The sequence below is a fragment of the Pseudopodoces humilis genome, chromosome 11 (assembly GCF_049639895.1).
Source record: "Pseudopodoces humilis isolate 2021_Gansu_Grassland_sample_001 chromosome 11, ASM4963989v1, whole genome shotgun sequence".
Taxonomy (NCBI): domain Eukaryota; kingdom Metazoa; phylum Chordata; class Aves; order Passeriformes; family Paridae; genus Pseudopodoces; species Pseudopodoces humilis.
Genome location: NC_142210.1, coordinates 9,423,639 through 9,487,146, shown reverse-complemented (window position 1 = coordinate 9,487,146; position 63,508 = coordinate 9,423,639). Strand labels below are relative to the sequence as shown.

Sequence of the window (63,508 nt, the reverse complement as noted above, 5' to 3'; positions counted from 1 at the left end):
ACTGGAGCCTTGCTGATAGCACGGATAAATTGAGGTTTTCATTGTATTGAGATGTCAGTCTTGCATCTGTCATCACTGCTAAATAATTTTTAAAGGCTTAAAAAGCCCAAGAGGTATCCTGTTCCTGGACAAAATACCAAATTCATTTGTTCCTATCTCCTGGGTGCTATTTTTGGAAATAGCAGAAAAAACAGACATCATTCTAGTAACTATATTCATATTTATAGTTTAATCCTGTGAAAAGGGGATAAGTAAGGCAATGGTAGGAATCTATAAGAACTGGAATATGCTTAGTAGCATGTTCACATTTTCTTTTTGGTGAAAATATTAAAATTGGGAAGTTGTGTGATCCTTAAAGATTTCTGAGAGGCAGAGGAACTGCCAATGGGCACAGAAGGGGTGTCTGGAAACAGTCTCTGGATGCTGCCAGTAACAACAAGGAAATGAGAGAGTGAAAAACATACCATATAAAGCCAAATTTTTTATGGTATTTACACTAGTTTTGTACTTGTAACATGAAACAATAAATACAGAAGTGATCCAAACAGCTATATAAATCTAACTGCTGCAAACCTGGGGAAATCTTTGGTGTGAAAATAAGTGAAACTACTGCAAATTTACTACTTGAAATCTGGTTCTTGAACTAAGCCCTCAAAGAACAGACTCCTGCAGCTTCATATGTAAAAAACCCTATAGAATGAGGAAAACTCAGCCCTTGAGTTTTGGGCCTTTACCTCTGGATTTCTGCAAACACAGGATGGGAAGTCAAGAGTGTCTGTCAGTGTGCAGTGGTCTAAGCAACACGTCTCCTAATGACACTGGGGTTACATGAAGGGAAACCCTGAAAAACTAACAAATATAAGCAATTTATTTTGCCACTTCTTCTCTCCCCTTTAATAACCATCCTGATTTTCCCAAATTTTATAATTGGGCTCTTTTCAGTCTACCTAAATCCACCAACTGATAAATGTTTTCTTCCTGTCTATATCAGAAAAACAAATGCATATGTTACCCACTGTGAGACCCTCCTCTCCACAGCTGGGCTCATGTCTTGGATAAAAACAGCTGCTTGCTGTACTTTGAGTGTGAACACCAGCATGTCAATCTCTACAGGGAGACCGTGGGAACAGGGTGGTTGTCAACTCTGTTTTTCTGGACTGTATGGCAAGGACAGCATTCTCTGAATCTGCTGGCTGCAAATAATCCCCAGTAATGCTTTGTAGAAAATAATCTAATGTATGTAATAGCATAATAGGAGGAGAGGATGTATTTATGTAAATCAACTGAAACATCCTCAAGAATTAATGCATTAGTTAGGAAAGCCAGCAGTGAGTAATAGGTATGGAGACCTCCTGTTTGTCAGCAGAGACTGGGAAATGGCTGAAGTTCTGTGCTGTAGTTCTGTGCATGCCAAGTAGATAGAAAATAATTGTCAGCACTAGAAAATTATAGCAGTAACTCAAGTAATATGTTGTACTTAACTCAAACATATGAATATCATTAATACTTACATGTGCTGGCATGTAAGTACATAGCAAAATAAATTATTTCGTTAATGACTATTGGCATTTGCATGGGCGATCTTTCTTTATTCTCTATGAAGCTGAAGAGAATTAGATACCTGCATTTCTTTAAAATATCTTTTGATGTCCAAAACTGACAACAAAAAATGCTATTTTAAGAAAATGAAATTGTGGCAGATCATTTTTTAAATTTATAGGAGCAGTCTAAAAGAGGTAGAAATCCTGCTCTGTTTCTATTACCTGTGTCATGCTGTGTGCAGTACTGGAGCAGAAAATAGTTTTTTCTAATATTAGCATACACATGAAGGAGACCAGATGTCATGTAGTTTCCATAATTTGGCTTAATTTTAGAGAGAAGTGGCTACAGTTGACAACACTAGCAGCTAGCCAGACTTCTTTTTATTTGTAGCTGTAGGGTCTGTAAAGATGCAGGTCTTGGGGTGGGTGCAGATCCTGGCTGAGGAGCAGAAGAGCCTGAGGACTCCCACAGAAAGAGCAGAGCCCTTGATCCCTGTTATGTAACTTCAGAGGCTCTGTCCATTGGACATGACATGGTCCATGTCTTCTAAAGGGGCTCTCAGAATTGAAAAAATTAAACTCCTGGTTGAATGTTTCATTTGTAATGTTTGTTCTCAGTTAGTGGCTTTTGTCTCATTCTACTCAATGAGATTTTCCATAATTCAACTAAAAGAGCTTTTCTATATAAACGTATGTGCATACATTAGTATTTCCTTTTCTTGCTATATATACTCTTTTCTTTCTGCTGGAATATTTTCACTGTAAACAGGAACAGTTTACCTTGGCCCTGGAATTAACAGTAACTTGGATCTCCTCAGTTTACTAATGAAACAGAGTTTTAACTGATATTATATAAAAAAAAGAAAAAAAAAAGAAAAAAAGCTGAATAACTCTTTTGTGGCCAGATCAACATTGTACTGGGATGGCAGACTGTTTCCTATCTCCTTATTTCTCATATTCATTAAGGAGATATTTCTCTACTAAGTTCACAAAAATCTCAACAGACAATTTTTGGAAATCTTCAGTATCTGGAAAGTTTCAGTATCTGTTAAATAGCAATTTTTCAAAGTACTCACTAGAAACAAATTATGTAACAGCCTTGTGACAGATTTATTTAGGGATAAACACACATACTGGTTTTGTAAACAGCTTTGAGTTGCTTACATTCAAGTTGTTTGCTTTGCTCCTAAAAGACAAAAAATTGGACCATTTTTATGGTAGTCCTAAAGTAATTTCTAATTCAAACCACATCAGATGGAGGAAAGAAGATGAAAACCAAATCCCATTATTTTATCACAGTCTTTTTTTGAACATGTATTAGACATACAATAAACCAAACTGTGACTATTTCAGTAATTTAATCTATGTAAAATTCTACAGTAATTGAAAAAGAAAAAACAGAACGAACCCCATAACCAAATTGTTGCTTACAGGGCAAAACTGCTGGCTTTCTGGGACCAGTGTCTTGCTCAATTCTAAGCTATCTGACATATTAAAAATAGACAAGTAATGTTTTAAGAAGGCAGAAAAGCTCAAGATTCCTTCATGTGGTGTTTTCTTCCTCACTACTTTTTGAAGTTGCTATTACCATTACTAAATCCTCCATTGAAAACAGCAGATACCCATTGATTTCAGCCCCATTGATGCATAAGTTTATGGAAATATAATCCACATTGTTTGGCCTTCCTGATCTTCAAAACCTTGAACCTCATTGCTTAATACACAATCAGTTATTCTGTCTCTTGAATCAAGTTTGTATTTCTAATCTGAGAAATCAGTGTTTTCTAACCAGCTCTTTGGGGTGACCAAGACATTTAAATGTTATGGGGCAGGTGGGCAGTTCTGACTGCTGCCCTTTGAAGTGCCCACACATCCAAAGGGTTTGCACAAAACTGGTGGGAAACATCCCCAGTCCATGCAGGACCTCCCTCCTTCTGCTGGTTTGCAGCTTCAACTGAGTCTATACAATATTTGCAGGAGCCAGGATGAGGCATTTTAAAGAATATTCTTGCTCATGACTTACTAATTAAATGTGACCTTATTTAAGCAATAATAGTAATGATGTTCCAGGTAAGTACCAGTTATTAACTTCCATTAGGCTGAAAACTATTTCTTCAGCGATGTCCCTAAAAATGACTGTTCTAATTTGGCATGTATTGTTTGAGTAGTAATTACTGTGGTAACATTTTAAATGCATAGGGTGCCTTTCATTTTAAATAGCAAACCTGCAGTAAGTAGAGGTAGAAGTTGAGAGAAATTAATGGATTTTGACTAGACTATTCAGAACAGGCTAGAAAAGGAAAATTTGAATAATGTTTGTTTTGGGTTGCAATGCAAGATGTAACCAAAAGTATGTATTCTGTTAACATCTATTAAAGCCAGGTGGGGCAGTGTTCTTTATCTCTTCCACAACCCATTCTCCCTCCAGGGGGATATCTTCTGTTAATGGGCCACTGAGTCTCATTGCACTTCGGATAAAATTACATCTTCCCATTGTGAGATGCCCTCACAGAGGGAGGAGCCAAACATTCCTACCTGGATATAATCTGAGATTTGGAACACCACAGCCTTTCTCCACTGGATTCCCAGAGGAAGAATGGGCCCATCTACACCACTGAACCTTCAGAGGAAATCTACAGCCTTTCTACACGATCATTGCTTCAACAAAACCATGTCTATCACTCCAGAACTGCAGCCACACTTAATCAGACTGCTACCAACACCATGACCAACAGGGTGTCAGGTTGTATTCTGACTCTGACAGTGGGTTGTTTTTTTTTTTGTACATTTTTGTGCATTTTTGTTTTAATTTTCCTAGTAGAGAACTGTTATTCCTATTCCCAAAGATTTGCCTGAGAGCCCCTTGATTTCAAGAGTATTATAATTTGGGGTGGGGGTTACATTTTTCCATTTCAAGGGAGGTTCCTGCCTTCCTTAGCAGACACTTGTCTTCAAATCAGGACAGCGTTAAAAAAAGAAATGTAGTTTGTGTTGCTCTTTCATGCAGACAGAACTCAAAACAATTGATAGGATTTTCTATAAGATTTGCTGAATTCATTTTTTGTCTGACATCAGTCAAGAAAATGTTGAGTCCTGAAAGTATGAAGAAAATTGAATAATATGAAAATGGGTTCTAAATTTTTTTAGTGCCTTACTTTACATGAAAGGTATCCCAGCTACCTTTTCTGGGAGATTTATTCCAATATTCAAAGGCATATTGTGTGAAAGGTGTAATGAAAACCAGTGTATAAATAGTGAAATTACTACTCAGTGCTGCTTGTATCACACACGAGCATATGGATATTCTCTGGGTCTTGTCCCAGAAATTGTTGAGATGTTATGGTTTAAGAGAGGTGTGGGATGCTAAACAAGTCATCATTCTCTGTCCAACAGCCTTTTTCATTGAGATTCTTACTGCAGTAACTGAATAGGATATTTGGCAGGTGCCTAAATGTTCCTGTTTAAATAATGAGAATTAACATCACTGTATAGAATCCTGGATGTTTCTTAAATAGAATAGCCCAGGCTTTGGATTCAAACACAGCAAGTGTGACCAGTTATCAAAGAATTCTTACAGGACCAAGTGAAATAAATCTTAAAAGCCTAGGCATGTGTGCTGCATCATACCAAGGTCCATCTAGGTGCTTCTTGGTGACAAAGACATGTACAGGAGTAAGATCCATAAGCAGTGGCACTTCCATGAGTACTCCTGGCTTCTGTATCTTCTGCAGTCCTGGAGCTGGCTCTCATGTCTTTCCACTGCATGGACAGACTTTCCCAAGTACTCGTCCACTGATTTTTCAAGTCACAGCATCCTGTGGCAATGGTTTCACAGGTTCATTGACATTAAAGAAGGAACTTTGTTTTGAACCTTCCAGTTTTAGTCCATGTTCTTTATCTTTTGTATTGGAACAATCAATCTTTTTCACCTTCTCCATGCCAGTAATGATATTTCTAGGTATCTGTCACATCTCTTCTCAGACACTCTTTATCCAGTCTGAAAAATCTCAGTCTGCTAACTCAGTTTGCACTATCTTTAATAATTTACTGTTATCTTTTTCCAATTATTTATTATTGTTTTCAAGTCCAGAAAGTAGAATTTTCGACAGTAGGCAAGGACAAGATGCATAATAGGTTGTGCATGTAAAAAAAAAAAAGTTCTCTATTTTGTTTCCTCTCCTTTACATAATTTCTAATCTTCTATTTGCTTTTTTGACTGCAAAAGTGTTAAGCTGATGTTTTTAAGGAGCTAACTCTTACAATTCCAAGACTGTCTTCAAAAGTAGCTGTGACTAACTTGCAACATGTCACTAAATATGTGAAGTCAGAATTGCTTTTTCCTGCATGCATTTAAGCTCACTATTTTATTGCCCAGCATTACATAGTGCAAGAAGGCTTTTCTGCAACTCTTTGAACCTTCAGTAATTCTTTTAAAGAGCAGAGACCAAGGAAGTATGTTCCATTTACAATCAGCAGGCCATGATTAAGCTTGATCATATCACACAAGGGAAAGCTCAAGGAATTCTGAATCACAGCTGGAGCCTGTGAAATGAGTCCATGTCTTCTCAGGTTGATAAAAATCAATAAATTTTGCCCACTATCACTGGACATAAGTCGGGTCTTTAGATAAGCTCCACCGCTAAACTCTTTGAAGAAAACCAGAGTAAATCTCCTTTTTCTTTAGAAACCATTGCTTATTCTTTTGCTCTGTTATCCCGTTTTTCAGTCTCTCATTCCTGACAAGCACAACTGAGGAATCAGTCATGTTCAAACACCTGCAGCGCATCCTGCTTAGAAGTAACCAGCCCTGAGGCCAGACTGAGAGCAAGGCCAGCAGCAAAGGCAGCTGGTGACAGCAGTGTCCCAGTGTCCTGGTGGCCAGGGCAGGGCTCTGACTCCAGGCCATGAGCTTTCTGTGTGTTCCCACCACGGGAGCCCAGAGCCCGGCTCCCTTCCCTCCTCTCCAACAAAGCAAGGGAGAAGGTAGCTTATTTTTGCCTCAGAAGGATCTACCCCGTGGGATCCTGTAGGGATTAACATATTTCCTCCTTTTGCTCTGTAGCTGTTAAATGGCACTGTGGGCAGCAGCAGGCACATTACCTTCTGCTTTATCTATCATTCAGGGTTAAATACTGACACCTCAAAGATGAAATAAAGCTGACTGAGCAAGACCAAGACTGCTGCTGTCACCGAGTAACCATGGGTAAAACCTTCTCTTTGGCTTTAATTTTCATTCCTCTGTGGACTTTGCCACAGTGGTAAAAAACCCAAACGAAACCCCTGTGGACCTATGAGACTCCTTTGCTCAGTCAAAAGCTGCTTGAGACCATTGCTTTAAGCTATGCACAGACAAAACTTATTATAAATTAGATAAAAGATTCTGTAACTTGCCCTTTGAAATTCATGCTCCAGGCAATTTTTTCTGTGGTGAAGGAGACAGAATTAAAGCACAAAAAAAAAAAAAAAAATCTGTGAAGCATCACTACAGTTTTTGAACTTATTACAGCATGAAAATATAAAGATAATAGATGCAGAGCTGAAGGCTGATCAGTGTAGTCTGGGAATTATCCAAAAGCCTTACCGAGATTCCTGTTAGTTTAGTGATACTTCAGTTGGGATATCTATATTCCCCAATGGGAATGATGTTTTACCTTTTCTGGCTTCTTTAAACAAAGACACATGAAGCTATTTAGGGAGGTACTAATGTACAAAAAAATATAATCTGTATGAATAAATTTTGATCATTAAAACATAAATATTTCATATCATGAATGTGCTCTAAAGGCTGTTATGAGTAACAGTGTTTTACACATGAACTGGAGAATACATGATAGAAAAATTCCTAGTAAATGAAGTTTAGAAAAGATGCGTTGAACTCTTCTAGTTCTCATTATTGTGATACAGTGGGATACAGCTGTCAACATAACAATTTAATATAATACACTTGAAAATTCTAATTAGTCATTCCATATGTGTTCTTGGTTTGCTTCAAAGAGATGACAGTAGAAGTCAAAATGTATAATCATGATATTAGTATCATTCCTTTAAGAGAGAAATTAAACACCTTGTTTACTTAAGTAATCATTTAACTAGTTTAGAGGCAGCCACACTAATTTTGAAGAAGGAGTTATGCAAACATTATCCTTATTTTTGATTGTAGAAAAGTAAATACTACAAAGGAGCTTAAAATAAATAAAATATGCAATCAACTCAACCCTGGTGACGTGGCCCAGAGTATTCCTGTGTTGGTGTGATGGACACAGAGCTGGAGTGCCCAGTGTCAGGATGAAAGGCAATGGCCACAAACTGAAATATAGGAAATTCTATTTGTATGTAAGAGACGTTTTACATCAAAAAGGCACCAGGGTTCCCTGCTCACCTTATTTGGGTACAATAGGAATGGGCTGAAGTTGGGGAGGTCACTGCCCGTTCGCACCTGGCTCCCCTTCCCTTGCAGAGAGGCTCATTCTTCTTGCTCCTGGATAACTTGACTCCAACTCAGTAGGAAATGAAAAAAATAATGTTCAGAAAGTTTTGATTTTCTGACCTGTTTTTGGGTTTTTTTGTTGTTTTTTCCATTATATTCTGCCTAGAAATAGTTTTGTTTTAACTGAAGAGTTGGGTGTGGAAAATGAGATCAAGCATTTCAGGAACAACTGGGAGCTGGGGTTAGAGGGAGCAATTTGTAGGTCAGTTGTGTCTGCAAGGTGAATGGAGGAAGGTGGTGAACAAGGGCCATTCTGCTTTCCTTAGAGACTTACAGTGATGTAACTTCACCTTTGGGAATTTTTTTTATTTTGGTTTGCATCCTTGTGAGAGATTTTTTTTAGTGGATCCCTGAAGTTCTAGAAGACTGTAATAACAAGTCTAACACCCTTTTAACAGAACAGTCAGATACACAGGAAATTGAGCAAAGTGCATAGAGATGTGTCTGAGGAGAGAAAGGTTGGGAAAAAGAGCCGTAAAAGCAGTTGATGGCAGAGGCAAAAAAAAAAAAACAACAAAAAAAACCCCAAGAGCCTATGACAATCACCTGAGAAGATAAATGAACAGTGCTTTTTTCCTTACTGCGTTAAGGATGCATGTTGAGTCTTAACTTCTACTTTTACTCATTTTTGCAGCTGAGAATCTATATGTGAACAGGTAAATGTGGCTTCAAGAGAAACCAGTTCTCATTGTAATCTAGAGCAGCCTACCTCTTCAGTTTCTTTTGGATACTTGCAGTTGCCTTCCTGGGATGCCATTTCACCAACAGAGCATTACCAAAGCACAGGTTTTGATTATCTCCCAGTCCTTACTGATGTGCCCTGCTAGGTTCAGGAGAGACACTGTGAGAGCTAATTGTTTCAAGCACTTTATGCCTCATGAGATTACCCTGTGCTAAATTAATCTTTCAGCCACTTACTAGGGTAGATAAAAATTAGGAACTTTGATCCTTATCTGTTCTATTATACACTTTTCCTTTATATCAAATAATCATGTTGTCTCCAACAGAATAGATATATATATGTATAAATATATATGTGTGTGTATATATATATATACATATTCTGACCTGTGTGATCAGAATAGGGGGATGGTCAAAGGGTTATGCAGAAAGTAAATTTAGGATTTGGACATGGGTGCTAGAAAAGCAAGCTCAATTATGTTTTGGTTTATTGAATCTAAATTTATTGTATAGAGAGACAGCGGTGTAGTGTGATAGCTATAGGTGTTTACACAGGGAATGTCTTGGTTTGAACCCCTTTGCAATTAGTTACAAAGTCTGAATTCTCAGTCACTCATGGTCAAGGCAGGGTGTTTAAATAGAAACAGTAAGGGTATATTCTTCCCTTTGGTCTGCTAGTGTGCACACTTATGTACCTCACAGAATAGCACAGTATTCAGAATTTTGGAACTCAAAGAGCAAGAAAACAATTCCAAGATGTGGTCTGGCGTGATGCAAACTAACCTTAGAAAATAGTTTTCAGAATATGCTGGAAGTATGTTATTGCCTGCTATTTCTGCTGGGCAAAGGACATGAATCTATATATAAAGTTTGAAAACGCTTCTGGGACATTTACTGAATCCCCTTGATAACCAGATAAGAACAATCAGATTTTATTTTATCTGCAAAATCAGCTATTATTGAAGAGAATGTTCCCAGGATGAATGAGCATATGTAAATATACTGCCTGCCCACAAGCTGTGGCTAGGACATGTATGAACTGAATGAAACTTAAGGGAAGTTGATTGGACATTAGGAAAAGGTTCTTCACTGAGAGGGTGGTCGGGCACTGGAACATGCCCGACCACAGGGAAATGGTCAGGACACCAAGTCTGTCAGAGTTCAAGGGAGAGTTTGGACAATGCCCTTCATCATATGGTTTAGTTTTGTGTAGTCCTGTGAGGAGCAGGGACTTGGCCTTGATCATCTGTATGAGTATCTTCCAACTCAAAAATTCTTTGATTATAGGACTGTCTCCTGCTTTCACTTTCAAATCCATGTTCCCTGATGCAACACAATACAAGTCAGATGGTGTTTTTTATCATTCAAGAAATCATTCCACTTATATGTGCACATCATTGGAACACCCGCCAAGAGAAAGAATGGGGCAGAGCAAATAAAAGTTATTCTTTAATATTAATAACCTAACCTACTATGTGCAAATTGTTTAATTAAAAAGGTAGCATATATATTCTGTGCACAAACAAGCATTCCCATGCTTGTGAAGGGGCAGGGAGAGGAGGTTTAGGAGCTATCGTCCTGCTACAGGACTCTTTAGCCATGGATGTATAGGGATGGTGCCCTCTTCTCACAAAACATACCTTGTCATTAATGACAACTATGATAGCTGATCTTAATATGTCTTGGGACTGCAATTCCATGCCGCAGCTCCATGGTGTAGGCTGGGGGAATAATTTCCTGCCCTACTTGTTGGAGGATAGAAATACACTTGGCTTGTACTAATCTTTATCTCCAAGTATGTGTAACAGATTTATTTTCAATACAAATATCTGAGTTTGTCATGATGAGCTACGGTGTGGAGGAAAGAACGAGGTGATGATATGGGTTATTGTTACAGCATGGATTGTGTTTTTTTCTCACTCTTACCAGCTAGACTCTGCTCTTGCATTAGAAATCATCATTGTGTGTTTGGCAAACACCCTTAATTCTGTACTTTACAGTGTTTTCTGCGGGATAATATGCAAGGGTGGTTTGTGCTGCTGCCTGTTGTCCTCTCTGGGTTCTCCAAGTGTTTCAACTGTTTCAGGGGAATTTTTCATCTTTTGACCAAGTAACTGCTCCTCTCAAATAATTGTACGGCCGTGATCTGTGCAGCAGCAAACTTTGTAGCACAGATGCATTAGAAAAGCATCCAATTTGTTTAACCCGTGTTTGGACCTACACAAATCCAAACGAGAGTTTAATTTTGTATTTAAATACGTCTACTGAAGAGTAGATGAGAGAACTGCCGTGGTGCTTTCACCTCTGACTACCTGCGATCAGTCTGCTCGGGTAGGGCAGTGCCAGCTCAGGGCGATTAGAGCGCCTCTGCTCTCTCAGGCTGTCCAGGGTCACCCATCGTAACTGGCACCAGGGAACCCCAAAAGCCCCCCCAAAGCCGCACCCCGAAGCCATAGCCCGCAAGCCCCCGGGCCGGACGGGCGCTGTCCCGCAGAGGGCAGCATTGAGCAGCGGATGCGGCCGCAGCGCTCCCGCACTTGTTCCCGGGGCCAGGGCAGAGTTGCGGGCGCGGCACGTCCAGCCCCGGCACGGCCGCTCCCGCTGCACGCTCAGTTTAATTCAGCACAGAGCCTCGCAGGGAAACGAGGGACCCGCTGCACAGCCGGTGCTGGGAGCGCTGCTGGGGCCCGGCCTCGCCCGCCATGGAGGCAGCGCCGTGCCGAGCCCCCCCTCCCGCCAGGCCCCGGTTGGGGACCGGCCGCGCTGGCAGCGTCGGGGCCGAGTCTTGAGTCCGAGCAGCAGAACGAGCCCCGGGCGGGGCGGGCGCGGCCCCACGGCCGCAGCCACAGCGCCCCCCGCTCCCCTCCGCTCCCCTCCCCTCCCCACGAGGCCCGCGGCAAGGGCTGCGGGTAGGCGGGAGCAGCTCCCCGCCCGGCCGGGCCCAGGAACCGCCACACTGCAGAGGCCGCCGGCGGCGGGTATAAATAACACGGAGCTGAATGGCGTCTACGCCTCTTTACTACGCGCCGCGCCCCCGCCCGGCCGGGCGCCGGCGCCGCCGTGACGGACGGGCGGCGGCACGAAGGGGGGCGCGGCGGGGCCGGCCCCGCGCCCGCGCGGAATGAGGGCAGGGCGGAGGGCGGAGCGGCGGCGCTGGCCGGGAGCCCGGCGGCGGCTCCGGGGATGGTCCACGCACTGGCGCCGTCACGTGTTGTTCTCCTTGGAGTGAGCCTGAGCCGCGGCGGCGGGCGGAGGGGGCTGGACTGGCGAGCGCGGCCCCCGCCGCCTGTTTTGGTGCGGGGCGCCGGGAAACTCCGAGGAGAAGCCGGCGGAGAAGGGGCCGCCGCGGCGCTGCCCGCTCCCCCGGCGGGCTGGGGCACGGGAGGGGGCCGCGCCGCCGGCCGCTGAGGCGCTGCCGCCTGGAATGAAGAGGAGGAGGAAGAGAGGATGTTCCTTCGGCACTCGGGCTTGCCTCCCCTCCTGCCGCTGCCGGGCTGCGCCGCGTGTGGAAATGGCACTTTCTCTGCCTAACGAGATGGGACTGAATGGGGTCGCCAGCCTCCTCCGCACGCACGAGCAGGAGCAGCAGCCTCGGCGCTGATATTTGGGGAAGGGGGGTTGTATTGTGGGCGGCATTTTTTTAAAAATTTTCTCTTTTTTGGGGGGAGGGCGAGAGAGGGGAAAGCAGCGTGTATTTTTGGGTGCAAATCCCGGACTTTGCAAAACAATCTCCGCCCCCGAGAGGATATTTAATCTGCAACAGAGATCGCTGCTCGCGGAGGCAAACTTGAGCCGGGGAAGGGGTGCAGGGAGCGGAGGAAAGGGACCCGGTCCCAGCCTCGCCGGAGCCCGACCCCTGCAAGGGAAGATGCGTTTTTCTTTCCCGGCGGCTCGTTTTGGGACGAGACTTTCGTCTGGATTGATCGGGACTGGACTTTTTAAGGACGGGCTTACCCGTCTAAGCGCGATTTGGGCATAAACAGCAACACAAACTCTGATTTGGTGCTGGAAGCTGCCTCTGCCACTGAACAGCTGCTCTCACCCTCCTGTCCCTCCCCCGTCCCGTTCTCAGAAGAGGATCCTGAGCTGTTTTGCTTTTTTTCTTTTTTATTTCTTTCTCTGTTTTTTAATTGTCATTGCATGCATTTTATTTTAGGCAGTTGCCTTTCCTGGCTGGCTTGGCTGTTTTGGGGTCTTGCAGACTGTGAGCTGCAGTAAGAGCTCCACCACCTCTCATCATGGCCAGCCCCACGGATAATAACGAGGGCTTCTTCTCAGATGTCAGAAAGGTGGGTTACTTGCGCAAACCCAAGAGCATGCATAAACGATTTTTTGTGCTGAGGGCAGCCAGTGAGTCTGGACCCGCCCGGCTGGAGTATTACGAGAATGAGAAGAAATGGAGACACAAGTCAGGGGCACCCAAGCGCTCCATCCCACTAGAAAGCTGCTTCAACATCAACAAACGGGCTGACTCCAAGAACAAGCACCTGGTGGCCCTCTACACCAAGGACGAGCACTTTGCCATTGCAGCTGACAGTGAACCTGAGCAGGAGAGTTGGTACCAAGCACTGCTGCAGTTGCACAACAGGGCCAAGGGCCACCTCCACCTCCATCACCATCACCATCACCACCACAGTGATGTCACTTTTGGAGGCAGCAGCACAGGACTGGGGGAAGCAGGTGAAGACAGCTATGGTGAGGTAGCCCCTGGTCCAGCTTTTAAGGAAGTTTGGCAAGTAATTCTGAAGCCGAAGGGCCTAGGGCAGACAAAGAACCTGATTGGCATCTACCGCCTGTGCCTGACTAACAAGACCATCAGCTTTGTAAAGCTGAATTCAGATGCGGCTGCTGTGGTGCTGCAGCTGCTCAATATCCGCCGCTGTGGTCACTCTGAGAACTTCTTCTTCATTGAGGTGGGACGCTCAGCTGTCACTGGACCTGGTGAGTTCTGGATGCAAGTGGATGACTCAGTGGTGGCACAGAACATGCATGAAACTATCCTGGAGGCCATGCGAGCTATGAGTGAGGAATTCCGGCCCCGCAGCAAGAGCCAGTCTTCCTCAAACTGTTCCAACCCGATCTCTGTGCCCCTTCGCAGGCACCATGTCAACAACCCTCCACCGAGCCAAGTGGGGCTCAGTCGGCGGTCCAGGACTGAGAGTGTCACGGCCACTTCTCCTGCCGGTGGTGGAGGTACAGGTGGCAAACCCAGCTCTTTCCGGGTTCGAGCATCGAGTGATGGGGAAGGCACAATGTCAAGACCTGCCTCTGTGGATGGTAGCCCCGTTAGTCCCAGTGCTAACCGGACTCATTCACACAGACACCGTGGCAACTCCAGGCTCCATCCTCCACTCAACCACAGCCGGTCCATCCCAATGCCTTCCTCGCGCTGCTCTCCTTCAGCCACCAGTCCGGTCAGCCTGTCATCCAGCAGCACTAGTGGCCACGGCTCCACCTCAGACTGCCTGTTTCCACGAAGGTCTAGTGCTTCAGTTTCTGGCTCCCCTAGTGATGGTGGATTTATTTCTTCTGATGAGTATGGTTCAAGCCCGTGTGACTTTCGCAGCTCTTTTCGCAGTGTAACCCCTGATTCATTGGGACACACCCCTCCTGCCCGGGGTGATGAAGACCTCAACTACATCTGCATGGGAGGGAAGGCCACGTCTTCATGCTGCAGCCTGGCAGCACCCAATGGCCATTTCATCCCACGCACCTGCCACCCTCAGCAGCAGCCCCGCTATCCTAGTACACCCTGCTGTCCTCGAGGTGGTAGTGAGGAGGTTGCCGACTTGGAGAAGGCATTCAGAAAGCGGACTCACTCTGCAGGCACTTCACCCACTATCTCCCATCAGAAGACTCCCTCCCAGTCTTCAGTGGCCTCCATTGAGGAGTACACGGAGATGCTGCCTTCTTACCCCTGTGGCAGCAGCAGGCTGCCCTCCTACCGCCACTCAGCCTTTGTGCCCACTCACTCCTACCCAGAGGAGTGCCTGGAGATCCACCACATGGACAATGGCCGTCATCGGACCAACTCCACCCCGCACACGGATGATGGCTACATGCCCATGTCGCCTGGTGTAGCCCCTGTGCCCAGTGGTGGGGGGCCTCCCAAGGGTGGTGACTATATGCCCATGAGTCCTAAGAGTGTGTCGGCCCCACAGCAGATCATCAACCCTGGCAGGGGTGGCCGCCACCCTCCAGCCACAGTGGACTCTAATGGCTACATGATGATGTCCCCCAGTGGCAGCTACTCCCCCGACAGCAGCTCTGCGGGCTATGGCAAGATCTGGACGAATGGTGCCGGCCACCACCCAAAACTCTCAGTGGAGAGCAACGAAGGGAAGCTCCCTTGCGGCGGCAGCGACTATATCAACATGTCCCCAGCCAGCGGCTCCACCACCAGCACTCCGCCCGACTGCTACTTCGGGGCTGCGGGGCAGCCGGGGGTCGAGGAGGCGGCCACCGTAGCGCACCACAAACCCATCTACTCCTACTTCTCGCTGCCACGCTCCTTCAAGCACGTGCACCGGCGGGGCGGCAGCAGGCCGGCGGGGGCAGCCGAGGAGGGCAGTCCTCAGCCCCGCATCGCGCTCGGTTCCAGCCGCCTCCTTTACGCGGCCGAGGACTCGTCCTCCTCCACCAGCAGCGACAGCCTGGGCGGCGGCGGCGGCCCCGAGGGCGGCCCCCCGCCTCAAGCGCAGCCCCCGCGCAAGGTGGACACGGCCGTGCAGACCAAGGGCCGCCTGGCGCGCCCCACGCGGCTGTCGCTGGGTGGCCCCAAGGCCAGCACCCTGCCGCGGGCCCGGGAGCAGCCCCCGGTGCTTCTGCCCTCCGAGCCCAAGAGCCCCGGCGAGTACGTGAACATCGAGTTCATCGCCGGCGAGAAGCCGCCCTTCCCCTCGGCTGCTCTGAGCATGGCCCTGCCGCCGCCGGGCAGCGAGGCCGCCGAGGAGTACATGAACATGGAGCCGGGCCCGCCGCGGGCCCCCTGCCCGCCCGGCTTCGCCACCGCGCGGGCGGCCCGGTTCGGCCGGGACTACGTGGCGATGCAGCGGGGGGGCGCCGCGGCCGCTGGGGGCTCCTGCTCGGACTACGCGGACAGCCCGTCCCCCGGCTCGCCCGCCCGCCTGCTCAGCTACGCCGAGGGGCGGGGGGGCCGCGCCGGCCCCGAAAAGCCCCCGCCGGCTGCCGCCACCGCTGCGTCTCCGGAGCTGCCGCGGCCGCCGGCCGAGCTGTCGGCGGCGCCGCCGCGCTCCTCCTCCCTGCTCGGGGGCCTGGGCGCGGGCAGCGCCTTCACCCGCGTCAGCCTCAGCCCCGGCCGCAACCAGAGCGCCAAGGTGATCCGCGCCGACCCGCAGGGCGGCCGGCGGCGACACAGCTCTGAGACCTTCTCCTCCACGCCGAGCGCGGCCCGCGGAGCGGCGGGAGGGCTCGGGGCACCCTTCCCGAGCGGCAGCGCGGGGGGCGCCGAGGAGGTGAAGCGGCACAGCTCGGCCTCCTTCGAGAACGTGTGGCTGCGGCCCGGAGCGGGGGAGGCGGCCGCCCGCCGGGACCCGGGGGCCGCGCCCGCCCTGGAGAACGGGCTCAACTACATCGACCTGGACTTGGTGAGGGATTGCGGCCACCGCCGCCACCACCACCCGCACACCCCCGCCGAGGCGAAGCAGCCGCTGCCGCCGAAGCCCCCGGGCCAGCAGCGCGGGAGTGGCCACTGTGGCGAGGATCTGAGCGCGTACGCCAGCATCAGCTTCCAGAAGCGGGAGGAGATGTAGGAGCCGGGCGCCCGCTGGGGAAGGTGAGCCGGGACGGGGCGCGGCTCCGCTCGGGGAGTGGAACGACCGCGGGGAGTGGGCTGGGGCGGGGGGTCGAGGCTGCTCGTGGCGGTGCCTTCCCGCGGGATGGGGGCGGGCGGGATTGGGTTGGTTTCGATGAGCCTTTTGGCCTCACTGCAGCATGCTTTAGTGGCAGAAGCGTTCAGGAGTGCAGCATCCCTGCAGGTGTCCCGCCGCTGGCCCGCACCTGCACGGGCTGGGGAGTACTTCCAAAGTAGCTTTGGACGTTGCCGTTCAGCCGGGGATACGATACCGTGCTTACGGTTTTGCCACGTTTTTTTACTTTTCAGAATTATCAGTGCTTCGAAAGTGGGGGGGAGAGAGATGTGAAAGCGAGTCGCTTCTATATGGGGCTGGCAACAGTAAACTCCCAGTGTAATCCTGGTTTGGTCAGTAATCATCACGCTTGTGGACAAGAGTAGAGCAGTGAACCGTGCTAACACGTGCACGGCTAAGGGCATCTACATCAAGGGGCTGTGACCAGTGTTAATTCAGTATTGTCGGAAGGAGTTTTGAGTTTGAAAACAGACTTCAAAGCCTCTAGACTATTGTATCTATCACTTGTGTTTCAGTTGAAACTGTGTGGCTGTCCCTCGCGTGCTTCAGTGTTACAAACAGCACAAGAAATGAGCCCTATGAACTGTGTTTTTGGCGTTGACTAATGTGTTCTGTTTCTTCCTGAAGCTTTTAATTTTTAATTCGGGAAAAACTTCTGCTAGGCTATTTGTTGCACGTTGATTACAAACATGTAAGATGAGTAGCAGCCTTGTTGGAAGCAGTGTGATGTTTCTGTTGAGTGGGAACTTCAGCATGCAGCACAGAACAATGTATCTTGTTAAGCCTTCGAAAAGTACAGCACACCTGTGTAAGTCCTTGCATGAAAGGTGAAGAGTGTTTTGTTTTGGTGCAGGCAAGTACTGGCAGATAGTTGTCTAGTAAAATTCGTCACTGGATTTTAACAGTTTCTACACACCTGAGCAGCAGCAATCATAGTAGTTTAAGCAGTCACTATGAATATATGCAATGATATTAGGGGTTGAATCTCATACCACTGTTTACATCATCTCAGTATTTGTGTCTCCTTTTTGCTGTGCTGAAGGGAACATTGAGGGCTGGTGTTGGTGTGATGCCTGGGATCATATGTTTTTCATTTTCACGTGTTTTGCATCCTTATAACCTGAACAAAAGCAAAACAGTCTCTTCATATTTGCTGCTTGGCACTCGCTGCTGTTGCCCATTAGAGCAAAGCAATATTAAGTCTTTGTCTTACATGACCTATCAATACCAGGTTAATTTGAAAGTTCAAGGTAGGACTTAAGATCAGTGCAAATATTGCCAGTTTGGTCCAAGTGGTAACTGGTAGGAAATGGTAATTTTTGTGGCTGACAGGACTGTGCTGAGTGTCATCATACATTGTTGGTGACTAAATGTACACAAATTTACACAGCCACACCTTTTCTTAGTTCTGGCATGTGCTTGCACAAACCCTGTTTTTGCAGATGACTTTTGTTACCCTGGGAATCCATATCTGCTTAGGACAGCATTGGTGTTGTGAATTCTTCTGGAGGGAATTTTTGCCAGAGGATGCAACATGTTCTGCAGTTAAATCACTTTGCTGGGAGCATCACTGTTCCCTCCCACTTGTGCAGTGCTGAGACTGGGGAGTAAGTGTGAGAGAAGATCCTTGGTCAGTGTGTGGGTAAATAAAGAATATATGAAGGGTGTGAGAAGGCAGGTCTGGCAGGGAGCAGTGTCATAACTGTTTGCTTACACTTTTTTTTCAAAAGCACTGCTTTCCTTTTGTTGTGGACAGCTTGTTTAATTGAACTATGTGTCATCTTTAACATAAAAGCTGTGGCAATAGTCTCCATGGTGGTGTTAGGTAGACACCTGCTGTGATTATGTTGTTCAGTGAAAGATTAGCATGTGGAAGACTTGATATAAGAGCTGGCTGAAGAATACTATGCAGATGTTTTTAAGGGCAGCATTGTGTAAAATAGAGTATAATAGAACATCTGTTATTTGAAGTTGGTTCTTACTTCCCAAAATTAGGATTGGATTGAGGAGGTACAGCTTCTTCTGGGAGGCAAGGGGAGAATCAGGTTGTCATTATATGAGGAGTTTGAGCCATGGCTGTTCCTTTTCCCTTTCCAATATAAAGCTTTGTTGGTTGCTTGTAGCATTCTCAGACACTAACCCTCGGGACTCTTATTTCCCAGGCTAGATTTCTTGCCATCAACTGAAACTTCCCTTGCAAAATTCAGACCAAGTAGCTCATCCCTTGAGTGTGCTAAGGAAAGAATCCCAACAACGTTTTATTCATACTAAACTATTTTTACAGCTATTTTTTTTAATATGTGCTTGTACCTTTTTTGCTTTGGAGGTAAAACTTAGGTTTGGCAGAAGATTTGTTCCATGTAGGTTGTACCTTATGCCATTCCTAAGAAAACCTGCCTGGAGCTGAGTGAGTTATGGGACTGCTTCCACATGCCTGAAAAAGTTGTTGAACACCTTCAGCTGGACCATTCACCTGAAAAAACTCCACATGCAGTAAGGGTGCTCCAGTTCCACAAAGCTTTGCCTGCCTTTCACAACAAGCAGCAGAGCAGGCTGTGCCTCCTTGGCCAGCTTCCCGTGTTCCTTCTGGCAGCTGAGGCTGTTGAGGCTGCAGCTGAGAGCGGGGAGGTTGCAGTTAAGGTTTCTCCTGTTGGTGTCTGAGCAAGTGAAAGATGAAGGAAAAGCTACTTGGTGTGTTAGCAGGTACAGTGGAGAGGGAAAAACATCTGGAGCTGGGAAGGGAAAGGTGAAGCTGCAAATATCAGAACAAGGGCTGAGGAAGGCTGCACTAAGTACTCTTTCTCTACTTTTCCTCTCTTTCATGGGTTATTATTTACATTTTAATCTCAGAAGTGGCAAAGGGACTGCACGTGCTTTTTTTTTTTTTCTCCATAGAACAATCTTCCACCACATCCCAAAGGCCAAAACTATCTGGATAATGCTTGTTTTATCCATTCTGGAATTTTTTGTTGTTGCCATCTACAGGACAATTACCCTAAATGTTCATCTCCTAAGGGTAAAATGATTGTTGCTACTTTGATGCAAACTAGCTAACTCCTGTCCTTTTCCCTGCTCCCCTGTCCTTCTCCGCCAACTGCCTCCAAGTTGTTCAAGCATTGGATTCTGAAATATTTTTAATTTCTTTCAAGTGTAATTATTTCTCCTAACATTAAAGATACTGGCCGAAATCATCATGTTCTTTCCCAAATTTAATTGAAAAACATTTCTCTCTCACCCACGGCATTCCTCTGCACTCTCCAATCCCACTGCCTTCCCTGTCATATATTCTTGTCTGTTTCCAAACAGCTGGCCCTGCCCTAACTCTCTTCTTTTTTCCTGTTAGAAGTGCTGTAGTTTCAGTGTAGTTCTGTATGCTCTCCTGCCCAAACTTTTACCTCTGCTTTAGAGAACTGAGTACCGTTGTGTGTGTCTAGCACAGATGGTGACTCTTTGGTGCTTGGATCCTCTGATGAGTGGCCTTTTATGCTGTAGCTGGAAGGCTACGTTGCTGCAGTTGCCAAGCTGTGCTGGGAAACACCAGCCCATGACATGGAAGAATTGCAGGGAGGGAGCAGTGTAGCCCTAAGTTGTTTTCCTCCTGCTTAGGGTTTTGCATGCACAGATGTGGTGGGCTGGTCCTGGCTAGACACCAAATGCCCACCAGAGCCACTCTATCACTCTTCTCCTCAGCTAGACAGGGGAGAAAAAAATACAGCAAAAGGCTCATGAGTCAAGATAAGGGCAGGGAGAAATCACTCATCAGTTACTATCATGGGCAAAACAGACTCAACTTGGGCAAATTATTTTTGTTTATTACCAATCAAATCAGAGTAGGATAATAAGAAATAAAAACTAAATCTTAAAACACCTTCCCCCCACCTTCTTCCTGGGCTTAGCTTTACTCCCCATTTCTCTACCTGTTCCCCACAGCAGCACAGGGTTATGAGAATGGGGGTTTTGGCCAGTTCATTGCATGTTGTCTCTGCCGTTACTTCCTCTGCAGGGTACTTTCCTATATCCACAGTGGTCTCAGATAGCCTCACTCCTCTCTCTGGCTGCAGTTGTGCAGGTTTTTGTCCTTCTCTTAAATACATAATGCCAGAGGTGCTGCCACTGTCAGTGGCACTGTTTGGCCTTGGCCAGCAGCAGGTCCATCTTGGAGCTGACTGGCAATGGCTCTGTCACACATGGGGGAAGCTTCCAGCAGCTTCTCAGAGGACCCACCCCTGTAGCCCCCTGCTACCAAACCCTGCACACAAACCCAAGACAACAGGTGAGCAGATGTTATGGATGTGCTCTGGATCCGGCTTTTGGGGCTGCTCTGAGAAGGTTCCTCAAATGAGCAGGGGTTTTGAAGATGAACTGCTGATGTCTTGTGTTCTGAGTATAGAATCAAAAAATATTCCAAAAAGGAAACCATTAGATGTTGGCTCTGGAGAAACAGGAAGTGCTGTAGCAGGATAGTAGAATGAATCTAGGTATCTTGCTTTGATCTCCAAAGCTTCAAAGCTTCATTTCCATTTTGTTGATGACTCTGAGAACTCCTGAATGTAAGTGCTAATAATACAGAATAGAATATGTGTAATGTAAGCAAGTGGTAACTTGGCTCACTCTAGCTTTGATGCTGACTATTTCACCCACTGCATGGGTGGTTTGGGGATTTTTGGTGATGTAAGAAAATGGAAAACAGTACAATGGGAATTCAACGCAAGGGCATCTGTAGGGTTGTTAGACCTTTTGCCTGTATCCACTTAAAGCAAAACACTTCTAAGGGTAGAACTAAACTTTTGTATGGTTCTCATGAAAATACATATGATGGTAAACAGAAAATTACTCATGTCATTCTTGTATTATGTACCTGGGTTTTATTTTTGCTGAGACACTGCTTGCTTATTAAATTTACTTCTTTCATAGTTTACAATAATTTTGTTCTTTTTCTCAAGTTAAAATCATAAGGTGGAACAACAGAAACACAGCAATTCATAAAATCATAGGATGTGCAAAGTTGGAAGAGACCCACAAGGGTGACAAAACAAGACCTGTACAGTTAAATTAAGTTTCTAGGGGTGTGTGTTGTTTCCCAAACTGAAGAACAGAAGTTTCTGTAGTTTTGGGTCAGCACCAAGGTAAATACCAGCATGTTATGAAAGTTTTTCATGCTTTGTGGATATTACTGTAGACAAAACAGTGCATTTTTTACTGTATGCACACACCAGTTTTTCTCCATACTTAATTACTTGCCAAAATTGAGCCTGTGTCTCCACATACTTGCATATTTGCAGTTCTCCTGTTTAACAAGACCACAAGCTTATAATTAATGGGTTTAGGTGTTTCTCTTTTGTTTTCCTGGCTTAAAACTGAAACAGAATGATTTATAAACAAATTCATATGATTATGAGGTACTACCTGGACATGGTTTTCACATTCACATTTCAAAAACAAACTGGTTTTTGAATGTGGTTTAAATTTGAAAATGAAATATGTTATTACAGGGTGAGGGTGATGCTGATTTTTAGTAGCAACTGTAGGAAGATTGTACATTTCCTTAGATAACACTTGTAAATAGAGAATTAAAGCTCTTAAATAAAATGCAGCAAGCAGCTGTGGAATGGGAATGTTATTTGACCAATATATTCAGTATGTTGCATTGTTTAGGAATACTTTATAGTAGCTAAAGTTTTATATTCATTAGGACTGTAGAATTTTCAAGACTTCCTAAATACATTAGTGCAAGTACTGAAAGTAAATGTACTTGAATATTCTTTTGAACCATTAGCTGTATAATAGCTTGTTTGTGAACAAAGTGGATTTTTTTACTCAGTTTATTGAAGCTCTGAAAGTGGATCTGTTCAATACTGATTATTACGTTAATAAAGTCAAATAAGCTTTAAAAATAATTTTGGTGTCCAGTGATATGGAAGAGAAATAGATATTATTTTCCAAAACTAATTTCATTTTAGGTTTAACCTCTTTGCCAAGCAAGTTTCAATGAAAAGTAATCATTGTGTTTGATTGACAGAGTTATAAAATACTCTTAAGAGACAAGGACAAAGGAGGGGAAAGCTGTTCATGGGACCTGTGCTGTGACAAGGAGAGACTGGGGGTTACTGACATAAGATAATGGGGAACTTGAGGTGAAGACCAGGCAGCACTTGTAGAGTATGGGAAGGAGATGGAAATGAGAGAGAAATTACCTGGGGGACACAGAAACTATGGCAGGATGATGGAGATAGAGAGAAGTGCAAGGTGCTTGTGATCTGAGGGGAACTGTGATGGTGATATTTGAAAGTTTGAGGATGAGTATAGAGAAATGTGGAGAGCCTGGATATAAAGAGTTTGTTCTAGAGGTGGTCATTTTGCATGGTTCTGCAATTTTCTGAAGGTGTTTTATCTTCTGTACTTTTTAAAAAAAAATTATTACAGGAATGGAGACTCTGCTTAGGAAGCACATGTTATTCCTTATTTGTTATTGGATTTTATTTATTTATATTTTTTTTTAGTATTTGGATAGTCTTCTGACCTTTACGGGTTGATTTGCTTAGTAAGGCAAGTAGAATTTGTCTCCAGCTCTTCTTTCCTGAATTCTTTGTCTTGTGGTATCCCTGTTACAACGACAGCAGTAAACCACAAGATACAAATCTGAATTAAATACAAGATAAATATAAATGAGTGCATTTTAACATTAAAACCCCTTGATTTTATAAAATACATACAATAAAAGGAGGACTATGTTCACACAGATTTTTTTAACTTCAGCATTTTCTTCCTTACACTCTAATACTTGGACAGTTATAAATTTGATTTGGGTTCATTAGTTCAATAATTTGTCTTACAGATTAGTAAGTATAGATTCTCTTACTTTTTTTTTCAAATTAAAGAATATATTGTAAAAGAAAACTTCAAATGACAAAGCTATTGTTACTGCTTGTTAGAGCAGTTGTGGTTTTCATTTTGTGGTAAAAGCTGCAACACAAATATATTAATACTGGCAAATACATCTGAATTCCCAACTTGTCAGAATGGTAAAAGCTGGCTTTTGGTCATCTGGACACAATCTGATGTGTTAGAGTACCAGTTCATAAAACTGAATAGCATTATACTATTTTTACATAATTCTGGGGCTTTGATAAATGGTGATTATTATTTTGACTACATGAAATAGAGATAGTAAAGGAGAGACATCGGTAACTTAAGAAAAAAAAAAAAGATTCACAAGTTTAGCAGCTTTACTCTCCACTTACAGAAATGATGCGAAATTTAACAAAAGCCAAGGTGTGAACAGATAAAGGAGATTTAAATAAGCCTGGCACTCTTAACTAACTAAAGGATGTCTTGATATATGTCTCTCTGATCATGTTTGACATATCTAGGTCATGTTCTCAGAAGACTATTATTAGAGATTTAACCTTGGATAATTGTGAAGTGTATTTCCTTCAGAACAATTTTTGATCAGGTAGATGAGACAGTGGAAGTTTGTGTGTGTTCAAGTGCTTTGTAATAATTTGGGAGTCTAGTTAGAAGATCTGGTGTCAGCCACCTGAGCTGGAAGGTGAAATGTACTGTTCTGTGGCGTATTACAGAAGATTTACCTGTGTACATTTTGTCAACCGTTGTAAAATTCTATTTTTTTGGAAGCTGGGAATGTGGTAGAAATGACCTGTTAAATTTTCAAATAAGATATGCTTCAGGAGGATGTGCACTTTACAGCTAGTAGAGCTGTTGAAGTGTACTTGAACATTTGAACTGATGATGTGTGTTATATAATGGAGGAACATAGAGTCTGGGAGCATCTACAGCTTTAACTCTTTTTTCTTCTTCTGCCTCAGCCCATTCCCTCCAGCCTGTGTGGGTTGGACATTTTTAACCACTAGGGCACCTAAGGATTGCATATGCTTTCTTTGAAATACAGAATCTGTGTGAATAGAAAAAATGGGAATTAACTAGCAGCCTTGGTGCCTGCCTAATTTTAGTGGTCTGGCTTTCAGTGTGGCTCACAAATATTTGTTAAGACATAACTATAGGGTAGGAACTCAATAAACTGGATTTGCCAGTCAATAAAATACTTAACTAGTTTGTGCACGAGAGCTTTCCTTCAGTGGCACAGTTCACCCAGTTCCCTGAAGGAATAAAGAGCTTGAAGCTGGAGTGGAGGAGACTAAGCCAGTCTGATTGTATGGGTTCCTTCTGCCTTCACTGAACTGTGGAATTAAAACCAAACCAAAACAAACCCATCATCCTCCTCACAAGATACTGCATGCCTTTAACATCATTAAATCACCAGTACATCAACATCATATATCACCGGTAACATTCATGTAAATGCTGTGCCCAGAGTTGTGTGTCTTCATTGAGAGAGTAAAAGAGCCTCAAGAAGTGTACATGGGAGGTAGAAGATTTAATTTGTTTCTCCTTCTGCAGCACATCTCGTCTGGGGTCTGCTGTTCATCAGTTTGTCAGTGACTGCACAGGAATGGAAGGGAGGTGGGGAGCTTGAAACACCATGGCTGAGCTGTGACTTGTTTCAGGTCTGACCTGAGCTTCCCGTGCCCTGCGCTGTGTGAGAGATGCAAAGACACCTCAAGTGACAGCTGATGTGAGTCAGTGAGAGAATCTTCTAGATTAAAACACTGGATAGTAATTAATCTTCAGCCAGCTGGCCTTCATTTTGAAGACAAGATTGCTGTGTTAGAAAAAATATTAACCCTTAGAGAGAATGAAATGAGTGGCAGGGGAGACATTTTGGCTTTAGAGATGAACTTGGAGCTCGGAAGCTTCCTGTATGTGCTGCAGGGGAGTGCTGGTGTCCAAGTGAATGATGCTTAGGCTCTTTGCTGAAATACCTTGAAAATTGCTGGAGCAAGGAGACAATGGTCATCCAGTAATTCCCAGTTTGGTTTGATGGTTCCTCTGCAAGTGATTGACAAGGTGTTTGGGAGTCACTGTCAGCTGTGATGCTAGTGCCTTCACATAGATATTAAAACAGAAGAAATACAGAAGCTCTTCTCTTTCCTGGAGAAGGCACAGGTATAACAGAATGTCCTTTGCTGTGCCTGCCATGTCATAGGGCTGGTAAAGTCTGCAGCTTTCCCTGCATGGTACAGTGTGCATTTTCATGGTGCTTGATCTCTGTGGTGGTACCCAGAGAAATAAAGGTTGGGTATTTTGCTGAAATGATGGTGGCTGTTCCACTTCAGACTCATGCAGGCGTTTTAGGTAAGTGATGGTGGCATTGGCTGAGTGGTCACTGAAAAATGGGATTAACTATCATTTCCTCAGAAAAGTGTTTGCTGTCATAAGTAATGATTTCTCTCCTGCAATTCCTGATCACAATTTCTGAATTATTTGTTACTTCAAATTAGCAAAAGGGGCATTTATGGAACTTAATGTTATATAATAATGATGACATAAACTAACAAGTTGTTTACTTACTTGAGACTAAGACAATGTTGTCTTACTTCTTTCCCTATTTTGGAATTTATCCACCAAGATTTTCCTTTCATAGTACAGTTGTATTTCCTGGAAATGACCAACAGCAGGTAGCTCCGCTGTGTAGTCCTTGAAAGAGGTAGAGCAGCTCAGCTTGCCACAGGATTCAAAATGACTCTGAGATGTCAATAAGGTTATGCATTCCTTGTTTTGATGGGAATGAAGATCTGTACCATGGCTGCATGAAGGGGAAAATGAGCAATACTCAGATTTTTGCAGTGATGGGAAATTCAAATGGAACCATTTTCATTTGGGGAAAGTGAAAGTGACTAACTGAAATCTTTAGAGGACAGAAATATATTTTAGACCGGTGGAAACAGCATTGTTAAAATAAGTTTCTCTTTAAAAAAAAGGAAATTCAGGAGAACTAAACAGTTAATTGCTTGATTGCAAATATAAAATGAAATACAGTTAAGGAAACCTTAGTTTCGGCGTACTGAAAACTATTGCAGAGGAAAACAAAAGAAACTTTTTATCTCCTGTGTGTGGTTCAGGAATCCCAAAAAGCAGGCTGGCTGGCACATCTGGGGCAGGGTCCTGCAGGAGCTTTGGGCAGATACAACCAGCTTGCCTTCCTGCAAAGGTGGGGGAGGTCTCACCTTGGCTGCCTTCACTTCCATCTGCCTGCTCCACTGTTCCATACCATGAAATGGTAATTGTAGTTAGCCTAGTCTTTAGTAATTATTTATATTTCCTCATTTTACACATAATGGCATTCAGATTTCTGAGAAACAGCAAAATAAAATGTATAAAGAGGAATTCAGTTTGTTTAGGAAGCCGTATGTTGAGAACTGTGAATATTTTTTTCTTGTTGAAAGATAATATTTGTTCTAGTGTCAGTATTTTGGAAATAATCTTGTATTTTGTTGACTTTTTATCATTGTGTTGTGAACATGATGCATAATATTCTTGTATGCCTTGGATATCTTGGTATGGGTGGATAGCAATGTGTGATTTACATCTATCTTACCAGTTTGAGATCAAAACAGGGGAAGATGAAACTAAATAGAAGAGCAGTGATGGAAGCCAAACAGCTCCAGATCATCCCTTGTCCTTTTCCAGCTGCTGTGCACATTCCCTCCTTCCACAGCTGCTTCTTTGGAGCAGAAGTTAAAGAACGGTGCACTGTGCATGAACATTGTACTTTAAACATGTGAATGGTGAACTTTACTCTTCAATGGATTAACATAGCTGATCAATTCATATGCAAGGCAGTCTTGAGTCCTTTAAACAATTTAAGAGTTCTTAAAAGTGAAACAGAACTCTCAAATGTATTTACTTCTTTTCTGTATGAAACTTCTTTCTCTGGGAAGCTCTGATAGAAGGGAAAGCCCTGCTAAAGGTGTGCAGGCATGTAGCTAGGGCATGTTTTTTCAGGCCTTTGAACTAGGTTAGGAATGTGTCTCAAGATGGAAGAATGAATAGTTACTTGGTGCTTTTAGCCTCCGGGCTTGAAACTCGCAAGAGGAATGTTATTGTGTCTTCAAAGACTGTTTCACACAAGCCTTTGTTGAGCAGGAACTTGGAGAGTTTTTGTATTATCATGCACACAACAAAAAGAGCCAGCCACCCAATTTGATCTAATTGGGCGGCAGTGGTGAGATGTTTCTTCAGTAGGAAGGCTCTGGAAAATGGGGTACATATTTTTAATTAGGAAATACCCTTTAGAGTATTGGGATTGCCTACACAGACGTTTACCAGCTTGCTAAAACTCTCTAATTATACTGATGCAATTCCCCATATGCACATCCCTGCTTTTTCCCCCTCTTCCTTATGTAGTGCTTTCCCAGGAAGAAAGCAAATATTTACATTTCTTTTAAAGTCTGTTTTGACCCTGAGGTGGTGGTAGCTCATCCCTGGAGAAGGCAAGCTGAGGTTGAGAAAGTGGGGTGGTTCAGGTTGAAATAATTTTTGTCTTGCTTTCTCAAACATAAACCTGTATTCAGGACTAAATATGCTGTAATATATTAATACTACCTAAATTGAGACAGAGCTTTCACTCAATGTAACTACCAAATGTTTAGAGGAAATAAACCCATTGCTCTAGTGAACATGAGTGGGGTTTGAAGTGCTAAAACCTCATTTCTGAGAGCAGTAGCTTCAGTAGATATCCAGAGAAATTTATTTTCATTTTAGTGTGAGCAGCCTAATGTTTCTTCAAAACTGAATGAGATCAACAGAAAAGATGGGAAAACAGCTTTTGTTTCTTTTAGTAAAAAACTCAAAGAATTCTACAAAAACAGAAATTTTGAATTCCACCGTAGCCAAGTTCACTCAATTTCACCAATTTCACCTACTAAAGAGAGATGAGGCTTTAAAAAAGAAAAAACTATCTTTAAACGCAACATTTATTTTGTTAAGTAACTTCATTAGGTGTTCAGGGATTTTGTTCGCTTTCATCCTTTCATTCAAACAGAGCTTGAAAAGTCATAATTCAAAATTTAACCAGCTACTAAATAGTGACCTGTGTTGGTCATTAGTTTCACATCAAGGATCTGCATAAATGTACATTAATAGTATTGTCTAACTAGGGACTATATTAAATGCTAAATTAAAAGGTTATATTGCAGATAATCATGATTTAGTGGTTATTGGTGTTTGAGAATGACCATTAAGGACATAAAAAAATAAGCTTTCTCATTTGCTAATCTAAATTTGATTATTTTAATCACTTTAATTTGAATTAATCCACCGTGAAGCTTAGTGTCAGTATGTACACGCTAATTAAACGTATTTGAACTGATACAATCATGCAGAAATGAAGGGTAGGCACAGAAAGGACCTGGATGCAGGATGATGCCTGATCCAGAGGAGCAGGAGCAGACCATCCACGAAATGATAGGAAGCTGGGTGGGGAAGAGGAGAGGGCAAAACCACAAGTACAGAAAGGTGGTGGTTAAAAGGGTAAGAGTGACAGGTGTGCTGTGTAAATTGGCCAGCTCCTGGGTCTTCTGTGAGAGAAGTTTCACAAGGTCAGAGAAGGGAAAGTTGTGTAGGAAGGGGTACAGGGGCTGAGTGAGCAGGAAGAGAAATTGGAATAATGCTGGGAAGATCAGATTTCAGTTGATGTAATTGGACTTTAATGGCTTGAATGATTCATAATCTCTTAGCTTGATAGGCTGTTATAAAATTTTAAACATAGGTATGAACGAAGCCTTGTGCTGATAACATTGTGGGATTGCAGCAGTGGAAAGCGTTGATGTGCCAAGAATTGTTAGTGTAAAAAAATTCCTCTAATATACAACGTGTTCGTAAGTTTTGTGTAGGCATATTTTGGAGGAAGGTTTGAATGATCCTTCTGCATGAATGGGCTATGAATTATTTTTCACCTAGGTGTGGAAGGGAAGGAATCTCCAATTGATGCAAATTGCTGTACCTACTTGAGGTTGGTGGGACGAGGACAGTGTACCTCAATTTAGAATGTGTCCCTTTAACAGTTTTTCTTTCCTTCTTTTTCTGGAAGCTGTTACTACACTGTTCTGTTTGAATTCATAGTGAGTCCCCATTAATTTTAATTAGCTGTAGTAACGAGTTAGCTCTAAAGGGCTGCAGAATGATCTGTAATTCAATGTCTAGTTTATCTCCTTCCTTGGTTATTTCATCTTTTCCAAAACTACTTCTACCAAAGATTGGTGAGATGTTTGATCTGTCTTCATTCAAGCTTGTTTACTGCTGTGTTTCTTAAGAGTTTCTGCTGTGATATTAATCATAGATTTGGGTTACATTTCAGCATTTGCATTTGGGTTGAAGGAACAGGTAAAAGCAAAAGACTATTTGTAGGATTGCTTTATACGTAGAAAAAAAGAGAACGTGTAATGCTAACCTTTGCATTACAGGACTTCTGAGGACTCTGTCATTTGTAGGACTTTCCAATCTCTGTTTTTAACTGATGCACTCTTGTAGTAACTTCTTACTGCTCTTCATTGTAACTTTTTGAAAGGTTTTGCTTTGGTTTTATGAAGTCAGGAGTGATACAAGTCACTATCTGGAGTGTTTCCTTGCCTTTATCTGCATGTCCTTGGCTGATACTTGCAGCTTTTACCATTGTTGTGACTTTCTCTGTTCTGATTCCTTATGCTCAGTTCATGCAGGTACATCTGACAGAATTAAGGACAGGGAGAGGCTGCAATAGGTATGGGCAATCACTGCACTTCAGAAGCAGAATGCAGGACACAGGTTTACCATCAGCTTAAAGAAATGGAAGGCCACGCTGTTGTTTCTGTCTCCTTGAACTTGTATTCCTCTGGAGAGTTGTTTTTGGTATCACCTGGGGAGCACTTGGGAATGCATTTAGGAGGAAATCCAGAACCATTTCTCTAGACAGCCGCCAGCTCCTAGTTTGGTTAAAACTAACTGTGAAACCTCATCTGCTGTATTCTTTCAGGCAGCAAATCTTCAAGTAGAACACCTTATGTGATTAGTGCTTTACACTGCCCTTGAAACCACACTTGTCTTGGCCTACAATATAGCTGCTTCTGCAGAGGCTGTGTCCAGGATTGTCCACGGGATTGCTGTGAAACTGCCTTTAGTGAGTTGTGATCCTAACCAGCTGCAGCACCAGTCCCTCTGCCCAGGGAGTCTGCAGGTGTGCTGGGTGAGAATCTGAGAGGGTTTATCGAAGTGGGTTTGCTTCTTCACTCACCCTGGAGCTGCTGCTTTGAAGTAGGAGTGCAGTATAAGTGTATTTATGCTGTTAGAAAAAGCTCCGCTTCTCAATTATGGCTTGTTTTGGTTTAGGTAGTCTTTATCTGAGAAAAGACATCTTTTACTGCCAAACCTGTGCTTGCTGCTTTAGTATTCATTCTAGTTTAGCTGTCTGTGTTAGTCATCTTCTCAAACAAACATTTTCTGCCAAAATCCAAATCCACATGGAGAAATTAGCCTTTCTAGTTTAGATAAGGTCATTTATATGTGGAAAATACTTTCAGGTGAAAATGAAAAATATATGTAATGGCTTCAGATAGCTGTCTTCCAGACCTCCTGGTATAGTGACTCAAGATGTCATTTGAGACACCGACAAGGTTCTCACCTTTCTGCCCCCAATTCTTGGTCAAATTTAGTGATTATAGGAGGATTCAATAAGTAATTGACTCCAATATTCAATAGGTAACTGGCTGTGATAGAAGGAAACATCAGTTTCCCTAAAACATTTCCTACTGGTCTCACAGCAATTCAGAAGAGTCAGTGGAAGAAAACTTTAGTTCTTTTATTAAAAAATCTCCTGCATGTTTGTCCCCAGTGGAGTATTACAAAACTGGATGTCTGTTGTCTGGCAGATGCATAATGGTACAAACAAAACTTTCTTTTAACTATTTGTTGAACTTCAGGCATTATGATCTACATTTAGAAGTAACCTCTTAAAGACAGTGCTGCCTTTCTGCTGCTCTGTGCAATGTTCCTGGATGTATTTGAGTACAGTTGTAACATTAAAGTGCTCCAAGAGCTTCTACAGTTGTCTGGAGCTTGGCTTTGGTTTTTCCTTTGCTTCAATGTTCTAATGCTTTCTGTTTTAGGCCTTATTTATTAAGAAGTGTTACTGCATTCTGCTTATTTTTTCAAACTACTGTGTCATTTATTTGGCAGGAGAGGAGGAAGGTTAAAGTTCTCCTTACCTCCTCCCCTTCTCTCCAGTGAAATTTTTGATTGTTCTGTTTAATGAGTCATTTTCTCTACAGCTGAAGTTAATTTAGTGGCTAATCCAAGCAGTGAGTATTTTCTGGGTGAGGAAGTGAGAGAACGTTAATTCTTTCCCCTCTTTTCAAAGGTGTGTCTTGGGTGTTTAAAAAAAAGCCTTGGAAGACAACAGTGCCTGTTGGAGGTATTTTATAATTTAACAGTAGGTAACAAAACGTCCATTGACTTCACTGGAGTGAAGTTTCCTCAGAGTACAGGGGGTGTAGGTAGGGTTTGCAGTGCTGTAGAGCTGCTGTATGTGCAGAAATGCTCTTTTCCAAGGGTTCTTTATCAGTATGTAAAAGCTGATAATGAATGCTATTGAGCTCTTAGTTGCTCTAATTCTTTCTTTCCTGTGGAAGTGCATGTGTGCATTAGGCTGAGTTGTGTGCTCTGGGCTGTTGAAGCCAATCTGGTCAAGAGCACTGTTTTCCAGAGAAAAAGGATAATGAAAAATTTGAAATTAAAATCACTTGTGAAATATTTCTGACATGTATGTCATAGATTTATAAAATCTGTTTCATACACTTCTGCGTGCTGAACATAGGGTGTTCTGATTTGGCTGAGTAGTACCCAGTTTTTGTGTGGCAGTGTCCTCACACACAGGGCTTTGATTAAGCATGAAAAAAATATTAAAGGCTGGCCTAGATACAAACTTACACAGAAAAACAAAAAGTGTGAATTAAAAGGTTGCATTTTAATACAAGTGTTTCAATACCATGCATAGGAGTGCCTCGTCTGGGCAAATTAAGGTGATGGCATAGAGTGAAAGGTTCATTTAGCCCTTTGGGGAAGACACAGAGACATTTCATACCAGATCCGGGTTATTTGAAGTTGGTTTTTTTTTACAACTGGGTATAATTTAACCAGGGTAAGTTCAGTGACTTTGTTTGCTCATGAGGACCACAGGTATGCACGGGTATTCAAGGTTCAGCCATCAGCTCAACTTCCAATTGACAAAGGCAGATTTCCCCCCTTGCGGTGAGCTCCTTATGCCTTTGGTTGCGGTGTGTGACAACGTATTCCTGTGTTCAGTCAGGCTGCTGAGCTGAAGTTCCTGTCTGATTTGGGCCTCCTCTTCCCAGGAAGAAGAAGCAGAGGTTACTGGGGCAGGTGTGGTTACAGCCATGTCTCTGAACAGCCTCTGGACAAGGGGGAGTTTGTGCTCTGTCAGTTCAGAGCATGAATGGGACTAGTGCACGAGAAGCTGCACAAGGGCAGCTTTGGGCACACTTTCACTGCTACTTTTTACACTGTCATTTAGAAGAAGGATTCTTACCCCAGCTCCCATGCTGACACCTCCTTTGCCTGAGTATGTGCATTCCTGTAGCTGAGCCAGGCAGCTACCTCAGGGACCCAATCCAGGCTAAAAGTAACCTGGCTTAGGGAGAGCAGAAATCAGAATTCAGATTCATTTCACTGTATTGCTACAGACCTTGGTGCCAGGGCAAAGGAGGGGATGCTGTGTGTGGTGGGAACATTTACAGCAACAGCAGGACAGGCTGGTACAGGCTTCAAGTAGACATGAAACAGTGATCATCATCTCCTTGAAACATTTTTATTCATTTTCCAGAGTGCTTATTTCATTGGGCCAGGGCAATAATGATGGTGTGAAGTAGAAGAGGCTTGGTTTTTTTCCTGCATTAGGATCATAAAAACTTTCTAAGTCTAATGGCTGGAGGTGAGCCTTATACACAAAAGTTCTTTTGTTTTGTTTTTATATAAACCCATTTGATGTTAAGCAGCCAAATCTCATCTTTTATGGTTAGTATAATGCGTTTTTTAGAAGCTACTGTGCTTCTTGTTTAGCTTTCAGCCCCAGCTCCAGGAGGCTGCATCTCCTTACATGGTCTTGTCTCATACCTGCTAAGTCAGGGATACCAAACTGGCACTGAACACCTCTGGTTAGAAACATAGATTTCTTCTTAGGAGTGTTAATTACTGCAATAATTTCTCTGTCCTTCAGCTATGGAGAATTTTCTAGGTTTTTTTAAAAGAAGATTTCCAGTGCTTAATAGAAATGGGAGTGATTGTGCTGAATTATGTAGTGAGGTGAGGGTTTTGTGGTTTTTTTTTTTTGTTTTGGTTTGGTTTGTTTACTCTTGAATAGCTTTCCTGAAAGGCTTTCTGTCTGTTCTCTCTGTGCTTATGGAACCGTACAAGCTCTTGTTCCTTGGGAAATGTGTCACTGTGAACTCTCTGTAGCAGTTAGGCAAGAGGAAAAACACAGTGAACTGAGGCTTGTACAGTAAGCCTGTCAGAGTACCAATAGCAGACGAACTGATAGTTCAGCTTACCCACTATTTGACTTGGATGTGCAGGGCATAGATCAGTGGTCTACTGAGCTGTTACATACTAGAAGGGGATGCACTTTGTGCCACAAAGTACAGTCTAGGTTTTGTTCCTCTGATCTGCAAGCAAGTATTTTGATTTGAAATCTTTGCCATCTTACTGTTTATTTGAAAATTAGGAACAGATGCGGGCTGAAGATTTTTTGCAATAATGATTAAATGATTAAAGCTTAAGACGTTCTTCCAAAGAAGGAGAAAAAGATTTTTTTCCCTCATATTTTAGGACTAGAAAGATAAAGGAGGAGGTAAATAATGAACTTCAAAGGAAAGTTTTCTGGATCTTTTAATGAAATGCCAAATTAAAAGCAGAACCCAAAGACCAAAATTAGTTAATGAATTTTTTACTTAAAAGGAAGGAACCTAAAACTTCATGTGTGGAATCCCTGATAGGTGACCTTTGCTGTGGGCTCAGTGGGCTGAGTTTGGAAGCAATAAACTTGTAATCTGAGGCCTCTGGCCATGAAGGAATTGATAGAAGCCACACCACTGTGACCTATTGCTCATCTTCTTACCATCCAAATGATAATTCAGTGTGTCATAATAGTGAGGATGTATTCCTAAAGCTTGAGATGAATAGCAGGAATTAAAACACCCAAGCACAACTCCAAACTCTCTCTCTTTTAATGCTGAGTGAGTGTCCTGCACTAGTCTGCTAAAGGTAAGAAGTCTCACCTGTTGGATGGAAGTTCTCAGATTCAGGTGTAAGAAGGATGTTGAATAGTTGTGCAGTTGTAGCCCTATGTTCATTACTTAATGAGCCTTGTTCACAAAACTTGAGTTGTTAAGCTTTTTCCCCTTCTTCCATCCTGGTAGCTGTTTCTGCCAAAACTTGTCCAGCAGTGCAGCAGGATGTTTTTCAAGCTTGCCTCATTAAGGTTGTAACCAGGAATTTGATGTGTACATCAGCTTCCTTTCCTCTGTCTTTAACACTGAGTGTGATTGCTTTCATGGCTCTGTCATCTGTATTGCTGTTTCTACTTGCTGATTGGTTTTTAGGAATAATGGCAATCTTAAAAGGCACATCTTGTTTATAAGAATCTTGTTTTATCTTGTTTAATAAGAATGGGATCCTTTTTACCATCAAGAGATGCTTTGTTACAAAACAAATGACAGGTTATCCATCTTCTTCCGTGCCCACAGTTGTTAGGCAGCTTGTGGGGAAGGCTCTGTGTACCTGGAGTGAGCTGCACGTGCAGCAGAGGTGAGACTGTGACAGGGTCACTCCCTGTAAAACAGCTTGGAACTGGAGCACTTTGGAGAGGAGAGAAGCGGCTTCTAATTCTTTAATTTTATGACCACAGCTATCTAAATTTAAATCTTCTGTGATTTCAGGGATGATGAAACCAGATAGCTTGGGAGGTTCCTCCTTTGGAGCACATGAGAGAGAGCACCAGCCAGACAACTGGTACAGACAAGCAAGAAGCATCGAAACACACAGTGTGATCACTCGAGCTGTGCAGGAGGGAGAGCTATATTTACCAGATACAAGTGCTAATAATGAGACTTCAAAGAGAGCACACCCTTTTATTCCACAGCTGTGCTCTGCCATGCAGAAGAGACAGGGTAGTTTTCCAGTGGAAGTTTGCCACGTGTCTTTGCCTTGGGGAGGAAGTTCGGGGAGTAGAATTAGCATAGAATTTCAGAAAGGAATTGATCTACTAGTAAAACCATTATCAATTATGTAAGAGATACTCCTGAAGGAGTGACAGAATGGTAGAGTTTGGTCTTGCTAAAAATTCTTGAATGAAACCGTTTGAAGTTTGGTCCTCTGTACTGTGTCCATTACCTTGTAGTCAAGCAAGACCAATTCAAAGAGGATGCAAGATAACAAATAATCATTGTAAAATGCACTAACCTGTCATCATCATGTGCTTCATCTTCCTTAACTTGATATCTTACTAGATGAAAGTCCTAGTCCAGTGGATCTCAATAATAATTGGTCAAAGGGAATAAAGAACATGTGAAAGTGAAAACACATAAACAGTACTAGTCAGCTGAGAGTAAATAAATGTTCCATTCTGATGTTTGGTCTGTGATTTGAAACTAGTCTGACTGCTGAAAAATGACCTCTGAAGATGGGCAGGAGGATGGTGTTCAGCTCAAACGCTACTGGGACAACCTTTTTTAAGCCTTTAAAATTACTATGAATGTTTCTTTCCCACAGAAATTAGAGGTATAAAACAAGAATTATCAAACTTAAAAGTACAGCTTTAAGGCAGTATCTTAATTTCATTTGTCTGTACCTCAGTTTTCTTCTGTTAAGTTTTCTGTGGTTTAGAGGGAGTTTTAAAAAAAATAATTTTTAAATGGCAAATGCAGATTAGAGAAACCAAAATATTGGATCTAGTGAATAGAGAGGGAATTGTTAAGAGGAGAGAGATGACCAGTAATGTTTGACACATAGCCTTGCCCTGTTTTAAACAGATAATAAATTACATTATTTGTTGCCTCTGACTTACGTGGGACAGATTGCTGTTTGAGGGGAGACTAGATACAGATGCCAAGGTAAATATGATAGTAGTAGTCTTTCTTTTCTTTACTAAGTTACACTCAGGATGTGCAGGAAAAAGAACCAAATTCCTGAGTCAGCATCTGCTGGTATAGCCAATGTGTGTATTCTGGCAACTCACTAACAAGCTGTTGTATATACAGATTTCAGAGTGTTTTGAAAATAAATTTGCCATACAAAAGCTGAAAATAAAACTTAAAGAATTTAAATCAAAGCTATGTTAAGGTTTCAAAGTAAGAGATTTGTCTCTTAAGACATTATTTTCACAGGGAAAGGCAGCAGACATAATGTGAGGTTATCAGTGAAATTTTAGTGTTTTCTTTAGTTTAAGAAATTGCATCTAAAGTTTTCTGGTGCCTGGTGTGATTGAAGTGCACCAAGCATCTAGAGCTGCACAGGGTGGGAAAGAATTTATAAGATGAAAGGAAAAGTGTTGGAAAACAGCTTCATCTTAGTGAACTACTTGCATCTTTTGTTTGAAATTGGAAAAGATTTATTCTGAGTGCAAAACTTACTTAACTTGTATGGAAAGGGAAAGATAGAAATTTATACAGGTGAGAACGTTTGGGGGTTTTCCCTGGAGAACTGGATCCTTTTAATAATGTTAATTTTTTTTAAAAATAATTAAATGTTGAGGCAAGTGCCTGTTTAGAATTGGAAAATAAATATGAAGAAACAGTGATGCAGATGAATTGCTCTTTCCTGATACCTGAGGAACATTGAGCTGCTGCTTCTCTGGTCAAAATGGAGAGGCTGTAACACATAGCACCATGAAGCTTAGTGCGTCCAGCTATTGTCCCTCGAGTATTCACATTAAAATTAAAACACTTTCTTGGTTTTTTTTCTCTCTCCAGAAGTGTTTTTTTACCATCCAGCTATTTGGTGACAGGTGGGTGGAGAATATGTCAGTGGTTTGTTCAGTACAGAAGAAGGTGCCTGGTTGGGTAGAGCTGAGAAGAAGAGTGCCATCACTTTGCACAGCAGTCCGTGTGCTCACAGCTCTGCACTGGGCAGTCTTGTAGTCCAGGGAGGGCTTCTGTGGTCATTGTGAATCAGGGGCACCAACTTCTCTGTATTTAGGGTGACTGTGCTGTGCCCAGTACTGGGCGTGTTTTGTTAGTTACTACTGCCAAGGCAGACTTGGAAGGAAACAAAACAAAAAAAACTTCTTATGAGACAGAAGTTTACAAGGTTTTTTTTCATTTGAGAAGCAAAAGTAGGTTTTCTTCTTATACAGGTTTTCTGGTTTTAATGTTTTCATACTGGGAAGAATAGAGTTAAAGTGCTGGAAGCTGCTGTAGAGGACAAATGAGCAGTCTAGGCTTCAGTGCTTTCAGTGGCAGAAAATAACATTTCATTGGTACCAGAATGTACTTGCTCTGGGCTGCTACCAAGTATCTTAGTAATCAGAATCTCAGGAGAAGAAAGTCAGTACTTGTCCATCAGCAGATCTCAAATGGAATTGATTCTTAGAGAGTAGGAGTTTCTGAAAACTGACTGAACAAACATTCAGAAAAGCCCAACAAACACGTTAGGGGGAAGACAGTGCAAGTGTATTTCAAATACATTGAATTGATTTGCACCCTGAAATCTGGAAGTTAGTGGGGTTCTTTTTGGGGGGGCAGTGAGTTAATGGCATTTTTTCAGTAAGTATGATATGCTAATTGTTACTTGCAGTGTATAAGCATCTTTGCAGGTGGAAAATACAAAATGAATGTGACATTTATATTTCTGAAGAAGCAGTCTGTGCCCACAAACCTGCAACAGAGTCCCAGATCTAGTAGATATGGCCAAAAAAAATAGCTTTCTGTTGTAAAGTTGCTGTCTAGACAACAGAATCTGATAAAACTAATACTTAAAATTGGGGATTTTTTATCTGAAATTATTTGATGCTCAAGAGAACAGAATTTTCCAATTCCTTTGACTGTCAAAAAGGGGAATGGAGCTTTGATAGTTAATTTGACTTTTGAGTGTTGTGCATTTGTTTTTTTTCTTTCACAGAGCAAACTGCAATCATATCCAAAAATGAAAATTACTGGTATTTTTTTAAACTTCAGATCTGCTACTTTTACTACATGAAGTTTGTGTAGTACATCTTAGGGGACAGCCCTTGGCAATTCTGCATATGATAAATGATGATTTCTATGGTGGTTTAACAGTGTTTAGGATGCTGCTGAGAGCCAAAATACTTACTTTCTTAAGATCTTACATTAATCAGAAAAGTTCTTAAGGCATTTGTTTACAGTTGCTGGTTAATTTTCTTGTGTGATAAGCTGTTGTAGCCCTCTAATTTGGATAAGTTTTTATATAATTTCTGTTGGTGCTGTGGTGATTTAGCTTGCCCAAAATCAGAATTCTTTAGCAAAAGAATCTTGCTTCAGTCTTCAGTATGTTTTTTAATTAGGTTTTTTTTTTCCTTCAAAGTTACTTAAATTTTACATTAACTCTTTAAAAAGTAGTTTTGAAGATTCTTCTTGACAGTCATTTTTCATTGTAAGGTAAAAGTGAGGACTGATAGCTGACAGATACAAAATGACATTAGGAAGCCTGATGTCTGTCTGTCATGCTAGAGTATCACCAGAGTTGCTGTTAGAAGATCTAATTTCCTCCACAGTAGTGTTCAAGCAGCTTCATCCATAGATGGTCTACAGTTCCATGGGCAGTCCATTGCAGGTTTTGTTTGCCATGCCATGGAGGTATGATGTGTGGGTTTGGGTTTTTTTTCAGTTTTGTTGTTTTGCACCCAATTTCTGTTCTGTTTAATAAATCTTCTGTATCTGGTAATTTTCCCACAGTGATAAAACTAACTCTGGTGGTCTTGATTGATCTCACTTGCCTTCCCTGTGGCTTCTAGACATCACTCAAACCAACAGCTCAATTTATTGCCTTGCACCAGCCCCAGAATAATTCCAGTTTTGATGAAAAATGTTAGTACTGTTACTTTTGGGTAGCTAGATGCTGTCTAAGTGCAGAGGAATTCCAGAAAGCCATCACATAACCAGTGGGCAAGAATGTGGTAGACTAATGTCAGCATAGGTAAACACATAGGTTCTTAAACAGAATTTTTTTCCAGTTAGGAAAAAATTATTCTAGACCATGTTTGTGTGATGCTGAACTCAGAACTGACGGTTGCAACTTGGAAACGAGGCTTTGTGGTTGTCACTGACAATTTCCCAGGACTATTGTCAGCAATGTGGAGTAGCAACAGACAAAAAATCCAGGAAAACTTGGGCAGTGTGTGCCTCTTCCATCATAAGGAAAAGGTAATGAGGATAACAAAATACCTTTAGTTGGTATTTAAAACACTGGTGGTGTGCTCGCCACATTTGGAGCATGAGGTCCAGTTTTTGTGCCCACATCTAAAGAAGGTGGAGTTAGTGCCTTTAGCTTGGGGAAGGTACAGGGGAGGGCAGCCCTCAGTGCAGGGGCTGGTATCACTGCCTCAATGTGGAGTTGCATCATTTAAAAGGTTTGATTTGGAAGGTGGGCGGCTGAGAGGGACAGAGAGTTCAGGGTTTATAAAATCATGAGCTGGTGGAAGGGTGAACGCCAAGCTCTTGTTGACAGAAACCCTGCAGTACCAGGACACTTGGTGAAACTGGTTGGGAATCAGTTTAAGACAGATGAAAGAAGAAAGTGTTTGTTTACATAGCAGGTAGTGAATTTATGCAACTTGCAGCCAGAGGATGTTTTGAAAACAGGCTGCGTAGGCAGGTTCCAAACAGGGTTAGGAGAGTTCATGGTCAGTGGGGAGAGTGTGAGGGGAGTGGATCACAGGACATGGGCTATTATTGGTTCTCTCTAAGCAGCACCTTTTCTGCCTTGTTAGACATGAATCCTGGACTAGATCAGTCTGACCCAGCTGGGTGTTTCTTATATTCCTAAGCTCTCAGGCTTTAGTGGGATCCTTTTGTCATTCACTTAAAATTATGTTCTTGTTCATGGAAGGGTTAGGTGGAAGGCATGAAGCCTCTCTCTTCTTTTTTTGTATGTTCAGTAAGCTGCACCTCCAAGGTAGATACTTGGATGTAATTGTTAAATTCATCAATGCTGCAAGCTGATATGGCAATTATTTCTTAATAAGCTGGAAAAAGTTTCCTTCTTTCCAGCGAGTACTAGAAAAAGTACTGGGAAGTCCATCTGGGAATGTGATTCATCTGGGTCACAGTCATAATTTTCCTCTCAGATTCCGAGGAGAGGTTTGGGCAGATACTAGTGATAAGATTTTATTTAGATGTAGTTTACAGTTGTAGTGGTGAGCAGCTACACTGGTGTTTATGCAACAAGACTCCAAATACACATTTTGTTACTTCATCAGTGGGACACACTCCCTGGTATTTGGTTATGTGCCAGTGTGCTCTGAGAATTGGGAGTTATTCAGCCCCTGCCTCATCTCACAGTTACCAATGTTCAGGAGCAAGGGTAAAACCTACAGTTAGAAGTCATTGAATCTGAAGGATGTGAGTAATTCTTTTGCTAGAGAGTAGGATAGAGTATTACAATATTTTCAAGTAACTTTTTTTTAAATCCTCCTTAACAAAATTAGCTTCAGTATAGAAGTGCCTTGTAGGGTGGTAGCCATTGGTAACTGGAAGACAGTGAGCCTAGGCTTACTATCCATATTTTCAGATTTAATTTGGGCAGACTTAACATAAAAGAGGTTCATAAAGAGAATTTGGAGATTTTTGCATAATGTTAAGCCTGGAGAGACTACAGAGCTGAAAAATAGTGCGGGCATTCCTTTCAAAGGTGGTGACATTTTGGTTTACTTTTACCGTCAGTGTCTTACAACAGGAAAATAAATGCCCCTTTTTTAATGTAATGTTTTACAATGATTTTTATCCTGGAGGAAAATTTAATTAATGGAAAGAGCTAGGTTATGTCTAAATCTGGTCACTGTCAAGCTTCATCATAGCCTAATGTCAAGCTGCTGTAGAATCCATCACTTTGAAGGCTGTGCTAGCAGGAGTTATTCTTCATGTGGGTATATACATCTGACTTTTCCTTGCTGGGGCACAGTTGTCTTGGAAGAAGACTGAGAATGAGCCCTTTGAGAGCTCGTCCTGCTTCCTTCCTTCTTCCTTCCCTGTCCCCACTTTCTCTTTCCACAATTGCAGTAAAACTTGAAAATAGAAAAAAAACCCAAAAACGTCCCCAGCTTTTCTTCTTTGACCAAGAGAAAGCTTTCTTACTATTATGAAATACATCAAAAGTGTCAATATTTACTATTGCGTGAACAGTCTTCAATATTTACTATTTGAAGCAGTTCTGTACCTTTTTTTGTTCAGTTTTGAGAGTGCTTAGTGTTTCTGTTCAATGCACTGAAAATATTAAATGTTAACAGTCTTTAGTCATCAAAATTATCTTCTAATTTGCATTAAATGAGTTTGGTGAGGTGATCTAAAAGGCATCCTTGATGGGTGGAAAAAAATCACAAGAAGAATACAGAAAGAGTGGCTGTTTACATGATGGGCACTGACACTGCAGACCCGAGCTTAGAAACATTAGAATTTTGATTGGTTTGGTTCCAATCACATTGTGCAACAGGGAAAAACATGTATGGAGTAAACTTCCTTTGCTTTCAGTCCCTTTCTAGGGTGTACCTGCCTGAGTGATTGTATGTCCTGGTTTAGGGCAAATTTGTGAGGAAACCTCTGAATGGGGTCCCTCCAGAAAGCAAATTCAAGCAGCTCCCCCCCCCATGGGTTCGGGAGACATAAATCTCCTTTGAGAAAAGTGGAAAAAACTGTTTATTTAACAAGCAAAGTACTCACAAACATGGAAAAATGAGTGATATTAAGCAATGAACTCTTGCTGTTCTGAGGAGATGGCAAGTCCAGAAATTGCCATGAGGTGTATCTGGGCTCACTCAGTCTCTTATCAGTCCCTCTGCTGCTGGAAAATGCCGCAGCCCGGGCCCTGGTGGGCCCCAGGGGTGAGCTCCAGGTGTTTGGGTTTTCAGTCCAGAGCAGAGCCTATCGGTTCCAAGGAAAAGAAAAGGCACAGTCTGGGGAACTTCTGTGCCTCAGCTAACTAAAAGCAAGGGGAGAGCTCTGTCCTGCTGTCCGTGCTGCAGGCACCACAGTTCAGAGCAGGAGTACATGGGAGCAAGGGCAGTTTCTACAAACAAACTGCGGCTTCTTCTCCCCCCTTCACTCTTGGAATCAGTCTTAGAGGTGCAGAACTTAACATCCAGCATAAGCAGAGCAGACCATTGGGGATATAAGCATCATAAAGGCACCCCAGGACGCTGCAGAAATTGATCTTCCCACCTTGTAACCATCTTAGCGCTCTAATGAGGAGGAGGATGGTGACTTCTTTTTGCTTGCTACAAATCATCAGCTGTAAATAGTGAAGGGATAATGAAATCTGCCACAAATCTGTTTGGTTGTTTTATGCAAAGCCACAGTGTAAAGCTCCTTAGATTGCTTTGCTGATCTCTTGGTAGTCCTCCACTCCTGGAAATATTAAATTGCTGAAACTTGGTCCATTCAGGGACGGGGTACTTGTGCCAGCCAGCCAAACTCTGAGGGACACATGGAGCCACCTCTAGCATGGGGAAGTGTGCAGAGGCCACCTGATGCACTGTTTTGTGTGCAAGTACTCAGGGGTGAATGTCAACATCTTTTTTGATAAGTGTGTCTGAGTCTGTTGAGAGAGCATTTAACAAATGCAGCATGAGAGAAGCTGCAAGATGCTGAGGTTCCCTCTGTGGCTGAGTAAAGCTGTGTGTTGCATACCAGCAGTGGTAAATTTGATTCTTTCAATGTCCATTCAAGTGGCTTTGCTCCTTAAAGCGCACACAGTGCAGTTCTGCAGATGGATGAGTAAGGATAATGTTACAGCCTGATGGCTACTGAAGGAAGAGAGCTGCAGCACAGCCTAGAAAACTGTTGCAACTTTGTTCAGTTTCTCTGTTTCTGTGGAAGTTGGTTTTTTTCCACAACTATACTTGCAGAGCAGAAACTGAAATTGAACTTCCTAATATAATGTATTTATATTGGCAGCTGTATCTGAAGCCTTCCTTGGCTATTTAGCTTTGAGAGGTTGACAGAGGCTGTTTGAAATACTCTCCCCTGAGGATGAGCTAACTGGCCGTATGACAGCATGTGGGGAAAGCTTCCTGGGCAGCTAGGACGAGAGGCAGTGGAAAACATTCAGGTCCAAATCAGCTGGAAAGAGGGGACAGCTGCACTGTATTACTATGAACAGAAAAGGTACAATTTGGTTGTACCACATGGAGGAGCAGCCCCCACTAAGAAGGGGGAAAGATAGAATAAGCTGCCAAATAAACCAGGTCCTGAGTTCTGGCTAGTGCAGGGATGGCAACCTATCTGTTTTACCTGTCAACCTATTTGAGGTGAGAATGGAGGAAGTATTTTAATAAAAAGGCGAAGTTCTGAAGGCGACAGGTCAGTGTGCAGGCTGGATCCCTGTTTTCTCCTTTTTGGAGAAAGTCAAATATCGTGGTATTCCCAGGACAGCCTCACTAATCCAGCTGCTGTAGTTAAGAGTGACTGTAGCCTGATCACATGTGGAGATTACTGAAGCTACAAACTCAAGTCTGGCCACTGATATTTTGCACAGTCAAGTTCTCATCTCTGAAGTTCTGTCTGAGCAGAAAAATTCCATCTGTTACTCTTGGAGAAATATGTGAAGTATCCACATAATCTCTTCAACCTCTCTATTCCCACAAATCACAGGGTGCTTTGACAGACATGGTTGCCATGTTCATTACGAGAAGGCTGAAGTCTTGTTGCAGTTTCAAAGTTAACTTTAACACCTTCTTGGATGTTATCTCAAACTGTGAGATTTGTGGGTTTTTATATTTAGCTCAAATTGTCTGCTATAATTGGCTTTGAGGCTGCTTATAGAAGGGTAGCTGACTGCTCAGGAAACACGCCTGCATTTCATGTTACTTAAAAACATGCATCTGTCTTTTTGTCATCTCAGAATCTGCTTTGCAGAGTAAGATTTATTGGCATAACCCTTCAATTTACTTCCTTTATTTCCTTACATTCTGTGAGAATGGCATGAAGCTCCCTCTGCATCTTCTCACTTGGCCACACACTTGTCTTGACACCCCAGCCCACCTCCGATGGTGCTCAGCTTGGCTCTAACTTTAGTTTCACACAGCCAGGCAGCAGTGAAACCTGGAGATGGTGGGTCTCCTGGGAGCTCTGCTGAGAGGGACCCACACAGCTGTGCTGAAGAGCACCCCCATCCCTGTGCTGTGGCCACAGCCTGCTTTGGGGTCATCTATTCCCTGATATATTGTACCTTCTAATTATAGAAGAAAGCAGTGTAATGACATAGTTGTTTGCCTTGGACTTTTTGAGTAAAATGAAAATATATCTTTATGGCTGTGATGTTTTATACTGATAGTTGTTTTCAGTGCCTTGCTAGAACCCTTGAGTGATAATGAAAGAAAAGTGAATTCCTTCCAAACATTCTGTGAATGGTGTGGAATCAAAATATAATGCAAGTCAGAAGTTTCTGTCTCTCCCTCCCCGCCCCCCCCCCCCCCCCAACAAATGCTTTTATTAATTTGCAGTTCAGTTGCATTCTCTCAAGGTTAGTTGTTGTAGTTGTTCCAAAATTACAAAAATAAATCCATCTAGAATGATGGTTCCCAAGTGATGTGCAGGGGCATGCAGAAGAGCCAGCAGGCTGTTAGATATGCTTTGAAATCTGAAGTAATTATAGCTGTCTCTTTGAAGTGTTGCATTCAGGCTATAAGCATACTTTTGCAAGGATTTTGGCACGTGCAGGTATATAATGGAACAATTAATGGATGCAGGAGGATGCTGGGAAGGACTCCTCAGGAGAGTTAGATATTTGCGCATCAGGTACTTACCTGCTGTAGCTCTTACTTGATGCTTTGTTTCATAGGTGTGAATGTTTTTTCTTCTTAGTGAACTCAGAGCTTATATTTCACTTCACGCAAATATTTGCGTATTTGCGGTACCCAGAAAAATTGTGGCATAATGATCACATTAGTGATATGTATGGTACTCTTGCTTGTTCTTTATTACACGTGGGTACTATGAATATCTCACTGTACGTGAAACAGAATGAACACCATCTTTTCACTTTTAAAAGAACCCTCCCACATTTCATCATGACACTGCATTAGAAACTCCAGTGTTGTGGGTTTCTAGTATTGGTGTAATTCTTCCTTGAGAAGAGCTGTCTGGCTTAGCTGCGCTCCTTTACATGATGCTCGTTCAGTTGGAGGGTAAAAATATTTGTTAGTGCGTAGCAAACCATGCAGGAGGTGCAGGAAGGCTTGTGAATTGGATGTGCTGCAGCTGCTGTGCAGGGGTTGGAGTGTGGGGCTGTTTCCCAGCTGCTGGAATCTGTGCCAGGCACATGTGCACACCCACCCCTTTAACTTGGTATTGTAGCCCAAGGCTTGAACCTGAGTATCTGCTTTTGCCAAAAGAAAGGGATGCATGAAATTATAGAAAAAACCTGTGAGACACAGGCCTGTTAGAGATGCTCTGCACTGTTAATAGAAAGTGCTTATTAATGGTCTTTCAAAATGATAGTCAGTATTTGTCATAAATGATAATCTAATTCAAGATTAAACAATTCATTCCTATATTTTTGCTTTCCCACCACCCAGCTGATAGGTTTAAAAATGAAGTTATCAGCTGCAGAAGGAGCTGCACGTTGTGGGACAGGGAGTACAGTTAATATCCTGAGCCGAAAATCCATAGGCAAAGAGGGGCTGGGGGAGGTCTCTCTGCTGTAACTTAATCTGAAGAACAGATAAATTCTTTTCTAAGTCAAAGCAAGTAATGAGTTCCCTCTTGGTAAACCAGTGGTATGCTGATTTATAAATGACTGCTGTTTTCATGTTGTTTTTACAGCCTGTAAGATGAAGGGGCTTGAAGCTTTGGGATGTAGACACAAGATTAATTTGTATTTAATTTTATGTGGACATACATTGGTGCTAATACTTTATTTGATCTTCACAGAAACAATCACCACCAAGTGCAGAGAGTGGTTTAAAACCACTGGAAGGCTAAATATTGCTTGTTAACATAGTTTGATTTCTGTATTGTGTATACCAGAGACTCTTGTAAGCTTTTTTGTCATAAACATTCAAATCACTGAAAAGAAAAGCCAAGGTATATTTTCACAAGACACCTGAGCCTCTCTGTAAGCAGTTTTCCCCTCTTAGCTCCTTGCCTAGCCTAGCTTCTTTTGGCTATGACTGTAATGAAGGTTACAAGGGTTCTTGAACTGCTTTGCTGCAGGTGAAGGCAAAAGGTAGTACTTTAAAATACTTCCAGCTCAAACTACCGAAACACTGTTGCTCACCCAAAGGCTGTCCCTTAAGTGTTAAGTGACTCCAGTGTTGCTGTTCATAGCCTCTCAAAAGCTGAACCTGCAGGCAGCTTCAGGACAGAGTGATGTGACCTTTGTTTCTGGTCATGTTTTGAGCTCATAGTTTTCTAACAATTGATAAATCTGCACATCATTTTTACCTGGAGCTGGACTATAGCACATACTGTAGATATTTGAAGTAAATGCTGCAATAAATTTTGCTTTATGCTTGCCTGTATCAACAAACTGAGTGCTTGAATGTGTTTTGTGCATATATGTATATACTTACATGTATCAGTCTGTGCTACCTGTGTGTGGCGAGGGAGGAGGAGATAAAACCAGTTTGTGGCAAATGGAGTTACAAAGTGGGATAAGACACATCTAAATGATTGCAGTATAAAGGCTGGTGGAAAGGATGATCGGCAGTAAAGTGTCCCTTTTTTAGTCCCTGCCACCTGACAGCAGAAGCTCTGCAGTTGCTGCAGCCTTTGGAGTACCCTGTCTACTGAGGCTGCAGCTTGTAAAAGATTGCAGGGAATGCAGTGTTTTAAAGCTATTGTTGTTTTGTCCTTCATTAAGGCACAACATGTTTTGATTTGTATAGAGAATATCTTAAAGACGGGATGCTTTGGCAATGTAAACAACTGGAAAAGGAAAATGCATCTGTTTTCTATTACAGTCTAATATGATGCTCATCTGTGGCATCTAAGTAATGGACACTTGTTTACATATTACAGAATATAGATTATAATTTTATAAACACAGTTTATAGTTGCATACTGGTTTCCTGAATAAAAGAAAGGAAAGCAATAATGGCTTATAGAAATGCTTGCACTGAGACAGTCCTGGAAGTCCAGCAGCCTGGAAGAAGCAGCTGGTATCTAAGGGTGGGAGTGGAAAGCCTCTGCTTTCTGCTCTGCCTTTCCCATAGCTCAAATACTGCCTTTCTTTATGCTCAAATCTGTTTGTTACTGCTAATGACTTTGCTTACTAAATTTAGGATTTGTTGTAAATGAAGATTACACCATTGTTTTCCTGTAACTGAATCTGATTTGTAAACCCTTAAGTGGAAGAGAAAGTCTCCTTCTGTGTTTTAAAGCAAAATGTCAGTAGACATCTGTGTACTTTCCTGGTTTAATCACTACATCTAAATTGCAGCTGTGGGACATTTCCAAACCCCTGCTTTCCTTTCTTACATTTCCATTAATTTTTAATGAAGCATGGCTTTGTTGAATGAATTGGGTTATTATTTTCTGAATCTCAAGTACATCATGCAACTGTAGTGGCCAGTTCAACATTTAAAATCCACAGCTCTGAAATCTTACGTATCTGAATGTATTATTACTGTTTGTTGATACAAGATTGCTATGACTGAAAGAACAATGCAAATAAATTTGGTTATTTTGTCCTCTCTTGAATGTCTAAGCTGACAGTACACTTCAAGCAGCTGTAAAGGAGTCATCTGAGCACAAAAGAGAAAATAAAATATAATAAAAATAAAATAAAATATGGAAGCATGTGTAGATACATTCCTAAGCCTATATGGAAGAAATGTGACAAATAAAAAAGTAGAAAAAGATGGGACATTCGTGGGTCTTTTTATTAAAAATCTGTGTTTACAATTATGCAAAAATCTGATGGTCTAAGATGAGTTAACTTTAAAACAATTGCTTCATTTGCCCTATAAGGAAGTTCAGGGTATTTTAGCTAAGTTGCTTATTCTTTTGAAAATGCATATAACAAAAAGATTTTTCACTTAAAAAGTCATATGGATGTCTGTATTTGTCTATATTTTGCATGGTAAAATAGCAGAACATCTAATTTGCTCCTATTTTTGACAACCTTCAGTGCTTAAGGCAGAAATTTCCCATGCTTTTTACTAGTCTCCCTCCAGATGAAATTCACTGGAAAGCTTCAGCTGAAAGAATTTAACCATCTTCAGTGAGATGAGAACACCATCCCTTTTTCATCTCTTCCAACCACTGCTTCAGACAGTGCTGATGTTCTGCAGATTTTGAAGTGACCTTGAAGTTTGGAAGGAAGCAATTGCTCCATTTCAGGGGTTGTATTTGCCTGAAAGCCACACTTCATTATGTCAATACTCAGAGTAACTGAGAAATGCCAAGTTGCATTTACAGTAGAACTTGCTGCACCTTTAGGTATTATTTGAAAAAGCTGTGGCTCACTGTGTGAGCTTCCACAGACCCTGATGGTGCTTTTTCTATTAGCAATCAGGACTGCAAGCTAGGAGAAAATCACAGACAAAAATGAAGTTTGAAAGGCAGTTTTTTCCTTGCTGAAATACCAGGACTTCAACAGAAAGAAAAGGTTCCTGTGTTTGTATTTCATCATATTGTCTCTGAAGAAAAAAAATGCCTACAGGTGCTGCAGAAACTTCTGACTTCTACTTGTCATGATTCTTAAATCAAATTAAACATTGCATTAAACCTTATGCAAAGTTGGTAACTAAAGAGATGAATACACAGTTATTGAGAGTGTAGAAAATGTAACAGAAAAATCATTGCCAATATAGGATGTATTTTAAAATATACTGTATATATAACTTCTATATATACAATATATATATAGCAGTTTTTTATATACAAAATGTATATATTGTAAAAAATAACTGTAGTTAGTTTTTCCCTTCTATGATAATTCTTATTTCTAACAGTCCTCAGAATATGAACTGAGAATCATAAATTTTGTCTGACAGTATGGAGGTTTGGGGGGGAGGGAGGGTGTTCATTTTTGATGCAGGGAACTGTCCTGGTTTTGGAGAGCTTTTTTGTCCAGTAATGCAATTGAACTACTTTTTTCATGCTACTATAGCCTATTTTAGCTCCTTTTTGTATAATATACATGCTTATAGGCAGTGGTGTTACACTCTTACCTTTTCTACATGTGATAAGTAGAAAAGGCATGTTACAGAACAATGTGATGGGCAATATACCTTCTGATAGAGCTCTAAATGGCGAAATATATATTTTCATATGATAACATTTGCAGAGTTTTCTTCCTGAAGTGATTTAAAATGATGAAACATATCTTTAGAAAAGCTTTAATAATATGAAAAATCTGCTGTTGCTGGAAAACAGATGTACAAAGTAACATTAACCGAGATCTCTTTAGTTGCTGTGCTGTGTATTTTTTTTTACCCCAAAAGACCATGAAAATTGAAGTTTTATAACAAAAGTACTAGCTTTATCTTAATTAAAACCTTCATTTAGGAGAGCTGGACCTTAAATTAGAACCTTTTTAGCTCTGGCATGAAGATACAGATGGAAAGTAGAAATTGGGATACTGCCATTCCTCATATATCTTCTTTATTGTAGCTTGGCCATTCAGAGTCCCTACTACTGGAGGCACAGGGAGTTTCCAAATGTATAGAAAACTGTAAAAAACAATGCAATATTGTGTTGGATAAGGGGGGGAACACAGGAAGAATTTATAGGTACCTTCTGAAAGCAAAAATTGTTTTAAAAGATGACCACTGATTATTTTTTAAATTATATTTAAATTTTTTTTTTATAATTTCTCTCCATGTTTCAGGCTGCCTTCTTCCATCTCAGGCATATCTTTGATTTGCACTTGCTCCTTGAAGTATAATGCAAGGTTGTTTTTTAAATTACATCTATAAGGCTGAATGGAACATTACCCTCCTTGTTTGACCTCCCACATGCAATACACAATCCATTAAATCTCATGTAATATTTAAGAATTTAATACATTCTTTGCATAACATAACAGTAATAATACTGACAAAACACTGCTCCAAGCAAAACTGCTTATACAAACAGCTGATCTGTGAGCAGTGGAACTAATGAAGCTGTTTCCTATAGATTTTTCTCATATATTAACTGTCCCTTTCCCCTCTGCAGCTTCTCTGGAGTATCTGACCAGCAGTCCTGGGCTGGTGAGGGGGTGGGTGCAGGGGCTGAGCATGGGTGCCGAGCACCCTGCTCTCTTCATTTTGGGGAGAGTTTCAAATGTATCATCAGGTACTTTAGTAATCCCTGGGGCTATCAGCAGGCCAAGTTAGGTACAGATTCTTCTCATGGTTAAGAGGACTGGGTGGCCAGTGATACAAGTTTGTGTGGTAGGTTATGAGAACAGAGAACTGTTTTATGATATTATAATGTGCAGTGATACAGCATGATAAGCCTGGATTTTTATCTATTTTGTCAAGGTCAATGTCCAGAGGATGTTTTCAGTCACTGATTAACCAAGACATCTTAATAAATTGTGATATTGTGTACAGATCCTTTAGTGTGTATGCTAAGCCTTTAATCTGTACTGCTGTATGCTTTTAATTTTCAATTGACTCATACTAATAGCTTCTAAAGGGTTATCCTTAATGCTGGATTTGACAACTCATGGAAGATTTATGTGTGACAATAATGCAGTTTCTATCATTCAGTGAGATTCTTCTGATACTCTTGTGAACAGCTCATTATATGGAAAGAATTTAATGTGGCATGCTTTTTTTTTAAAGTTTAAAATATCTGACTGAAAATTTGGAGAAGAGAAAAACATTCACCTATTTTGACTTTTGCTTGTGCAATTATACAGTTTCATAATGCTAGATTGGTGTTGCAATTAAATAGCTAATGTGACTGTTGATTAGTTTCCCATTTGAAATCATGGTAACTGAACAAGTGAAGGTTAGTCCATTTAGGCTGTTAGTAACCTTAAAATATAATATTGGCAGTCATTCAGGCTTTTAAGATTTTGCAGAATGAAACTAAAAAGAAACAGCAGTAAAATACTTGATTTGTCTAATTGGTCATTATAATTTGGATTTAATTTACAGCTGCATCCAAATAGGGCTCCCCCCTCCCCAAGTGCCTGCCAGGTGCTGCCTCCTCTGCTCATGTATTTCAAATGAGATAGCTTCATAGTTTTGAATGAGATTGTATTTCCTTTGTGCCCTTTCATCACCCTATATTTACTATTTTCTTGTTACTATGGTTTCTGAAAATAAATTGGATGACAGTTCTTTTGAAAACCTAATCTATATACAAACAAGTTTTTCAGTGTTTAAATGGTGCAATGAATAGTCTAGCATGGACTATCTCAGAGCTCATTAAAGTGCTCAGCATTGTTATTGAGGTTAATCCCATTGCAGTCCGGGGTACGTTTATTGCTAATTCAGTGGGAGGAGGAGGGTAGAGCTCTTGCTTTACCAGTGAAGGCTTATTTTCTGATGTTGGAATTTTGTTGCCTTTGTTTTTTCTCCAGCTAAAAATTCTATTGCATGTAGAGTATAATTAATTTTATAAATCTGTTTTAATGTGGAATAATGCTTGGCTCTATGTAGTAATACTCAAATGTTGTTTTTGTAAGCATTGATACTTTTGCCTCCCACCCTCATGTGTATGGGTTTTTGTAGTTTCAGACCATGTAGCACAAAACTTGCATTTCCCACATAGAACATATTCTTCAGTTTGTAGGAGTGATCCAGGAATGAGGCATTTTTTCAGTTCTTTTTATTCTCAGCAGCATGTGGCTGCCCAATGTTTTATTTATAGCACCTTGTCCAGATGCTGCCCTGCGTCTTTCTTCTTGTGGGCACTGTCAAGACATTACCACCCTGCTGTCTGCCCCTGGCACAGTCTGAACTCTGCTGGCAGGTAGCAGTTCTCAGCTCACAGGCAAGGAACTGAGACTCAGGAAGATTAGGGCAGAAAAATGATTCCCTAGATATTACAGTGACTGTGCATGTTTGAGACTTCACAACTTCCTCCACCTCACAATTAAATTTCATGTAGAAAATAGGTGGGGTTTTATCTTTTCCTTGAGACTAAGACAAAGTAACTTGAGTAAAACTACAGAGCAAATCAAACCAAGGGCAGAATTAGATTTTAGGTTTTTCTGCATGTGGTTGTATGCTGGTCCAACTCTCTGGAGGTCATATACCCCAACCACAGCACTTTACTGTTGGCAGCCTTTGAGTATGGCTGATGCTTTGAATTTCAGTTATCAGCTTAAGTGTCAAAGGAGTCTGAACACCAGGTTTGAAGTGCTGGGAAGAGGAAGATGCCATGTGACTCTTAGAGAAGTTCTGCAATTTATGGCAGAGAGGGAAGGTTAAAAGGTCAGGTCAAATGAGTGCAAATTACTAGAAATAAATCGTGAATGTATGTGGATATACGTGAAAATGCCTTCATACTGAAACAAATGATGTTGTATGTCAGTAGTTTTCTGGGATTTCTTATCTTGGTCTACAAAGCAGAAACAACATGTCAAAGCAGTTACTGCAATTCATTTAATGTCAGACTGATGGTGGTATCTTGGTGAAAACTAAATCTGTGGTTAAAATATTGTTTCCTAGTCCAGCTTCAAGATGTAACAAACTTGGCTGTTGCTTTTTACTAAAAGCCTTCTCCTTTCCCTTTATTAAAGCACAACTTCTAATTTGTTTTCAGCTGTTTCTGCTGTATGGTAGATTTTATATTATGGAGTAGCAGATGGTTTCAAAATAATGGATTCTTTCCTTAGACCTTGGCTTTCCAAGCCTTTTGGTACAATTTTGTCAACTTTATGATATTTCATTTGCTCTTATCCTTTCCCCGCTTTGTTTTCTTGGCATGCTTTTCACAATGTGTTTTTCAGTACCTCTTTATTAACCTTGTTTGATATTTAATGCGCTGTTGTTTTGAATTGAGGAAGTGTTTCATCCAAAATCACTGCAGAACTTCCTTCCCACGCTGCTGCCCAGACGTGTTGCAGACTAGCTACTTAATTTGCACTGGCAAAATTTCAAAGTGAAGGTCAGCTGGCCAGGTTATCCCCCTGCGGGGCTTCTGTATCCCTTCCTAAATGCCATTTTTCTTCTGTCTGTTCTGCATTTTCCCCTTATTTGTCCATTGGGAGGAAAATTACTCCAGTGAAGTTGAATGGTGTGACTCCTTTCTTGCTTTAAGCTGTAACTCTCACAATTTAGCATGTATCACAAAAACAGTTTCAAGGCAGTTCAGACTATTTACTTAGGGTTTTTAACATGTTGTCAGAGAAAATAAATCTGTCAGAAAATGAGCATTATAAAGTTGGGTCAGAAAAGCACAGGAGAACGTGGTAAGATTTGACTTCTGGAATGGGGAACCAGCCCAGAGTGCCAAAAAGGCATATGAAATACAGATTCACAGAAATACAAGGATATTCAGCAGCTGAGATATATTCTGATTATGTGGTTGCTACACTGGGCATTATGGGCATTGCTGACCTCCACTGCTAATGTAATTTAGTTGATATAATATGAGCACAGCGTTAGTGCAGTCAATTTTGATCAAAATTAATTGTGTATGTTTAAATTGCTGGCAAGCTGAGGGAGTGTGAGTGCATCTAAAGGCACCCAGCTCATCTGCTTCCCAATAGTCAGAGCAGCATTAATGATTCCCAGCATTGGTGAGTTTGTTGAATTCAAAACTGGCATTAAAGGAGTTTAATTTGAAAAATAAAGGTTCTAAGAAAGCTCCTTTGAAGAACAAATTGCATAATGAAGTTGTTTCTGGGTTCCCCTTGTTAATATTGTCGATATTTGGTTATATGTTTGATAAAGATAGAAACTGAGCAGTATTTTCTTTTGAAGGATACAGCCATACAAAGTGTACTTCACCAGTGCCTTCTTGTGGGTTATTGGGTCATCATGAGAGGTGGGAATGCCACAAATACTTCATGGTTAGACTCTGAAAGACTTGGTGAGGTACAAATTCCAAAATAATGAATGATCCCATTTGTTGAATTTGCAAGTTTATTTGAATCTTAAAGACACAAGCAGTGTTGCCTTGTGAGGACTGAAGCTGTTAACTTCATGGTGCCCATTTAGGGTTTGATATTGCTCTCATTACTGCAGTCTGGGGAGGAGAGAAGACCTTGGTCCAGCAGTGGGTTTATCTGAAGGATATCAAACACAAACAGCGCTGCCAAATGTATTAGAGGAGCATTACGAGAAGATTTGGGATGAACTTGGAATATTGATCTCATGAGATCCCTGGCTTCATAGTAACATCATTATTTTCAGTCCTGAAACAAAGGGATTTTCTCTCTGTTGTAAGATGGACTCAACCTTTAGTTGATTACTCAGATGGACTATTAGTAAAGCCAGGGAAAGATGCAGACCTTCAGTCCTTACAAAATTGGAAGACACAAACATGAGAATCCCATTTATAGCATCACACCTTTTAATGAGAAAGACTCTGCCCATATTTTTCATTTCATAGAAACCGACCAAGCACAAACCTACAGGCTGCATCTTGGATTTTTGTAACTTGCAGCTACTGGACACTTGTTTTGTTTTATGGCTTGCTTAGCTGTGCCAGCACAAGAAAAGTTGTAAAATTTATTTACAAAACATGCTATTGATTTTAAGCTCTTTCTTTCTAAACTTAATTGTATTTTGTTTCTTTTAGTCTTCAAAAAACCCAAAAACTTTTTTTTTTTCCAAAATTGAAAAGATGAAATATTTAATCAGAAATTCAGTGTTTAGGTCATCAGTCTTGTTCAAACCCCTGACTGCTACTGATTTTTTGTAACAGAGCAGGAGATCCCTTCAATACTTTTTCTACATAGAAACTTTGTGATTTCCTTTTTCCAGCATATTTTATGCCAGTGCAGAGAGCTGGCTGGTGTCCTCTTTATTGGTGGAACCAGGCAAATCTGACCTCCAGCAGCTTCACTCTCTCCCATGCCAGGCGCTCGGGGCAGGCAGTCCTCGGCTTCGTGTCTGTGGCAGCAGCCTTTCTTGCTGACCTCCGTGATGGGTTGAGTTTTCTCTTGAATGAGTTTAAATCAGGTTGACGTGCTGTGAAGCTGAAATCAAACATACGAATTCTTTGTTGGGCAGAAGCTCATCCAAAAAATGTGTGTGGTTTAGTTTGTGCTTTCCCACTGTACTTAGATCCCAGGAAATGGGTTCTTAAATGTAAAAACCTGGTTCTGCTCATCATCTTATTTTTAAAGTCTCATAGTTGTTGTTTTTTCCCCACCTTCTCTTTCTGGGGAAAAGAGGAAAATTATCTGCTGTAGTGAGGATGTTTGGTTTTTTCCCAGTGCCGTACATGGTTTTTGTGTGAACCAATAGCAGAAAGGCGTTATCATCTGTAAGTGGTCTTCAGATTCCTTCCTCCAACAGTTAATGACCTCTGTAAAGACAAAACCGGGTGGAAACACCAAATTCAGTTATTCTGCTTTATAGGAAAGGACTTGGTGAAACCGAATCTTCATTAATTCCCCATTTAATACGTTCACGGGAAAGCTGAAACAGGCATTTTGGGGTACAAGAAAGAAAAGTTTATCTATTAACCGTAGATTACAGCCTGTGAAGTTGAATAGCGATGTTGTAATTACTTTGTTTGGTTCTGTTTGGAATTGCTTTTGTTAGACCCGGGCTGCAATTAACACACTGGAGCGGCCATTGTTCCTGCTGCATTCCTTGGCTCTTTCGGCGTCGCTGGGAGTGGGGAAGGCTGCAGCTTATTTGCATCTCTTTGAAAAGGACTTACTTGAGCTAGCTTAAATTTTGGTCCATGTTTTTAATTTACCCGAAGGAGATGCTTCCCGTGCCTGTGTGCACGATAGTGATGCCCTGGATGGAAACACTACCTGTGCTCCTCCGTGTGGGGCGCCGGGCATGGCTTCGGCTCCTGGGTAGGTGCGCACCGCTTCATGATAGCTGATGACTCGTGCAAATGTCACCGAGACGAGCTGTAAATGAGTTTTTCAAGCCTCTTAATGTGTTTACTTTGTATGGGATCTCTCTTAGAGACACCCCGTTATACCTGTCCAGGCAAAGGGTGTCCAGGCTGCACGGTGGAATCGGCTGGTGGATTCCTGCATGAGCCCTCCCGAGGATGTTTACAATGGCTCTCCTTTTGTTTCGAGCTTTTGTTCAGGAGCTTTTTCTTTTTTTATGAGCTAGATTTGTTACCTATGTCGGAAGACACTGTTTAATCTACACAGAATAAGGTGATGTATATGATCCTAAAGTAAACAACAAATGCACTTCTAAAACCATTCATTTATAACAAGTAACTGTGACAGGGAGTCTTCAATTAGTCCATGGTTTCAAATGAGGTGTTGATGGGATAAGTACAGTTCTGGAGAATGTGTTTGGATTAACAAGGTTAATGGCAGAGCTGCAAAATATCCTCATTTGGTAGACTCAGAAAAAACCTGCATTTTCTTCAGTCAAGAGCCATCTTTTCATTGACCTGGCTCTGTCACCTGTGAAGTTGTTTCCTAAATAGATGCCAGCTGACACTGGAAAGGTGCCACAGTATGCTGAGCAGGTCTGCTGTTTAGGAGCTGTGTTTTGCCCTGATGTGTTAATCAGTGACAAAGTAGTTGCATTTATTTGCTGAAATGACGGTAGAACTTCAACAGCAAGTCCATGTTACTGGACTGTTTCGAAATTAAATGACCCTGTGGAAGGGCATTTCTGTTGGTGTTTTAGGGACAAGACACATTATTGGCTCTTAATAGCAAATGGAGGTTTACATTGGCTACTGGAAAGCCTTTTGCTGAAACATTGCTTGAGTTTTCACTTTTGTTTACTTTGTTTTATTTTTTCCTCTTTGGTTACTTTCAAAGAGAATGGAGTGTAAGGAAGAAGTAAGGATTACACTTAAAAATGTAGTTTAGCAACACATCTATGTTATTATGAAAATTCTGTTTAACTTCAAAAAATATATATTAAGCTGTCTAGACACTCTCCTCTTAGTTCAAAATTTAAGTACTCTTCTTCTTCAGCTCCCCAATAATGGAAATAAAATGAAATAACACTTTATTTTTAGTTACTGGATTTAAGAATGGGATTTCAGCTGTAATAGGAGCTGCAGCTAGCTGTGCTGTATCCATCCTGGACTAAGGGATTTGAGAAGGAAGCTTTGCCAGCTGGAACATGCATCAGTGTTATCTGCATGTGTGTTGTAACAGATGTTGAGCAGAGACTACTTGTCAGAGGTACCTTGTAGAAACTTAAAGATGCTTGCTTGTTTCAGTACATTTTTCTTGCATCACTTTTTCCATAAAGTCAACCATGAAGTGCATTATTGGGGACTCCAGCTGAAACTTGTGGTGAATAGGAAATAGATTAAACACAGGTTTTCCCTTTTCTCTGGTTGCCAACAATGATGTCAGTAGTTTTAAAGATCCTTACCTCAGCTCACTGCTGTCCTCGCACTCTCTATTAAAACACTTGTCTTCTGCACTGTTTTTTGTGTTGTTAAGGAAATGCTGATGGCTGGAGGTATCCAGCCAATTATTTCATTTCCAAATAAGGTTCTCTCACCTTAAAGCACACTGCAATAGCTCACTGAGGAGAGAGGAGATTCAGATTGTTCTGTCAAAGATTTGGGAAATACTCTTTTGAAGTCCAGCAAAGAACATTTGTATGCTAAAATTGAGGATAGGGTTTTGGCTGTGCATGAGGGACAAATAATGGATCCAAGGTTTATAGGTTATGTGTATTTCCAGTGGCCTTGGAGGAGCAGCTTTGCTCTCAGATTTTCTGTTTCCTACACATCTTTGTGCATTCAGACAGAACAGGCACCACTGTCCTGTAGCAGTAGTGTGGCTTGTCATTCTTGGTTACTCAGTTCATGTTTTGTTGAAGGAGATTGGTCAGAGGAGTTTGGTATGAAGGCCAGTAATTGCAATCAATAGTTTCAGATGGTCCTTAGCAAAGATCCTGCTTGATTTTTTTTTTTTTTTCCTTCCCAAAAGTAAAAGAAAATAAAATACAATACATCTTTAGGAAAGGGTGACAGACAAATTTCCATGTTGTACTGCTGAAGATCTGGAGGTGTAGGTACAAACTTGAAACTGCTCCATGCCCTTATGTCCTGTCATACCTGCAGCTGACGTTTGTATGAAATTCAGCCCGTACCAGGTCATATCCTACATGATTCTGGCTCTTCATCCTGTCTCCAACCCTTGGATTTTTCAGGCTTCTGTGATTTCTTGCTCGTTTTACACATGCGTGGGACTATAATGTACAAGTGTTTGGGTTTCTGTAACTGTGTTTCTTCAGTTTTCTTTTCTTAGTGAATTCCTCTAGAAAGTGTTTTGTTTTTCCAATAGACTTGTTACTCTCTTTCTTCATCTGCTCTTCTGACTTCAGAATCCAGGAATAAATGCCCTCCAGTAGTGGTTGAGATGACTTCTTGGCCGTATTGATGGAATTGGTGAGGAACTGGATGGGACAGGCAGTTTTGTTCAATACATGATGTATTTGAGTTTAGATGACCTGAATACTGGTGAAGAGGTGTAGAACTTGGCCCTGATACTGCAAATAATTTATTATTTATGCTTTTAAAATCTCTTAGCACAATCAAGTCTGACCATGTAGAAAAGCTGTTTCTTGCTGTCCTTCCACTTGCCCTGTCAGTGCAGGGCAGGTCAGACCTTTGGGCCCTGCTGGGAACACCCAGCTGTTCCTCTGGCCCTGCTGGATGGGAGCTGGGTGTGGAACACCCACCTCGGATATGCAGCACGCACATCACGCACACTTCACTCCTCCATTTAAACGAAGCCATTTCTCCTTTGTTGCTTGTATTTATTAATAATAAAGTATGGCATTACTGGCTAATTTTAGGTCAAATGTAGTTGAAAGCTGCACAGCTATATGGAGCTGTGTATAGATACTCTGGTAGGAACATTCCAGTAGATCGCAATGTGAGTGCAGAAGAAAGTTGAAAGTAAATAAGAGATCTGTGAGATAATTCTCAAGGGAGTTTTCACAGCATACCACACATCATTTGCAGGGATAGGCTTTCCTTTCACTTGAAGGACCACACAAAGTAAATTTTGTTTCTTGTGCAATTAAAGAATATAGGACAGGAGGTCTTTTCAGTTTTTTCACTTCCATGTGTCTATGGGATGCCTTTATTTGTACTGAGGAAAATGCACTGTTTACCTGTCTTTTCAGGAGCACAGTTAATATTGAACATAGAAATAGACACACTTTTATGTAAAATATGAGTCTTGCTTCAGCAGATTTTAGCAAAACTACTGAAATGTAAATGCTGGTAGTCCTCTAACCCCAGTTAAAAGACAGATTGTATTCGTTTCAGTGCTGTGTGGTTCCGTCCCCAGTGGGTCTGGCTGCATGTCAGCGGTGTGCAGAGAGGAGCCGGGGCTGTGGTGTGAGAGGCTCGAGGGTGGTGGGCAGTGGGGGACACCAGGGCTGTGTGTGTGGCCAGCCAGTGCCACAGGACCTCAGGAGCAGTGGGAGGCAGCCCTGGTGCCCCAGCGTATAACCTCAGCTCTGTGTCCCCCAGCAGGGACCGTGGTCCCCACAGGGGCTGGAGCAGCTGCCAGCAGGACACGAGGCCATCCAGCCCCGAGTGCATCCTGCTGGGCACTGCCTCACTCCTCATCAGGCTGGGACTGACAGCCTGCCTGGGAGAACCGGCAGAAAGGCACAGAACAGAGGACTTGCTGACCCAGGCACCAGTCTGTGCACAGTGCATGTGCGCTGGGTCAGGGAGGCTGCAGCAGATGAGGAGAACTGGGGGGACAGAGTCAAAGGCACCTTCTGGCGTTCATTCCCCACTAAACCTGTGCCGTGCATTATTGGGGTTGCAGGACCTGGTTTTTCACCCAGCCCTCTCTCAGAGGGAAGCAGAATGTAGATAGATTTATGGAGTTTATCAGGATTTTCTGTGTACAATTTTTTTAGCATTGGTATGTCAAGTAGGGAATGGTAATGCTGCACCCTGAGTGCTCCATTCCTTGGTCATCCTTCCCAGGCCAGCCATGGTGTTTGCAGGTGGCCAGGAAGGCCTTTTGTAGGGCCTGACATGCAGTGGATCTTTCTTGTAGCTGGTAAAAATGCCAACAGCAGGTTGGTGTTCGGAGCTTTTCTTTCTCTTGTTACAGGAGCTTGTCAGAGTTAATCAGTATGGACACTTAAATTGTTTCTGCTTAGGTGAATCTCTTGCAAGTTTTAAATGTGTTTCTGACTGCTTTGAATTTTATTGCCAACATCTGTTTTAAATGCTTCTGGGATTCACATGCTTGAGTACAGTTGAACTGTGTATGCCATAATTTTTCAAGGTGCTAACACTTTCAGTTTGAATGATAACTCTTTTAAAGAGAAAAAAAAGAGGAGGGGGAGGGAAATGTAGAAAAGTTTTGAAGTGCTCATGATGCTAATTTTCTTTCTCTTTCAATTTCAGAATGAAAAACATTCAGAACCTCACCAAATCCTTCTTTTAAACTCATGGGTATCAAGACTATAAATGTTTCATGCTATCACAACTAGGACCTCACCTCCTCCTCCTCTTCCTCTGTAAATGGGTACGATGCATCCAGTTCAGTTTGTTTACTTTACACAAACCTCAGGAGTTGTTGACTGAGCTGCACATCCTGTGTTGTGCCAAGCAGAAGCACTGTGACACCTGGACAAGTCTCTCTTACTTCATATCCTCTACCGTAAGGACTTAGGTGGCCACATGAACTGATGTGCCCACCACTACATCAAGGGTGAGAATGGGTATTTTACTAGCACATTTACACAACTTCATTTGCTGCTGAAAACCTGTATGACAAATCATCATTGTAAATTATTACATACAAAACTTAATGTTGGTTGCAGAGTATTAAATATTTAACATAGGTTTTGATTTATACATGTACTTTTTTAATTAAAATGTAACTTTTCCTACAGCACATCTTTTTTGATGTGGAACTGAGGTATACTATATTCTGTTGTAAACAGAGTGGGGAACCTGCTTAAAACAAGGCTTCTAAGAATAGAGTAGGGTACTATTCTTGTTTTAAGATTGTAATTCAGAAAATAATATAATATGAGTCATTGGTCCCTGGGCCTTGATTGTACAGTCATATTTACTGATACTATCAGTTGTAAGATAACTCTGATGTTGAGCTGAATTCTTTCCAAAAGAAAAATAATTTTGTACTCCTTGTAAAATAATAGTCTGTATTAACTGCAATGAAGACAAACGTTACTGTACATGGGTATTTACAAGTGTCAACTTGAATTCATCAATTGCACAGGAACTGACAAAAAAATCAGAAAAAAAGAAATCAAAGTCTTCCATTGTATATATTGTAAAGAAGAAAAAGAAAAAAACAACCAACAGGAAACCACAAGGCAAAATGGAAACAAAAAAGGGTGAACTTTTTAAATTGACTCTTTCCCTGGAATGAAAATGTGGGTGTTTGTAAATTCTGGAAATCTCTTTCTATATGTAATAAACTAGATACTGTTTTATCTGCTGTAGTGGGTTTTGGGTCTTTTTTATTTTTTTTTTGTAAGCTGTCTCAAATATCTGAAATTCTCCCACCGGGTTTCTGTGATGTTTCCATGGTTTGTCATTGAGAATGGCTGTGGACCACCATAGCTTAAGAACGAAGTGTAATTAGGTGGAGTAGGGAGTATGCTTCCTTGGATTATTCCACTAAAGCCCTTGTTTCTGTTTTCTGAAGACTTTTCAGGATCCAGCTCTCCATCCACTGAATTTGGGGGAAGGGTTCACGACATGTAAAATCGCTTGGAAGCCATAGCAAGACTTCAGCATAAAATTTAAAAAGCATGGCTCAGATGTTTGTCTGGAAATCAGTGCAAGAGGCACGACAAGGAAGAATTCTTCTGTGACTCTCCTCCGCTTTACACTGATTCTATGCAGATGAAAATTCTTTTGTGCATAGCATTTGCAGAGTCTTAATTCTTTTGGGGACTGGAAAAATACTGGATTTTCAAGTAAAATGTTGTTGAAGTGATAATTGAATTTGAAGCCATGTCAGGTCCCCGTTGGTCCCTCCTGCTTCCATGAAGCAACTCCGTGAACTAGTGCACATTCAAAAGAATTCTTGTTATCAGGAAAAGGCAGGCAGGCACAGCAGCAGCTCTCCTGCAGGAAGGCTGTCAGCCCTCAAAGAAGGGGTTTCTTCCCCCTGAGATGTTTATGATGTCTGGGATTAGGCTGTGGTTAGTGTGGTGTCCACTTCTGACTGCAGTATAGATGAAGGGGCCATTGCACAGCTGCTCTTCACCTCTCCTTTTGCTGGAGGCTTACCAGTCCCTTAGCTCTGCTGGTACTGCTGCACATATAAAACCTGTGAAGTCAGAATAGTCACTTAGAAAGGACTTGCAGCTTAAGAAAACTTAAATCGTTCCAGATTCACCGGGAACAACTGCAGCAGTGGTGATGCTGGCAGAGTGAGGGTGCTGGAGCATGGCGAGGCTGCAGCATGAGATGAACCTGTGCCTGCCCAAGTGCTGCCTTGGGAAACCTTGGCCTTTGCTGACAGAGAAGTCTTCTCTCAAAGGTTCTGATACCAAGCAGTAGCAGACAAGAGGCGTTGCTGCTTTTTTATGTTGGAAGGGACAGGTGGATCTGGAGTAGCTCACTTGTTACCCTTGATGAGCAGTGATGTGGATTTTTCCAAAGAACCTTTAGTAACTAAGAAGGTAGCACTTGCTTTAAAAAGAAAGTCATGTGCATCAGACCAGTATTTAAATTTCCAAGTTACCCATTTTATCTTAAGCCTTCTTTTTTGTTCCTTTTTTTTTTATTTAATGAGGTTTA

At 41.8% G+C, this 63,508-nt stretch overlaps 1 protein-coding gene across 2 annotated transcripts; it reads left to right on the top strand.

The window, feature by feature from the left end:
- The first annotated feature begins 11,992 nt into the window (after positions 1–11,992).
- On the top strand, positions 11,993–62,195 carry IRS1 (insulin receptor substrate 1). 2 transcript variants are annotated; one of them, XM_088061142.1, is made up of 2 exons: positions 11,993–16,504; positions 35,441–35,596. In XM_088061142.1, exon 1 carries the CDS (start codon positions 12,948–12,950, stop codon positions 16,479–16,481), a length of 3,534 nt encoding a protein of 1,177 aa, XP_087917268.1. In that variant the 5' UTR covers positions 11,993–12,947; the 3' UTR covers positions 16,482–16,504; positions 35,441–35,596. The 2 variants fall into 2 exon arrangements, with proteins under 2 accessions (XP_087917268.1, XP_005527163.2); XM_005527106.3 differs by lacking the exon at positions 35,441–35,596 and adding an exon at positions 61,133–62,195 and having other exon boundaries at positions 11,994–16,504.
- The last annotated feature ends 1,313 nt before the right edge of the window (positions 62,196–63,508 follow it).

Bases quoted from the DNA above. Each gene is read 5' to 3' on its own strand.
- IRS1 (XM_005527106.3), top strand. From the start codon at position 12,948: ATGGCCAGCCCCACGGATAATAACGAGGGCTTCTTCTCAGATGTCAGA.